The following is a 72,089-nucleotide window of genomic DNA, read 5'->3' as shown; positions in this document are numbered from 1 at the left end:
ATCGTGAGTCTCCTCACATCTGAAGGATCCTACACCAATCAAATAATTAACGAAGACCAACATGACCGACAATTGCAACAAGACAGCACTAACAATGCTATACCTAAATCAGTAGTTAAGTTAGAAGACCTTATGATTTGAAATATCGATTCAAAAGATCTACAAATTCAAAACTCCAAAGTTCAACTTTGAATTATGAATTAGTAAATCTAGGAACTGATGCCAAACCACAGAATATCAATCTAGGCCTCGGTCTAGCTCCCGAAGAAAAATTAGCGTACATTCGTCTCTTGAGACAATACAAAAGTGTCTTTGCCTGGAATTACGATGAACTCAAAACATATGACACCTCCATCATCCAACATACTATTCCAATGATAGACGATGAAAAACATGTCCAACAAAAATTGAGAAAGATCCATCCCAGTCTAGAAAACCAGATCAAATCTGAACTCAATAAGTTATTGAAAGCCCAAATAATTTTTCCCGTTTGACATTCTAAATGGGTTTCCAATATGGTCCCTGTTAGAAAGAAAAACGGAGATATTAGAATCTGCATTGACTTTCGAAATCTTAACAAAGCCTGCCAAAAGGATAATTTTCCTTTACCTCCCATGGAACAAATCTTGTAGGCAGTCGCGAGCTCAGAATTAATTTCATTCTTGGATGGATCTCAGGATACAATAAAGTGTTGGTACATCCCGATGATCAATTAAAAACCACATTCAGGACTAAATGGGGCACGTACACATATCAAAAGATACCATTTGATCTGATTAATGTGGGTGCCACATTTCATAGAGCCATGGACATCGCATTCAAGGGGTTAGTTAATAAATTAGTGGTAATCTATTTGGATGATATAACTATGGGTTCCAAGAAACGAAATAACCATCTCAAATATTTAAAACAAATATTCCAATGTTGTTTAAGGTATGGGATTTCACTTAACCTAAAAAAATCCTTTTTTGCATTAAGTGAAGGAAAACTTCTCGGATTCATAGTGTCAAAATCTGGGATTCACATTGATCCTTACAGAATCAAAGAGATTTCCGCAGTAACCCTACCTCACAACAAGAAAGCCATGCAATCTTTCCTTGGCCAGATTAACTTTGTAAAGAGATTTGTTCCAGACTTTTCAAGAATCATGTCTCCTTTACAAGCAATGATTAAAAAGAAAGCGAACTTTAAATGGGGCCAAGATGAACATGAGGCATTCAATCTAATCAAACAAGCAATTATTAATGCTCCATCTTTAGCAACTCCAAAATTTTCCAATCCTTTTATTTTGTATACATTTTCCTAAGATAAATCATATGCTGCGATACTCACTCAAACAAATCAAGAAAAGGCAAAAGCCCAAATTGCTTTTTTCAGTTCCAATTTACAAGGAGCTGAGTTGAATTATTAAGATGTGGAGAAACAAGCTTATGCTGTTTTCAAAGAAAATAAATATTTCAGACCTTTTTTACTCAAAACACATACCAAAATCATAGTACCATTTCCAATGGTAAGAAACCTTCTAGTGCAAAAGGATGTGGGTGAGAAAAGGGCCAATTGGGTTACTGCCTTACAGGAATATGACGTAGAAATCAAACCAGCAAGTATTGAAAAAGGTCAAGGCTTTTGCAAAATGCTGGCCGGAGCATCGCTAATGTCCGGAAATTCATCAGCAGAAATACAACTGTATGAGGTAAGCCTAAACGATGTTGAGTCATTATACGCTGATATCATTTATTATCTAAAGAATGGATATGCTCCTTCAAACCTCGATCATACCAAGAAAAGAGCTCTAAGGTTAAAAGCCAAACAATATCAGCTCGTGAATGATGTTCTTTTTAGAATAAATTATGATTTTATTCTCCTTAGATGTCTTGAGAAATCTAAAGCTGAAAAAGTCTTGCAGGAACTCCACGATGGGCCAACAGGCGGACACTATGCTGGAGACGCTACTGCTCATAAAATATTACGTGCAGGCTACTACTGGCCCACATTATTCAAAGACGTGCATAACTACGTAAGGAAATATCAAGTCTATCAAACTGTTGTTGGGAAACAAAAGAAACCATCCTTACCACTACAACCAGTTAACATTGAACAACCTTTCGATCAATGGGGATTGGATGTAATAGGTGATATCGTTCCTCACTCTTCTAAACAACATAGATATATCCTTACAACAATAGATTACTTTACTAAATGGGTAGAAGCAATTCCACTCAAGACGGCTAATGTTGAAAATATCATCGAGTTCATAGATCAGTTCATAATCACCAGGTTTGGGTTGCCTTTCGATTTAATGTTTGATAATGCATCATATTTTTCTGGTAATGCAATGACTGAGTTTGCACTTAAAAGGGGTTTCAAGCTTAAATACTTTGCCAATTATTACCCACAAGGGAATGGGTTAGCTGAATCTACAAATAAGAATTTAATTAGAATCATTAAGCGAACCATTGACCAAAATCATAAAAAATAGCATAAGTCTTTAATATATGCTTTATGGGCAGATCGAATAACGCAAAAAGCCTCTATCGGAACTTCTCCCTTTAATTTAGTTTATGGGAAAGAAGTGGTTCTTCCAACTCATTTGGCAATTCCCTCTTTAGCCTTGGTTCAATATATTGATGAAACACCAACTTCTTCCTTGCAACTAAGGCAGCTAGAATTAATTAAGTTAGAAGAACAACGAGAAAAGGAAAAAATAACTCATTCTCACTATCAAGCATTGGTAAAAGCCTCTTTTGATTCAAACATGTCATCCAAAAAAGACTTTCAGATGGGAGATCTAGTTTGAAAATGGGACAAGGCTCATGAGGAGAAAGGAAAACATACAAAATTTCAAAGAATGTGGCTTGGCCCTTTTCAAATCATAGAAGTCATCGGTCCATCCACTTTTATGTTACAGGATTTAACAGGAAAAAGAGATTCTTTACCTGTTAACAGACAGATCCTCAAAAAATATTTTTCATAGCGAATCATCATTATATTTTTAGATTAGTTTTTGTTTTGTTTGTTTTTGTTTCCATAATAAAACCATTTGTAAATGGTTACATTTGAGATTCACGAAAAGGACAAAAATTCTCTTCTAGATTTTGTTTTTCACTTGTATAAATAGAATTCTTTTAGAAAATGAATCATTATTATTGAAAGATACAGTTAAAGACTCTAGACCTAGGAATGATACTAGTTTCAACTGTATAAAATTTTGATGAAAAACCACCTTTAGTTAGAAATTGTTTTATATCAGTCCAATGAAAGGTATCAGTAACAAAAATAAAGATTCTCTGTAGAAAAGCTCTTTCCAAAAACTCTATCATGGTCATCCAGAGCTGTCTTAAGGAAACAATGACTTCCTCCCCACCTAGGAAACTACAATGTTCAGAGAATAATCCAATGATGCATTTCAACTTAAAGAATAAGAGGTCTCATCATGAGCCGACTTATCATGATCATAGATATTATAGCTTGCTGACTTTGCCAAAACTACATACCACAATAGGGCAATGACTCAAGATTGTTGCAATCACAAGACAAGGGGTCTCATCATGAGCCAGCTTGTTCAACAAAGTTATAAATCAGTGAATGACTGTGTCATGAATTGGCTACCAAACCAAGACATTGTTCTTTAAGGATAAAAAGAAAATGAAAGCAATAAGTGTGGAAATGGATTTCTCTTTGAAAGTTGTAAATTTCTCTAAGTAGGATACAGGATCATTTCTGGGTAACAGGTAACCCTGTCGAGGCTATAAACGCTTGCTGGCAGTAGAGGCTCTACCTACGACAAATGAGCATATTTAAAACTGATTTACAGAGAAGGCTTTGTTTTCATCTTTAAAAACCAAGTAATGACTGATGTAGATACAAGGACTAACTTAAGGGAGTAAATAATCAAAGTTAAAAATAAAAATAAAAACAAAATATCATTGATAGGTAAAAGCATAATGTACCTTGTCTTTTTATAATAAAGTTTAATTTTCTGGAAAATTTTCTGTTTTGGAAGTTTAGAAAATTCAAAAGAAAAGCAGAGATAACTGGTTCTTCCAAGTGAATCGCCAATTTTTGTGGCCAGCAACAACCCCCCTTCTTATTTAGTGTTATTTCTAATACTAAATAAGTGGGGACCCTTAGTTTAAAATTTAAAAATCAATTAGTGCTTGTATTTCGTTTTCAATAAAACTTACCGTCATAAGCTTAGGAGAATACCCTTGAAAAACCAAAAAGCCTAAGTTTTATGATAAAGTAGGAGTGCCTTAGGAAATATCGCATCGCAAAAAGATAGCAGTATACCTCCTTGCAAGCCGAACTCTAAAATTGCGAGCCCGCGATACGCGATGACAAACATATATCGCATCGCATGCATCAGACACCGTTTACATTGAAAAACTTTAAAATTTCCGATATGTGATGGCATATCACAAATCGCATTTCGTAGAAAACAGACCAATGAAAATTGTCATGTGCCACGATATTGCGATATTGCGATATTTCGATATTGCGATTAAGCGATAGAGCGACAATGCGATAATGCGATAATGAGATATTGAAAGTTTGTGATATAGCAGGCTATCAACTCTGCGATGTCGTGATTCTGCGATGTTGCGATCTGCGATATTGCGAAGCAAATCGAAAAATCGCTTCATCGCAGATCTTTCGGGCTCATCTTTCAAAAAAGTATTTTCCATAAATCAACACCTGGTTATTCCCTTTAATGTCAATTAATGAGTTAGTTGCCAGTTATTAATGGAAATATGGTTTCGCGCTTATCAAAAAGTCATTTCACGTAAGGTGGTATATTTTATGTGTCTTCGGCATTTAAAACTTTCCCATCACCCTTTCTTATCATTATTTTCACTTCACTTGTAAATCGCAGGAACGAAGAACAGAGAACGGTACGAAGCAATACGCAGGATAAAATGGGAAAGAAAAACAAAGCCCCGAGCACTGAAGAGAAGGAAATGGCGCCCTTGTATACAGACACCGCCTACAACCGAGAGGCTGGTATTGCTACGTGGGAAGGCATGTACAATTTATTTGAGGAGGAGAATCCCAGAGTAATGGAAGTTGAAGCTACTGCGGACTCACTTGGTTCTTCCGAGGCATCCCTTACAGAGCTAGCTTGCTCGTTCTTACATAGGATAGCTGCAAGGCCCAAAATTCTCCCATATACAGACATGGTTAAATGGATATTGCACAGCGTTGATATCAGAAACAGATAGTTTAAGGCTCAGGGTCAAGAGTTCATGAAATCATTATTTTTACAAATTTTGAACTTTATACCTCCTAAAAGAAAGAAGCACAAAAGGCAAAAAATGAATCAAGGAAGCCCGGATCAAGAAACGGAGGCAGTTTTCGATGCACGATTATAATCGCGCATCGCTGAGAAAAACTTCTCGAAATAGAAAGCTTCTAATTGCTCAGTCACCTGCAAGCCCCGAAAATTGCAAGAAAGCAACGATACAAACAGACTGGAAGCAGAAGGCTCAAGAAAAGGCAAAAACAATTGAAGGGTTAACCAAGTTGAACTGGGATTATTACTGGGCATACTTGGTAAAGCCACATAGCCAGTGGATGACTCTCAAGTGCATCATCAATTCTGCCAAAAAGATGGTGCTAGCTCTCACCGATTCTGTTTTCTCAGCACAGCTAAAATCAGAAGTCGGCTAGCCAAATCTTCTCAAACAGATGTTGAACGCATGCAATTTCAAAGAGCAGATACAAAAGTAGTTTTAATTTTAGATTCAATTTTAGTTTTAATTTTGTTTTATTTTTGCCTAAAATGAGGACGGTCATTTAAACTGCATCCTACATTTTTGTAATAAGTTATTTTTAGATTTAGTTAGTAGTATTTAAACCCTTCTCATGCATTTAGAGAAGGGTCCTGAAATTTGTCAAAAACTTATCCCCAGAACATGCACTTTTGTACCCTCTGAGGAGGTTTTGATGAATGAATGGAACAAGATTTATTGATATTTGCATTTAATATTTGCTACTGATGTTGCACTTCTGTACTCTTAGTGGATGTTAGATCAAGAAGAGATTAATCATTATCACTTGACGCTCATGAGTAGGACCAGTTATAAATGGTACTTTTATCTCTTAACTATTTCTGCCCTTGTGTTAAAGTGAAATTCATGTTCAGTTGTTTATATATTAATGTATGAATGCTTGAGTTATCATTTGGCACTTTTGTACGGTGATAGCTATTTATTTATGCTTAATGTATGAATAGCTTATTATGCCATATGTTTTCCACAACTGTTTCGTCTAACTTTTTATACGAAGTGGTTTATCTTTATTGGATTCTCTTCTTATAAAAGTTGAATGATCTTTATTACCAATTGTTATTTGAAATCATTTTAGATCACATAACAGAAGGATTACACCTCGGGTTAGTGTAGAATTAGATGTTTCTGTTTATTAGAATAAAATTTGCATGTTATTAGATTAGAGTTAGAATTAGAGCATCTCACTTAGGAACTTTTAGAAATATCAATTCTTCACACACACACATAAATTGGGAAACTGGTCCCATATCCCCAGTCGGACCCACCATACCAAACGGAAAAGGAGCTGCCAACCAAGGTCCGGACTGGGTGGGTATCCCCCTTGTTGTAGACCCTATTTTTGGGGCTTCAACACCTTCTTAGGAAGTTTTACATGGTGAAACTTGGATTATATCATGGAGAGATATTTGGGAATACATGTTAATTGTTATTTATTTATTTTTCTGTACTTTCGGTGATATACTCTATGGAAGTTAGGGTTTTTGAAGGATCCTAAAGTTAGTTTCAAATATGTTATCTTGATATTTTTTCTATAACTTCTTTTCTAGGACTCGTCATAATATGAAATATTAAAAGATCTTAGGAGACATATAAAACTACCTCATTTAAGAATTTTATAATTATATTTCAATAATTGGACATGTGGCACACTATACAATTTTGTTCAAATAAAGAGGACACAAAGTAGAAAGTTATCATAACTTTCACTTGGCACATCAAATTTTGGTAAAATCTATGAAATTTATGAGAAGACATATCAAAATATTATAGACCAAAGTTTCAAATTTATAAGAACTCAAATCTCAAATATATAACAAGAAAACTGCCAACCATTAAATATTTTCCAAATTAAGGTCTTAATGGTACATAACTTACAATATAACTTTTGATTAGAGGATCCATTTTCTTGAATGACTAGAAATTGTGATAAAGAGGATTAATATTAGCATTATCTAACATGAGTGTTGTTGGGAAAAGTATCCAATACGGAATGACCCTATCCCACTCTAAGGGTGATAGTACCTCAGCAACAACCGAATGCAAAGCTATTCAAGCTTACTTCTTTATGAGATGTAAGAGAGAGGAGAAAGAGATCCACTAACCGTTATCTTCCGCTAATGATTGATCCAATCTTCCCTCTTTTCTGCTTGCTCCCAGCTCCTTGCTCTTTCACTGGCCCAGCTACACAAAGATCCTGCAAAAGCACAAGAAAGGGAAACTACAAGAAGCATACATCCATAATTGATTCAAGGATTAGAATAAATCAAATATACAAGCATCAATACGCCATTGAGACACATGCATACAGAAGAACCTCAAATGCTTTATTAATGGAAGAAGTAAAGTTCTAAGAGTGTTACAACCATAAGAGGCCCAATCCAGCAACACCTCCCAGCAGAAAGAAATCTTCTCTTCACCTCCTTCAAGCAAATCACCCAATAGTTCTATACTCAAACCAACAGCACTTCCTTACGTACACAAGATTCCAGCCTCCCTAGACCTCATGAGAGAGCTCTATATATAGGAGTTTTGGAGAAAGGATGAGTCAGCTTGAGGCTGGCATGAAGCTGACTAGTGTCCTTTCCCACTTCAGTTATTCTTCAGTTCTTGAGTCCACTTGGAGTTTCTTGCTTCCACTTGGAGATCTAGATCCTCTTACTCATCACAAGGCGAATTCCCTGATCCAAGTGTCATTTTGGAAGCTTCCTGGGCATTTGACACCTTGCAGAATGACTATGCCACTTGGCCAATCTCGCCCAGCGCAGGTAGCCTTCATTGCTTTTGACATTCAGCGCAGGTACAGAGTGGAGCAGTTGACATTCAGCGCAGATGCTCAGTGGAGCAGCTGACATGATCCAGAAATAGCTTGTTTTTGAGTGTTTTCAGGTGGAGAACTGATTTTTAGTGCTGTGGTTTGCTGACCTTGTTCCTCTATGGGTAGGAACAACATGTTTAGGGACTTTGGATCCCTTAGATTATTGACATTTCATGCTTCATGCTGTAAGGCACAAAAATGTCTATAACAGTTGCCCCCTAAAGTATGAGGTCGTTTATCAGGTGAAATGCTTTATCAGGAGGATCCGAAGTTCATTCAATCGCTGAGAGGCGCCCTGTAATAAATACAATACAATACATTATTTTTCATTCTGCTTTCATGATCTAGCTGAGGCGGGCATTCCCATGCTCAGCTTTATAAATTCATTTTGGTACATATAACAGACGACCGTCTGATGGTAGACTGATAATTCTCTGCTGAAATTATCATCCTTTGAGTAGGATGATCATCTGCTGCAATAATGTACATATTAAATGCCTTTATATTTCCTGAATATATATCGCAGCCCGGATGGATGAAACTAGATCCGGGGTCTTCAAACTCGTTCGATCTTCACTCTAAGTACAAGTCGATCCATGTGAGAATTGCGCTGAAGTCGAACATGGAAAGACATCGCTTGATTACCAGTCAATAATGTAAACCGTTAACAAGCGCGAGAGGAATCACCGATAATGATAATGACCCTCAAGGTACTACAGTACAATTCACGTGGTGTGAATATAGGACTTGGCATCGAACACCACGCAAAATCTTCTGGTCGAAGGTCATTGATGTATACCTATCGCCGGAAGTGAGAAACTTGCCATTGAGGCATGCAAGCTTCAAAGTACTGGGGGGGTGTTCCTAGATCAACTTCTTGGATAATGAGCTGAAGTCGAAAAGAAGCGATCCGTCAAAGGAGGGCCTTAATGAATCCCACATCAGTGACATGGAACGGAGCTAATGATTTTATTGGAGGTGAAAACAATCTGTGAGATATGATTCAGGGTGGCGATCATGGGTGGATGAAGGATAATGTATGGCAGTGGATGGGACACGGTTAACTCTTTCTGAACAACATCTCTTGAACATATAACGACACTGATGTGATGGATCGGTAGCATTACCCCAAATGTGGATGGTTTGGCGAAGACCATGGTGATGAGACCGGTGAATGAAACAACCCAACCCGTTGTGATACGGAGGACAAAGTGTCATGTTCAAGAGCGACTTGCTACCATTAAAGCTTTGAGGTTCTCCCAATTTTTCCCCAGTCATTTCTGACCAGTACCTCTTTATTTTTGTCAAGCTTGAGGAGGATAACATATGCTTGTTCTATAACCTGCCCTTCGGGCAAGCCCATCGCTATGTTTTAACGAGCCTAGCGATAGGGAAACTCGTTCTCGTCTAAAGACAAGTTTGTCACTATTTAATCATTTTAACGAGTCTAGCGACAAGGAAAACTCAATCCTTTTCATTTTTAGAGAGTCTGAAAAGGTACAGAAAGTTAACTCCAAAATTCCTTTTTCGTCATCTAATCCCTTAAGTCTGAAAAAGTATAAAACAATACAGAAGGGATGAGTTTTCGATAACTTTAACGAGCCGAATAAACAAGCGCTCGACCTTTTTGTGTAATAATCCCTCAGGTCCAAAAAGATTAAAATCTAGAGGAGGGATAGCTCTTCCAGTCACTTTAACGAGCTGGAAGGCCAAAACTCGGCAAACTTTTCATATTTTACAAGTCAATTGAAAAAAGCTCAAAGAAGACTCGTCTTTTGAGGAACGAGTGATAAACAGGGATAGCAGCAGATTCCAGGTACAGGTTGGAATTTTCCAATCACGGCAATGTCACAAGGATGGCTAAGTGAAATCACTCTTCGCAGGTGTTCCTCAAAATGGGTAAACAATCATATGGGGGTGAACGATCGGCCAAATGGAATGGAGGTGGCAAGTGCAAACACGACCAAGGCTTTTTATGGCTAATAAATTTACGATCACAATGGTTATTTACCGGAATAGGTTCTTTTTTTATTTAAAAATGAGCTTAAACTCTGGGGGAAACATTGCTCACTGCTTTTATTTATTTTTTAACGAGCATGAAGACCGCGTTAAAACTGCTCGGATCTTGCGTTTATTTTTTAACGAGCATGAACTTTATGCTAAAACTGCTCGATATACCAGTCATAAGATAAGAAATGTCTCCTGTGAGATCTCTATTTTTTATAGAGCTTCATCTTCACTAAGCTTTGCTCCCTCTCATCCTTTCTTTATGCAAGTTCGGAAACGGCTAATCCTACGAGTTTAAAGGGTTAGACCTACAGGTTTAAAGGGAGGACCTAAAAATTTAAAAAAATAAATAGTCGTCCCTTGCTTGCACTCCAAAAGGTTGCATGCCCCCAGGTATAAAGTACAATTTCAAGGCTGCCCCTACTTATCCGATAAAACATTTGTTCTAAAGGGTGAGGCTTGCCTCTTCGTGGTTACCCAAAGACTGTTTTGTTAACACCATCAAACGAAAACATTTCCTTGGCACTGTCTACCGAAGTAGACAATGGTGAATGACTGTTGTCAAACAAGTAACCTTAACAAAAGAATCCTATCCCAGAACAACCCCTCTTCCAAATACGGACGGAGTACGGACTAGTCATATTCTTTCGCGGAAATTCTATCTTATACCCAAGGTTTTCTCTGCCCGAAGCAGACCAGGATGCATGCCCCCTGGGTTCCAGTCCCATCTTTCCGAATCACTCGCACTCATCGGGAAGGAGGACTGGGGGTGGAGACATTTCTTGAGTGAATAGACCATTCAGTGTTGGTATTTGACTATTTGCGATGTGTGATCCCGGAAATGAAAGTTGGTCTACGAGCTTGACCATTCTTCCTTCGTGTGGAAAACACATTACTCTAAAGAGTGAGGAGACTATAGCTCCCATGCAATATATATAGTCTCGTCCAAGGAGTAGGTTATAATCCAAGGGTCCTTGAACGACCATCACGTTCAATTGAACGGTCTTCCCTTTCAATGTAACAGGCACATGGGGGAGAATACCTAATGGTCGACTGGTTCCTTTGTCAAAACCCGAGAGATTTCTTATCTCAGGAAAAAGCGCCGGGGAACCCAGTGCTTTCCAAGCAATAGAGGAAAGGATGCTCACAGATGCCCCTTCATCGATGATAGTTCCCGCCATTACCATTCTATAAATTTGGACTATGATTTTGAATGGTATACTGGCTGGCAACCGGGGTCTGCCTAGTTGGTTCCAATCAAAGGACACAACCAGGTTGCTTGGTGGTGGGACCGAATACACGGCCAGATATGATCCTGACGATGTTCCTTCCTGCGATAAAGGAATGGGCACATTGCCCTGATGCTCATTAGAATCTGTGTTGATGAAAAGAATCTGGATGGTGTCATCCTTATTCTCTTCAGTGAGGGTGTCATTTGAAGATGAATCTTCAGTGACGGTGTCATTTGAGGATGAAACCTCTGAAGGAAGAACCGGGTCAACTGCCGTATCGACCTTTAGCCTTTCGTCTGGTCTGGATTCAGTAGGTTCATTTTCAATGACTGACGCTTCAGCTGACCACTTGAGTGGGTCAGCTGTATTTTCAACCAACGAAGGACTTGGCACGAGTTTTTTGTATCCAGGAGGAAGTCTCAACGGTGAAACCGGGCGATCTTCCAAAACTCTCTTCACTTCGTCTAAGAAGGGACAACGGTGGATGGCGTGATCGCCTTCACACAGTCTACAGGGGGATCTTGCTCCCCCCTTTTGTCTTGAACCTTCACTTTCGCTGGTTGACGGTAAGCATTCAACATGGCTATCAGAGGTTGATGCTCCCGAGTTGTGCAACCGAGGGGACCAGTCCCTTAGTATCCGGGGAATACAGGGACAATCTCTATGGAAGTGGTCTCCTCTACATATGACACATGGCGATTTAGACCCGGTCTGTGTTGTGTGTGGATTTTTGTCAGATGTCTTTTGCTTGCCCCCAGTCGCCTTAGGCTCCTTCTTCTTCTTCTCTTTCTTCTTCTTCTCCTTCTTCTCCACGGGAGCTTGGATTTTGCCGGCTCTACCTTTCGAAGATGAAGGATTGGAGGGAGAGTTATAGGAAGTAGAAGGCTGGTGGGCAGCTCTAGACTCATCTAACTGTTGACTCGACTGTTCAGGAACCATGGTGTTCTGAACTACATTGGTTGAGAATAGCCAAATAGGCAGGCCAATTGTCAGTCCTGGAAGCGACAATGTTGCCATGTGGGGCGCACCAACTTCTCCCCAAGAGGAGAAAGGACTAGGATTTCCATCATGTGGAATTCCTTGGTTGGGGCATTCCATGTTCTCAACCTAAAGATCAACGCAGGAATAGGAGGTGATTATGTTCCGTTTAAAATAAATTTTATAACGACGCTTTAGACACAACTTGCTTTTTCACTTTTTAAGAGTCGAGAAAAAGCTAAAGATGACTCTAGTCTCCTTCGATGTTTTAACGAGCCCGAAGTGACAAATGCTCGGATGGACTTTTTCAGTTATAGAGTTTGAAAAAGGCCAAAAGAAACTGCTCTGGAGTTCTAGGCAGAGGGTGTGCCAAACTTTTCGCAAAACCACAGAATACGTTTTACGGTACGAGTGGTCGATCTTCGTGAATGTTGTGTTCACTGCATTGCGATCAGTAGGGCGGCCGACACGGTTTCCTATGGATAAAGGCTTTAATCCTATAGGGGTCTCCCAATATATATGCGACGGTACGTGGGAGAACAAGTTCATATTGATACTTATCGCTTCACCGTGGAGGAATCACCCAACCACTCAACGCTAAGATATCATGTTTAACGACGCCGGAACACGTCTCTATCTTAGACCTCTATGTGTTTGCGTTATGTTTCAATGCGTTGTTATGTAAATTCAATTTATTTTAAGGTTGATCTTGTTTAGCAGTTTGCCTTTATGGATCACCACGAGATGTATAGTAACATTCCTAAATGCAGTCTAAGATGATAAGCAAGCTTTTCAATCTTTCAACTTTGAAAATCTTAACTACTAAGGGAAAAGAAAGATAACACCTTTTCACAAAGATCATAGAGCACACACTAATGCATTTTCCCTAAATCAACATGCAAACTGTCATAATGCACATGCACAATGCAAGTATTTCTTTTCTCTCTCTTAATGTTTGTGCGACACAAAAAGAAAGCTGTTGTATAATTTCGAATTCAATTTCAAGTGAAAGCAAACAAGCTTGTCCAAAATCAAAAGACACCTTAAGATTTACTTGTTTCGACACTAGAAATACATAAATTCAAACCATATGACGAAAGCGAAAGCTCAATCAACTATGAACAGCAAACAAACTAACTCTTAAGATCAAAACGACACTTAATCACAGGTCTAGATCTAAGAGGCCACAACAAGACTAGTTCACTTTCGTTATGGGAAACTGTAAATGACACAAGAAATACCCAAAGAACAAACACAGTTTCTTTATACAACCGAGGCGGAATAGTGGCAAGGAAATTTGGTTTCAGATAGGTACATTGACTGGTAACAGGCAGCAAAAACAAGAGTGAAAACAGGGCAAGAAACAGCAGGAAACCCCAGTAGCACTAGGCAAAACTGGTCCAGCGCAGGTAGTACACAGGCAGTTTGACCTTCAGCACAGGTAGCCCCTTCGGGAACTGCGCTGAAATGCAGACAGCCTTCACACAGCCTGCACTGAAGAACGAAACTTTCGTTTCTCTTGGTTTTCGGGTCACAGATTGCTCAAAAATTCACAGTTTTTGGCCAAATCAGAAGCTATCAGTCAAGCACACACTAAGGGATGAAAAGGAGGATGAAAAGATATCACTAAGAGCTTATTAGAGTCCTTGTGGATCAGCTCTTCAAATCATAAACTTGCCCAGAAACTGAGCTAGAGTAGCTTCCCTCTACTTTGTATTTGAAAGATCCAAATACAGTTCGATTCGGTACTCCCTTTGTTTACGAAATGAATAGCAAAAACACAAACAACCAACAAGATACGATCCCCAGCGGAGTCGCCAATTTGTTGTTGGGAAAAGTATCCAATACGGAATGACCCTATCCCACTCTAAGGGTGATAGTACCTCAGCAACAACCGAATGCAAAGCTATTCAAGATTACTTCTTTATGAGATGTAAGAGAGAGGAGAAAGAGATCCACTAACCGTTATCTTCTGCTAATGATTGATCCAATCTTCCCTCTTTGCTGCTTGCTGCCAGCTCCTTGCTCTTTCACTGGCCCAGCTACACAAAGATCCTGCAAAAGCACAAGAAAGGTAAACTACAAGAAGCATACATCCATAATTGATTCAAGGATTAGAATAAATCAAATATACAAGCATCAATATGCCATTGAGACACATGCATACAGAAGAACCTCAAATGCTTTATTAATGGAAGAAGTAAAGTTCTGAGAGTGTTACAACCATAAGAGGCCCAATCCAGCAACACCTCCCAGCAGAAAGAAACATCCTCTTCACCTCCTTCAAGCAAATCACCCAATAGTTCTATACTCAAACCAACAGCACTTCCTTACATACACAAGATTCCAGCCCCCTAGACCTCATGGGAGAGCTCTATATATAGGAGTTTTGGAGAAAGGATGAGTCAGCTTGAGGCTGGCATGAAGCTGACTAGTGTCCTTTCCCACTTCAGTTATTCTTCAGTTCTTGAGTCCACTTGGAATTTCTTGCTTCCACTTGGAGATCTAGATCCTCTTACTCATCACAAGGCGAATTCCCTGATCCAAGTGTCATTTTGGAAGCTTCCTGGGCATTTGATACCTTGCAGAATGACTGTGCCACTTGGCCAATCTCGCCCAGTGCAGGTAGCCTTCATTGCTTTTGACATTCAGCGCAGGTACAGAGTGGAGCAGTTGACATTCAGCGCAGATGCTCAGTGGAGCAGCTGACATGATCCAGAAATAGCTTGTTTTTGAGTGTTTTCAGGTGGAGAACTGATTTTTAGTGCTGTGGTTTGCTGACCTTGTTCCTCTAGGGGTAGGAACAACATGTTTAGGGACTTTGGATCCCTTAGATTATTGACATTCCATGCTTCATGTTGTAAGGCACAAAAATGTCTATAACAATGAGATGAAGGAAAGATCCAAAATATACTAAAACTCATCTAGGAGTTATGAAGGAAACAAACACTTAGAATTTAGGTTCCCCCAATTAAAAAAAAGTTAATAAATGGATGATTGCATGCTGAAAAACATGGATTTATATAAGGTTTCCAAGAAAATATTGATAAAATGGAAAATAAGATGAATGAAAATGTAAAAAGAATCCACGAGGGAATAAATAAAATAATTACAAATCATTCTATTAAAACATATCTCTAAAAGGGATATTAGGATCTAGTGGAATAATGAACACAAGGAGAAGCATGGTAACACAACTCAATCACATATGGAGAGTATGCTATCGCAATTGGAAAGAAAAAATATTGAAGCGTAGAACTATAAATAGTACTTCTCAATCCAATATCCACATCATCAGGGATTCAATCCAACACCAAGGAACTACTACATTTCGAAGTTTGATATGAGGAAGTTTGACAGTAACGATCCTATAATATGTTTATTCTAGATTGGAACATATTTTTTATCTATACCAAGTGATGTCCTTACAAAATGTAAATATTGCATCCATGTTTTTAGAAAAAGAACATCCTGTATGGTATTAGTGGATTTGTCGAAGAAAAAGGATTATGTTATATCTTGGTCCATTTTATCGCGGAATCTATCATAAATTATGGGGATATTAAGAGAAATACATTATTTAGATAATTGGTAAATCTTCGCTAAAAAGATCAAGTTACAGAGCACATTCAAGAATTTCAAAATTTGGGTCTCAAGGTAATTTAAGAACATTTTAGACAATAATTTGTTAGACCTATTTTTTGGAAATTTAAAGAAAAGCATCCAACATGAGGTGTGTCTCTTTAAACATAAACCTATAGATCATACTTTTCATCTAGTAAATAAAGTTGAATGGGCACTAGAAAATTGGTCACTAATAATTATATAGAAAATCACATTCCCACTCCTAACTGACAGGACTGATTCCTCAAAAAATGGATGAAATAAGAGCGAAGCGACTATGCTTCAATTTTGGTAGAAAGTACAGTCAGGAGAATAAATGTAGTGAGAATAAATTAGTTTACATAGACTGTGAAGATGAATAAGATCAAGAAGTACAACAATCCCCAAATCTAGAGGTAGAAGAGGCCAATACAACAAATATATTGTCATGATTGGCTAGCATCAATACTCCACAAACCCTCAAGTTAGAAGGACATATCAAAAATAAAAAAGTGATAGTACTGATCCATTTAGGTAATACTCATAACTTCATCATTTACAAATTGTCAAAACTTCTTAGTTTCTTTTTAATAAAACATTGGAATTTCAATTAATGATTACAGATGGAGGTACCATTAATTGTTCAACGAAGTGCCATAGTATTAAGTTGAATATGAGGGAGTATTTGTTGGATATTCATATGATTGTAATCCAAATGGGTGGTGTTGATGTTGTGTTAGGGGTCAAATAATTACAATCATTGGAAACAATTACCTATAATTTTCAATATTTCTTCATAAGATTTACCTGAGAATAAAAGAAAATTGAGCTTAGAGGTATATAAGGGAAAACCTCTAAATTTATAAGCTCTAATGGAATGAAAAAATTACTCAAAAATGGGAACCAAGGTGTAATTTCATAATCATGTTCACTAGTAATTCCTAAGGGTCTTACAGCTGCTCAAGATCATGACCATGTTATTCATTTACATCTTGGAAGTGCACCAAAGATAAATGAAGGAGGGAAAATCATACTAGAAGTAGAAACAATCCTTGAAACAAGGATCAAGTAGTTGAGAAATCCATCAATTTTGGAGTACCTCATCAAACAAAAGAACCTGCTTGTGGAAGATATGACATGGGAAGATGACTTCTTCTTGCATAATCACTAGTAGTTAGCTAAATGTTGAGGACAACATCTATTTGAAGTGGAGGGCATGTTAAGCCCTATATAAGCCCCATATTAACCCTAAAAATCTTTACTAATCCCTAGATATTGAGTGATTATATCTACTATTATTTTACTATGTAGGCTAGAATCCTTCATGGTCTCATTTTATTATAATTGTACACTTTATTTCCTACACACACATACCTACACTAAAGAGACCTAGTATTAGGATCATCAAATATTGTCTTGTACATTGTGTTCATTATAAAAGGAGGTTTCCCCCTCAAACATGATTTTAATTAATGGTTTCTTATCATTATAATGTGAAAGGTTCATAACATTTTGACACTTTGTACTTCATCCATGTCTTCAGGGACACAATTGGTAGTATAACGATTATGATTTGGTATAAGGTAAGTTTGAACTTATTAATATTGATCAACATGGGAGAAACTATACAAGTAAAATTTCCTTTAAATAATTTTTTTTCGATCATTGTACATTGGGTAAGCACCTACACTTGATCCCAAATGACAATGTTTTCTTTCATTTTCCTTGGCATATCTTAGAAACAATATCAATCCCTATAAATTGATTTTAGTTATATGTTGAGGAAGTCTTTCTCCCATTGTCATCTATTATATTATGTAGATGTATATATTTTTCCAACCCAAGCCATAAGATTGATATAAATAGAAGGCTATATATATATATATATATATATATATATATATATATATATATATATATATAGATATGTGTGGAGGAAAACTATGGGATTCATCCCTCCTTTAGAATAGATAAATGGATGACTAATAGTTCTTCCTCGAGAACTTGACTAGATTGGAACTAGTGATCTCTCTATTGGTAACATGCCTACGGGCTATGACCCAATTGATTAAGCTAACCCTTAGAACATATTTCAATTTTAATGATAGAACAATGAACTTTGATTGAATTATAAATATATATGTCATGATATAGTCTAATATAATTTAATTATAAATGTTATGCAACCAGCTCACAAAAATATAGATCGACGACTTAAAAAGTATCCTCTTCGAGGGGGAAACCTCCTTTATATTACATAAATGAACAATTATTGGATGATACAAATGACAATACCTCCTTTATATATATATGAGCCTAAGGGGTCATAATATAATCAGAGCCTACATAACAATAATAATGTAATAACAATAGTGGGCTTTTATGGTGCACAACAATAACAATATGAGGGCTACATGGGAACAAAAATAGAAATAAGGGGGATATATTAATAATAACAATAAGGTAGCTACACTAGTATTATAGGAACATAACATGCTCATCCCCTTCAAAAAATTGTTTTCCTCAATGCTTGAGTAGTTCTGGATGCTTATGTATAAAATTATCATCCTCCCATGTGGAATCTTCAGCAGGTAATTTCTTCCACTGAATGAGATACTCTGAAATTGATCGATTATGTAGCTTTCACATTCTTGTTTCCATGACTGCTTCAGGCTCAAATAGTATTTTCTCTTCTTTGTCAAGTTCTAGCAACACTTGTTTGAACTGGAAGCTTGTCACCAATAACCTTCTTTAAGCATGAAACATGGAAAATTGGGTGTACTTGGGAAGATGCAGACAACTCCAATTTGTATGCCATAGTACCAATATTTGCAACACCTTGTAAGGAACATAGTATTTGGGTGATAATTTATTATCCTTCGTAGCTTGCTTGAGAGACGGTTTTTTTGTATGGTTGTAGCCGTAAACATACCCAATCACCTACATCAAAACTTCTTTCACTACGATGTGATTTGATTGTTGTTTCATTCAATTTTTTGCCATATTTAGGTTATCCTTTAAGAGTTGGAGAACTTGTTGTTGGTTCTCAATGTGATCTTCCACTACTTGAACCTTAGAATTTTCTCTTAAAGATGATGTGATATATGGTGGATGATATCCATAAAGTGCCATAAATGGGGTCATTTTTTTTGTAGTATGGAAGGAAGTGTTATACCACCATTCAACTAGAGGTAACCACTTGACCCATTTTGCTTATTTATCATATACAAATAAAGGAAGATATCCTTCCAAAAATTTGTTGACTATCTCCGTTTTCCCATCAGTTGAGGACCTATATTAGGTTGGGCGAACCTACCTATGGTTTTGTGCATGATTTTCGCACATGGTATTGGACACGATGGTTTTTCGGTCCATGGTATTGGATGCTTCGGCATGTATAAATATGTATTGTAACAATGAAAGGAACATAATGAAAAATCAAGTTGGTAGTCCCGGTTTTGGGATCCAGGGAAAAATCTCTGTGCATATGTGTTTTATGGGTTATGCTCTCGCATTGTTTATTTTCTTTGTTTAAGAATTCGTATGCAGGTAATTTCTGTACAGGGTTAAAACCTACATTTGGTATTAGAGCTGTTTTGGCTTCAAGGGGACGCCTTTGTTGCTGAGGGGTTTCGCTCGGGCCTGTGGTAGACCCTGTTCAGTGGGAGATCTGCGAGATCGATTCTGGTGGTGAAAGAAGATGGCGAGCAGTGGAAAGATCGAGATTGAGAAGTTCAATGGTCAGAGTTTTGAGTTGTGGAAACTCAAGATGGAGGATCTGTTGGTCGATAAAGATCAGTGGATCGCGGTAGATCCGGGTACTAAACCATCAGGAGTGACCGATGAAGAATGGAAGAAATTGGATCGGAAGGCAAAGAGCACAATACAATTGTGTGTCTCAGATTCAGTATTGCTGAATGTATCAGGGGAAGCTACGACAAAGGCTTTTTGGGTCAAGTTAGGGACTTTGTACCAATCTAAGTCTCTGGTGAATAAATTGTTCCTGCGGAAAAAGCTGTATAACCTGAGGATGAAAGATGGAGACTCGGTGACAGAGCATCTGAATGCATTTAATACTGTGGTCAGTCAATTATTATTTGTTGATATTAAAATTTCAGATGAAGATAAGTGCATCAGTCTATTGTGTTCTCTACCAGATTCGTGGGATAGTCTGGTTATTGCAATAGGTAGCAATGCAACTGCTTTGCAGTTTGATGAAATAGTCTCAGCCTTGCTGACGGAGGAGATGAGACGGAAGAATATGGACAACCAGAATGGTGATGCCTTGTCTGTACGAGGACGGTCCCAGAATAGAAACAAAAATAAGTCATCGAGTGGGAGATCTAAATCTAGAGGGAGATCTAAATCTCCAGAAAACCTACAAAGGTGGTGTGCTGGAAATGCGGAAAGGAAGGGCACTTCAGAAGGGATTGTAAATCTAAAGCTCCTGATAAAGGAAAGGGATCTGATGATGCTCCTTCTGCAGAGGCGAAAACCACCTCAGATGAAGGTGGGGATGTGTACTTGGCTTCTTCAAGTACACATGTAGATCATGAGGCATGGTTGATTGACTCAGGTGCATCCTTTCACTTCACTCCCCATAGAGAGTGGTTCTGCGAGTATGAGAAATACGATGGTGGTGATGTCTTCTTAGGAGATGATAGGAAGGCTAGAATCATTGGTCGGGGAAAAGTAAAGTTGAAGTTGCAAGGTGGAAGGGTTATAGAACACTTCCGGGTGTTCTACATATTCCTGCATTGGCCAGAAATCTGATTTCTGTAAGCAAGTTGGATGATGCAGGTGTAAAGACGATGTTCGAGAAAGATACCTGCAAGATGGTTCGAGGAGCACTGATATTGATGTGGGGAGTTCGGACTGGAACTCTGTACAAACTGCAAGGTAGCACTGTTGTTGATGGGTGCAATAGTTCTATGGTTCCTGAAAATGGAGTAGAAAATCTAGTGGTCTCTGGAGAGAAGACCATGTTGTGGCATCAAAGGCTTGGACATATTGGAGAGAAGGGCCTTCGAATACTTCATAGTAAAGGTATGGTAGAAGGTATGAATGATAGCTCTCTGGATTTTGATTTCTATGAAAATTGTGTGTATGGGAAGCAGAATCGAGTGAGTTTCCCCTCTGGTGGTAAGAGGACGAAACATATATTAGAGCTTGTGCATAGTGATGTGTTTGGACCTGTGAAGGTTCCATCACTGGGTAAGTCTCTGTACTATGTATCATTCATAGATGAATTCTCAAGGAATACATGGATATATTTCCTTAAGAAGAAATCTGAAGTCTTTGACAGGTTTAAAGAATTTAAGGCTCTAGTGGAAAATCAAACAGAGAAGAAGATAAAGGTGCTGAGGACAGATAATGGTGGAGAATTTTGCAGTAAGGAATTTGAAGAATTTTGTAAGAAGTGTGGTATAGCATGGCAGAAGACTACTCCATATACACCTCAGCAAAATGGAGTCGCAGAAAGAATGAACAAGACGTTGATGGAAAGGGCAAGAAGCATGCTCAGTGGTGCCGGGTTAGGACAGGAATTCTGGGCAGAGGCGGTGGATACTGCACGTTACCTGATCAACAGATCACCGTCATCAGCGTTGGAGGATAAGACTCCACAAGAAGTATGGACTGGTAAGAAACCCTCTCTTTCACATCTGAGGGTATTTGGATGTGATGCATATGTACATGTTCCAAAGGAGAAACGAACCAAGTTGGATAGTAAATCTGAAAAGTGCATCTTTATTGGGTATAAGGATGGTTTAAAGGGTTATAAGCTTTGGAACCCAGTCACACGGAAGGTTGTGTACAGCCGAGATGTGGTGTTCAGAGAGGTAAAAGATGTTATTCAATCTGAAGTCCAACCAAAGGAACCTGAGAAGATAGAGTTTGAGCCAAAGGAGGAAGAATCAGACTCTGCAGCAGAGGAGGAATCAGAAGATGAAGAGCCACAAACTCCGGCTGTGAGAAGATCAGGTCGAGAAAGAAGGCAGCCAGAAAGGTATAGTCCATCTGCTTTCAGTTCAAATTTTGCTTTGTCTGTTACTGATGATGATCCCAGAACTATGAAGGAAGCAGTGGATTCAGAGGATGGAAAACTCTGGAAAGAGGCCATGGTTGATGAAATGGCATCTTTGCACAAAAATGAGGCTTGGGATCTGGTAGAGTTGCCGGCTGGAAGGAAACCCATTGGCAGCAAATGGGTGTTCAAGAAGAAGACTAATGCAGAAGGAAAGGTGGAGAAATACAAAGCTCGATTGGTAGCAAAAGGTTATTCCCAGGTGCCGGGAATTGATTTTGGTGATATTTTTTCTCCTGTTGCCAAGGTAGCTTCTATTAGATTACTTTTATCTGTTGCTGCTGCTTTTGATTTTGAGGTAGAACAGATGGATGTGAAGACAACATTTCTTCACGGGGATTTGGAAGAGGAAATCTACATGAGGCAACCTGAAGGCTTTGCGGTGAAGGGTAAGAAAGAACTGGTATGCAAGTTAAAGAAGTCTCTGTATGGGTTAAAACAGTCACCAAGGATGTGGTATCAGAAATTTGATACATTTATACGGGGACTTGGCTTCACTAGAAGCAAAGCAGATCATTGTGTGTATTTTAAATTAATTGGTGACCGTGTTATTTATCTGGTCTTGTATGTGGATGATATGTTTCTGGTTGGAAATGACAAAGAAATTATCCAGGATTTGAAGACCCAATTGTCCTCCAAATTTGACATGAAAGATCTTGGTGCCGCAAACTATATTTTGGGCATGGAAATTAAAAGAGATCGGGCAAAGAGGAAGCTCTGGTTAAACCAGAGGAAGTATGTCGAGACAATACTGCAGAGGTTTAATATGCAGGATAGTAAACCGGTGAAGGTTCCTATTCCTGTAGGTGTAAGGTTATCTGCTGAACAGTGTCCCGTGTTCCATATGCAAGTGCAGTCGGTAGCCTGATGTATGCAATGGTATGTACTAGACCAGACATTGCACATGCAGTGGGAGTATTGAGCAGGTTTATGTCAAAACCTGGGAAGGAGCACTGGACAGCAGTGAAGCGGGTTTTCAGGTATTTGCGTGGCACTAGTGATTATGGTTTGTGCTACCAAGGAAGATCAGGACTGGACAGAGTGTTGGATATTCATGGTTTTGTTGATGCAGACTGGGCTGGAGATCTGGATCAGAGAAGATCTACAAGTGGGTATGTGTTTAACCTATTTGGAGGTGCAATCAGTTGGATGAGTAAGAAGCAATCTGTAGTGGCACTATCAACTACAGAGGCAGAATACATGGCAGCCACTCATGCAAGCAAGGAAGCAGTTTGGTTGTAGAGATTGTGTTCAAGTATGGGGTTGGTACAGGGAGCTATAAGAATAGACTGTGACAGCCAAAGTGCAATTTTCTTGGCAAAGAACCCTGCTTATCATTCAAAGACAAAGCACATTGATGTTCAGTATCACTTTGTGAGGGATATGATAGAAGACAAAAAGGTGTTGCTGGTAAAGGTGGACACTTTGAAGAATACTGCAGATGCATTGACAAAATCTGTGAGCTCTGAGAAGTTCTCTTGGTGTAGAGAAACAATGGGTGTTTTAGGGCTGGAAAAATGACTAAACTCTCCTGTGGTCCCCTGTGGAAAGAAAACAACAAGTGGGAGATTGTTGGGTTGTGTTATATTCTTTCCACGACTAACCGACGTAGTTAAACGGGGGGTTAGAGGGGGGTGGAAGCCCCCCTTCGTTGCGGTGATTGTGCAGCGGGGGGGTCATAGGGGGGGCGGCAGCCCCCCTGTCCAGGGGGTTTGAGGGGGGCGGGTAGCCCCCCTCTACGGGGTCTGGGGCAGCGCCCCGGGAAATTTTTTTTTTGGACCCTATATTAGGTTGGGCGAACCTACCTATGGTTTTGTGCATGATTTTCGCACATGGTATTGGACGCGATGGTTTTTCGGTCCATGGTATTGGATGCTTCGGCATGTATAAATATGTATTGTAACAATGAAAGGAACATAATGAAAAATCAAGCTGGTAGTCCCGGTTTTGGGATCCAGGGAAAAATCTCTGTGCATATGTGTTTTATGGGTTATGCTCTCGCATTGTTTATTTTCTTTGTTTAAGAATTCGTATGCAGGTAATTTCTATACAGGGTTAAAACCTACAATCATTTCCATAAATATAGTAGCAACTCTACTACCTTTAAAATGATGAGATAATGCACAAAAGTGTGCATACTTGGTAAGTCTATCAATTACCACCATGATGACACTCTTTCTTTCAGTCTTGGGTAAACCTGTGATAAAATCCATTGAGACCTCCTCCCAACATTGAATTGGAATGGCTAAAGGTTGTAATATACCTGGGTTCTTAATTGTATCAACTTTATTTTGTTGGAAAACCAAACATTTTGCCACAAACTTCTGAATATCATATTTAATTCCATCCCAAAAAATTCCTTCCTGACCATATGGTAACTTTTTAAAAATCTTTAGTGACCTCCTAAGGATAGGTGTGCAATTCCAAAAGAATATTTTGTTTGAGTTCGAAATACTCACAAAGATATAAGTGATGTTTGTACGATAATGAACCAATTTTTTGTCTAAATGTATAAGATTTACTGGGATCTTGATGCAAATTTTGAATGAGTGACCGCACCTCTTAAATCATTATTCCATTCATCCTTTACTTTGGTTATCCACTCAGGTCGGATAATAGAAATGGCACAAACCAATGCTTCCACATCCTCATCCTTTCTTGAGAGTTCATTTGCAATAACATTTTTCTTCCCTTTTCTGTAGATGATTTCAAATTCATAACCCAACATCTTTGTCACCCATTTTTTCTAGTCTTATGAAGATAATATTTTATCCAAAAAGTGTTTGAGATTATCATGATTTTTTTTTTACCTTGAACTGTCTTCCCATTATGTAAGGTCATCATTGCTTTAGTGCATGTAGTATTTCCAAAATTTCCTTCTCATAAATAGGTTTGTGTAAATGCTTTCCTTTGATTGGATGGCTTTCAAAAGCAATGGGTCTTCCTTCTTTCATTAAAAAAACACCAATTCCATTTCCTGAGGCATCACATTCCATAATAAAAGTTTTTGTGAAGTCTGGAATAGCTAATACATGTGCTTCGCACATTGCCCCTTTAAGATGTTCAAAGGCCTTCGTTGCTTCTCGATTCCACTAAAATGCATCTTTCTTCAATAATGATGTTAGAGGTGTCATTATTCTCCCATAATTCTTAACAAACTTGTGATAATACCCTATCAACTCGAGAAATCCTCGAATATGATTTATGGTTGTGGGGATTTTTCATTCCTTAATGGCTTTAATTTTGTTATGGTCTAGATTAACACCCTCATGAGATACAATATGATCCAAATATTCCACCTCCTGTACTCCAAAGAAACATTTGGAGGTTTTTACATATAATTGTTTCTCCTCTAATAGTTTGAGCACCCTGTCAACATGTTGAACATGATCCTTACATGACTTGTTGTAGGTTAGTATATCATTAAAAAATACTAACACAAATTTTCTAAGGGCTTGAAAATGGAATTCATCAAACCTTGAAATGTGGAAGGTGCATTAGTAGAGCCGAAAGGCATGACCAAAAATTCATAATGACCCTCATGAGTTCTAAATGTTGTTTTCAGAATGTATTCATTCTTCATTCTAATTTGATGATATCCTAACAAAGATCCAACCTGGTGAAGTAAATTGCTCCATGTAATTCATGGAACAGTTCATCAATGACGGGAATGGGAAATTTATCTTTAACAGTGAGCTTGTTGAGCTCCCTATAATACAAACACATATTCCATGATCCATCCTTATTGTGAGCCAATACTACTAGAGCATAGAAATAAATTTGACTAGGTTTCAGAACTATACCAGCCTCTAGCATTTCTGCAACCATATGTTCAATTTCACTCTTTTGGGCAGAAGGATATCTGTAAGGCTTGATGTTTGGAGGAACAGTTCCTAGAATCAAATGAATAGCATGATCATGATCATGAACAAGTGGGAGGCCTTTGGGAGTCTCAAACACCTTGGAATGATTGTCCAAGACTTTTTGGAGATATGGAGAAATAGATGATTTTGATGTTTGAACCTCTAGTGAGCATAATTTTGCAATTACACCCCATTTTTCTTTCTTCAAAATAATTTTCATGCCACTAGAGATGATTATCTTTCTTGATTTCCTTGTGATGCCCCTTAATTCAACTTCCTTTCCTTTCCAAAAAAAATTCAAGAAAAGTTATTGAAAATTGAAAGCTATCATCCCCAAAGATTGTAACCATTGGATTCCTAGTACAACATCAACACAACCCATTGGAATGGAAATCATTGGAATATTCAATCCATATTCCCCCATGGTTAGCTTGATAACATAGCACTTTCTAGAGAAATTTATAGTTCCTCCTTCGCAACCATCACTTGACACTCTCGTGCTAGATATAGGAAGTAATTCAATTCCTTGGCTATATTACAATGAATAAAATTATGGGTACTACCCGAATCAATAATAATTATTACCTTTTTCTTCTTTATATATCCTTCTATCTTGAGAGTTTGAGAGTGGTAATTCCTACCAATGCATTACAAGATATGGTTGAATTCATTTCTTCTTCTCTGGGGTTGGTTCCTAGTGTATATCCTCCTCTTTTGATGTTTCTTGTTCCTTTTCTTCCTCCTCTTCACATTCTATGTAGAATAATTTATTCTCAGCACATTTATGACGTTTAGTGTATTTTTTATCACAACTGTAACAAAGATCTTTTGCTATTTTTTCCTCCAATTGTTGTTGTGTCAACCTTATAGGTTGCCTAAGACTAGGAGCAGAAACACTTCCATCTTTATAGTTGTGAGTGGTAGACTTCCTTGTATCCATAATTTTTATTTCAACTTTTATTTCCACCCTTGCCTTCTCCAATGAATCAGGTCCCCAAAGGTGAACCTCATGTTGGATGTTATCTTTTAAAGTCCCTATGAAGATGATATCACAAAATCTAACCTTGACAGGCTGTTGATCAAGTAGACTCTGAGTAACTCTTCCAAACCAATCTTTTGGTTGAGGCTTAGCCTCCTCTGTTGGGTGTGGAGCCTGATTATCTTCTATATTCAAAGTTATCGCCACATAGGACCCTAGTTCAAAATAGGGGCGGCAACGCCACTGATAAAATATTCGCTGCAGGGGGGTCTAGGGGGGGCAGCGCCCCTGAAGCTAAAAAGAGCTGTAAAATTGCCTTGTAAAAGTATAGTAATTTCTAGTCAATCTGGGCCATTCATTAGGGGGATGATCTGACAGTAGAACTTATGTTTAGTTTATGGTTTTTTGCCATAGAAGGCAACCCCTCTCTTTGTATGAGGGTATTGTATTTTGAGGCTGTGTGATAGATGTGTATCCTGTGAGCGAGAAATAGAGAGGTGAGACTATGAGAGAAAATAGAGGATATTACAGCGGATTTTTTGTAGGTTGTGTCTCTTCATTTTGTTGGATAATAGAAAGGAAGGACTGGCTGTTCGGGGTGGACGTAGCCCAAACTGGGTGAACCACGTATATCTGTCTCTCTTGTTTTGTGTGTTTTCTGTGTTTATATTTCTGCAATATTTTTATGTGTTCCATTTCTTCGCAATATATAATTTTCTAACATCCTTAACCTGAGAGGGCTCTCTCACTAGGTTTAGGGTTTTTGATTAATGATTAGATGGCTAACTCTAGGAACAAAATGAACAAAAGTAAAACTGGTTGGCTAGTTGAAAATATGATTAGTAGATATCTATTGGGCTATGGAGTCAAAATAGTATTCAACATAATAACATGATCAGCAAAACATGGAAGTCAAGGCACTTAGAGTTTAGGTTTAGGAATAAAATAGTAACACAATGAAACAACGCAATTTACAAGCATGTGAAGGAAGTTAGAGCATTTTCCAATGAATTCTAAGTATCACAAGATCATACTACTACAAATAAGTAATTGAGCAAAGCCATAAGAACATCAGACACATAAACTCTTTGTGAATCTTGAGTAGTCAAACTGATCTCTGTATTAAGTATGAAAAACACAGTTTTTTACAATAACACAATCTTTCCTTCACTAATGAAATTTCCAACCTTGAGGAATTCAATTTTCAAGCTTAATATAGAACTTTACATCATTGGATACTATCATCCACCTTTGGAGGAATTCGAATTCCTAACTTAGACACCTATCTATTCAAAAACAAACTATTTAATTACAACTTAATAGCTAGCTGTCTTTTAAGAGTCCTGATGCAAATCAGACTAAAACCCCTAAAACAAGCCTTCAACACCCTTATCTGAGTCTTCAATACACTGTTTAATCATCTTCCAATCCTGTCCTCGAGTTTAATGATGATCATGATGTTGTTGCAAAACTTGTTATATTATGCCTTAACTACCCTAAAAATCAAGAGACAAAGTTCCTCTTTTTTAGGCCCTTAACCCTCTTGTGCTTATCTTCAAACGATTTTCTGCTGGTGTATAGGTGTCAAGCATTAATAATTTTATTGAAACATTGTTTTCCACCTGTGCAAAAGGGAACTCAAGCATGTGGATGAAGACGTGATTGTGCTTACGAAGATACTATGTTTTCATAGCACAGTCTTCATTTTATCTATGGAGTACTCCTTGAAGCTTTGCTACCTACATCCCTGCCATCTAAGAGTTCACACATGAACCTATATCCATTAGAAACTTCAAAACTTGGAACTAATCCAGCATTTCCTCCATAATGCATCTATAAGAGCCAAATGATCACCTTCAGTAGTTTCGTAGCGCGCTACAAAACTGCAGTGTGTGTGTGTGTGTGTTCTTTTTCAACACGACCTGCAAAAATCAATGGTTTGGGAGCTTTTTCCAAAATTTTGAGAAGACTAATGTATTAACTCGAAATCAAAATCACATCCCTTCATAGATGCTCTTCTTTGCATCTGCTCTTCCTTTCTATGCCAAAATTCGTTTATGTGCCCAAAACTATTTCAGTACTTCTCATTCATTGCCTTTCTTCAAAACTTTGTTTCATCATTATTGTAGACCCCTTTCCAGAGTGGTTAGTTGTACTTCCAGATCTCCAATTTTCCTCCTCAATCCCTTGTTTGTAGCTCTAAGATGATTATTAATTTTTATCACAAATTTGCCTGCTTTGATTGCAGGGACAGTCCAGGTAAAGTATTGTTGTTCATTGCTAACTATTTATGATTTGGGCACTCTTTCAGCCTCCCAGAGAGCCTTCATCGTTTTGAAGTTTGTTTTTTCAGCTACATGTTCTCTTGCTCTCGCCCTTAGCTTAGCAATCTCGTTGTTGGCAGCTTCTAACTTTGTTTCTATGACTTCATAACTGATCGTTTGCATTTGAGTAGCAGGAACCTTGTTTTTGTCTCCTTCAGGTCTTGAAGATGGTAATTCTAACTCTTCTTGCACAACAACAAAGGCCTCTTTTGTTCTCTCCAATTCAACATTGGACTCCTGTAGTTTCTTGGATTGCCAGGTTAAGGGTTTTCTGTGTTTGAAAACAAAAGCTACAACCTCATCCTTAAATTCCAGTTTTTTTGGAGGATTTCACCTTCTTCGACTTCCTTTGATCAACCTCTATTACATCTGCCTGCACCAAAGGGGATTCTGTAATGTCAATTTCCCTTAAGATATCACTTAAGTCACCCTTCAAGCTTGAACCTTCTCCTGAAATCACTGTTTTCCCCTTTTCCTTTGCAATCTGGCTCCTGGTAAGTCTTCTTTGAACTGGTTTGCTGGATGATTGTTCTGGTGTTTCTCCTTTAAGCTCAGATATCTTTCCCTTGGCAGACTTAGGAGTTTCAAGAATGACTGTTGGACTTTTAGCTGCTGAGGTTTTGCTTGCTTTTTCCTTCACCTGCTTCCTTGGCTTTAACTTAGCAAACCTTTTTGCCCTGGTCATGGCAAACCTGATAGCTTCTGCTGATGAAGCTTCTTTAACCCCAAAGTTGGTACCTTCACCTTGTTTTCTATTCCAAAGTCACATACAAACAAAAACGAAGACCAATCTTTTTTGACTCTTTTGAGTTCATGTAACACTATCAATTTAATTAGGCCATGACGAAACAGGGAAGTCTCACACCCTTGGGACTTTCGCTGAATTTTATCTACCATCTTAGCTAGACTTCGAAATAAGAAGTAAGGAAAATCTAAAGAAATCATACAAGTAAAATGTAAGAGAAGTTTGAAATGATATGAATAGACCTTCTGATATTTTCCTTCATGGGTGAAGTAACGCTGAATGTTGAAGAGCAGGTTGGTGTAACTGTCCTTGATGTAGTCTTTGGGAACTACTTTGGTTAAGTCAGTTTCTGAAAACTGTGGCTTCAGGAACACCTTGCATGGTTCCGTGTTGAATCTAAAGTTCTTGAACCAGGCCTCTTGTCCCCTAGGAATTTCGGTGACCAACACTATAACCTCTGGATAAACCTACATATCAAGCATTACAACCGTTGTATTTAAACCATCAAAATGAAGTTAAAACTCCTTGATTACTTGGGTATGCCCTCCTTGCAATTTTTTACAAAACTTCCAGCACCCTACTTTCTTGAAGGCCTCTACAACTGCTTTGTCTCTACTTAGGACCTCAGTGTTTTCTAGCTCGGTTCTCAAACAATGGCCAGACCTGTGGTGCTTCTTTTCCTCCGTCATATTTTCTTCTGAGTCCCTGTAACAAAACCAACTTGTTTTGAAATTCAATTGATCAGCCTCGCTTGAATGATGATCAGCCTCTCCTGAATGTTGGATGAGGAAAAACCTTGGTGAATGATTCCCAAAGTTTACTATCGAAAACAACTCTATTCCAACGGTTTGCATGCAACTTAAGACGATGAGACTAGCTAGCTTCTTTGAATTTTGAAATTATGATACATAATGACCCCTAAATTCAAAATGATGAGTTTGGAGCGGTGGCATGCTCATGGAGTAACTTGTAATTGACACCTAATCATGAAAATTCTAACGGGTTTTTACTGGAATGATGTTTGACAAGACTATTTTTACAAATCTGCGCTTTTGTAGCGCACTAAGAAAAGCACTGTGAAAAGAGCAGTGTTTTTGTAGCGCAACACTGTCTGCGCTACGAAAACGTAGTTTCAGAACTAATTTCAAAATTTTCAAATTTTCCTTGAGCTATGAGTTTCTAAACAGGGTTTTGGGACTCATGAGACATCAGAAAGGGATGTTAAGCTTTATTTGGACACAAATGAAAAACTAAACCTTTGAGACTCCTAACCTAACACCTACCCACTAAGCATAAGATGACATGACACACTCATCTAAGACCATGCAAAAGAAAAAGTAAACACCTGTTTTGGTGATAACAGAAGACATCAATCCTATGCTCCTCTGTGTTGGCAAAAATACTGAGAGAGGGTGGGGGCAGGGGGTGAATCAGTATTTTCAAATCAATAACCTTTTCTTTTCATATTTAGATTTCCATACGTGAATTTACTAAAAGGAGCCCATGTGTGTACGCGACTATTCTTAAGACAACTAGCGTACATCTAGTAAATTTATGATTCAGTTAATTCATCATATGTTTATCATTAGCCAGTGCATCAGTACTTTATTAAACATTATATAAACAATAACCATGTGATGTAAGAACAAAATAAACCATTACACACAAGAAACAAACATGAAGACCAAGATTTAAGGTGGAAACCCAATGCGGAAGAAACCACATGTTTTTGTCATCTCTGTCATATTTTTAACATAAAGAAAAGGATTTTTACAATCTTGTACTGGTTCAGACTCATACCAATACGCAGGCACCCACATTTAGAACGCTACAACCTTTGATCATTCTCCAACTCCTATTGGAAGGGAGATACAACCCCCTAGTTCTTGCACTGGCCTAAACTTGTACCAGTATGTAGGCACCAACCTATAGAAGGCTACAACCTTCACTCGTTCTCCAGCTACTACTAGAAGGGAGCTCCAATCCCCTGATCTGATCACCAACCACTACTAGCAGGAAGCTTAAACTTCCTCACTGAAGGTTCCAACCCTAAACAACATCCTTGGACCACGTTTCATGAATTTTCACACTAGATCCACATGATTCAACACATCATAACTTGTAGGCCATGTTTCATAAAATTTTCATACTAGACCCATTATCAACATTTAAGCTCACTATAAAACTATAACTCATCACTGTAACACAGTCATCAATCTCTGACACACCTGAATCAATCAATCACGAAACTCAATCATCAATCTCTGACATAACTGAAACCTAATCATCAATTTCTAAATCAACCAATCACTGAAACTTCTTATACAACCGAATCAATTAATCACTAAAACCTATGACACAACTGAATCACCCAATCATCAATTTTTGATACAACTTAATCAGCCAAAAACTCAATCAATTGAAAGTTAATCAAAAATTCAACCAATCAATTGGAACAATCAGATCACTGTAACCAATACATAGAACTGAACCTAGAATACTGCATCAACACACATAATCAACTGCAATCCTGATCACTCATAGGCCAAAATGCATACGCTACTTCGCTTAAGGCAACCCGCGTGCATACGCGCTTTTCTAGAGAGAAACCCACGTACAGACCTTGAAATATTGAAAACTAAAAACTTGACTACTGCAATTCTAAAAGGAATACCGATTCATACTCAGATCTAGTGCAACACTCTGAACCAATCACATAACTGAACCTGATCTTCAATCACAATCAGAAAGTAATCTTAACACTATTCATAACCACATTCAACTTCATCATTCAATCAGATCTACTTCAAACATTATCATTTAACTCAGATCAATCATGAGGACATCATTTAGAAACATCATAGAAGTAGCAATACTGATCAGATTGATCAGTCATCTATGAAAAACAACCCTTACTTTGTATGTGATACTTTGTAGAGGCCAACCCACGTGTATATGCACTTTTCCCTAGACCAACTAGTGTATAGATCTTCAAATTTTGACCTAAAATTGTGTAGCTCTTCAGAACTTTAGAAAGGCCCAGATCATAATATTCAGAGACAAAAATATGCTTCAGTACATAGATCTAGTCTATCCATGAGCAGATCATACAATGAAATTTCAGGTCTCATTATCCTAATTCATCATTGTATTCATTCATGCATAATTATTTCATATGTATTCGATCTCATCCATGATCAAACTCTCAAGTGCATACTTAGTTTAGATCAAGCAAAACATCAAATACCCATAGCATGCATATTTTATTTTGATCTAACTTTTCATAATATTTTGATCACTTGCACACTTAGCACTTTGATCTTCACCTCTTTATATAGTTTTATCCTTTTTCAATACCTTGGGTCAAATCCATAGTTATGCCGATGGTATTCTTTGACGGGATCAATATTCTTTGTCGTGCTCATTACTATGGGCCAATACCATGGTAAGAACCCCTGTTATTTAGAATACCATGGTATAAAAAACATACACTACTTTGCTTCACTGAACTCGTGTGCATAGGCAAATTGTATCAGAACCCGCGTATAGTTCTTGAACTTCCAACATTATCATTCTTCTGAACTGATTACCTTGTATTTTGTTACATCTATAAGCACATCCTGTTAACTTTCAACCTTATCATTCCTCTGAACTGCCATGCATTCTGTCACATCTGTAAAAAAATCATGGTTATACCTTTAACAAGTAGATAAAAAGACAACTTATCAAGCAGGAATCCATTTTATCAAATAGGTTGTCATCAAGGAGTACAACTCATCAGGTAGGTTTCCATCAAAGACAACACCTAATTCATAATGCCAACAATATCCCCCTTTGGACTTGAAGGAAACCAATTGGTGTTTGGTCATCACAACCTATAAATAACATCAAGTGTACATAACATCAAGTCAAACACCAAGCTTTTCAAAACATCAAGCTACTTTCCCCCTCTGACATCAAGGGAAAAGGGCTAACCAATGAAGACTTCCATATCTGAACTGACCATGCTCCGACTGAGCACATACTAAATTCTTTGATCATGCTCCCCTTGAGCACATGCTGAAATCTATGATGAATGTAAAATGAAGTACATGACTCTATGACTCAACTGAGTATGGCCTTCCTATCACCAAGGACCCATACTTACATCAATCACCCAACCAAGTGGGGATACATATTTGACTCAACCACCCAACCAAGTGGGATTACATACTTGACATGATCATCAAAAGTCCATACATGAATAAATATGACAATTATGACATTTTCATCAAATGATATACATGACATTTATAGCAAAGACCAACTATCATACACCATATATGATCTGCACCATAAGCATTTGTCAGCATCACCAAGAATAACAACATGTAAATGTCCATCATCAATTCGCAAGATAAGACATTGTAGCTTTAATATCATCCACTTATGACTAAGAACGATGCATACATGTTTTCATATATATATATATATATATATATGTTATCAACTCAACGAAAAATCCTTAATCAAAGTTCATCAAAACATAGTCTTTCATGAATCAAAGAAACCTGTGTCATATCTCCAAGCAGTGATACAAAACCATTCACATCATATCATATATATGTGGAAACACCATAGTCATCATTCATGACCAAAACATCATCATCATACCAAGAAATGCATTATCTTTTCACAACAACCCTCAATATATCAACCATGTATCATCACTAGGGAGTTTTCCAACATCCTACATTTGATAAGCATCAACCATGATAATCAACATATGTGAGAATCAAGCCTAGTAAGAGGTCATCATCATTATGTCACTAAGTAAATCATGTCTCCAAATAGCCATGTCTTCATGAAATCTACAATAACACCATTCTCTTGACCAATTTTCTTCATACCAGAGGATATTTGATACCAACATCATTTACCAATGTGAAATTTAAGTAATCATCCATGTGATCCTTATCTGTAATGTATCCATCATAGACATAGAAATATGTATCTAGCTTCTCATGAATGTGAAAATAAAACCATGAGCTCACAGCCATTTGTCAAACTTTCTTGATACCATCAAGAGAAATAATCCTCAAATAATATACCATGTGAGAGCCACGAACTATAGGAATCCTCATTCATAACTGCACCATATGAAATTTATGCATCTTTGAAGGCATGATGATAGCAACATAAAAGAAATGAGTGACACTTATCATCATCAAATAATGAAGTTGTGTACTCAATCTTTGTTCTTCTCCTTGAACTTATGAACACCACCATGTAAGAAACATAACATATGTACTATATGCATCATCAAAAGAATCATCCGAATCATCCATAAATCTGATCAAAAAAACTATGTGGCTCAAGCAATATAAGTATCATCTGAGATTTCATCATAGGAAACCCATGACTACAACATAGTATGATGCATCATTTAAACACTTCAGCAACATAATCATCATCACCATTGATAGGCATCATTATGTACCAAGGACTTCTAAAGAAAACATAATGACAACAATGCATTATTAGAATCATAGCATATGCTCCCCCTGAACCTATGCTAATTGTTCACCATCATATCTAATCATTTTATATATCAGTAAGAATCATCAATGCATCATCATCAACCAATTATATATCAAGACATCAATAACTTGTCAGAGAAAAAATCACGTCTAAATAACATCAACAGACTGTAAGAATCATCAATGCATCATCATCAACCAATTATAAATCAAGACATCAATAACTTGTGAGAGAAAAATCACGTCTAAATAACATCAACAGACTGTAACCATCGTCCATCAAAACAGAAAAGACAATTGATAATTGAATGAACCTTATCAGACCTTTTTTATGAGTCTGTCCCATTGTTTCTTCATCAAAGCAACATATACATGACTGTGCAGTTTCAAGAATACCATTATCATGATGCTTCTTCATCAAAGCAACATATACGCGACTCTGCAGTTCCAAGAATACCATTATCCTGATGGTTCTTCATCAGAGACTCCATTTTAATCTTGTCTCCAGTCATGTGATGAGAACATCCACTATCATCTTTGTCTTCGAATGAGTAGAGAGCAAGACCACACCTTATATGAACTTCCTTTTCTTTCTGATTGGTGGATCCATCTTTTTCAGATTTTCTGATATCAATGTTCTTATTTAGTTTCTTACCATATTGTCTATGACGATCTTTAGACTTGTTCCTGCATTATTTTTCTACATGCCCAAACTTGTTACAAGCATAGCATCTTATATGTTTCATATTCCTCCTATATCAATCAATGGCTTCGTTACCAAACATATTGTAAGAAAAACAATATCCCTTAAAGTACCTGGAAGCTGATGATCTTTCTGAGACAAAGTTATTAGCTTGAAACATTCTACTTCTGCACCTGGTTACAAAATGTCCAAAATTATGACATATAGAACATTTGGGATTATTGATCAGAGGAAAGAATCGATTAACACTTCTATAGTTAGGATTAAATGATTTTATTTAAAGACTTTCATTCTTTGGTTGTTGATGGGGTTGACTTCTTATCTCCTTCTTGAGAATTTCATATTTTTCAATAGAATTCCTTGCCTCAGTTTGTGAGCTAGATTCATCTTTAACAGTTTCATGAAAACCAAGACTACATTTAATGGTAGGAGACCTTTGACTACTAAGAATATTATCCAAAACCTTAGTACTATCTTTAAATCGTAAAAGTTTATCCTTTTTTTCTAATTTACCTTTTAGGATACTTACGTAAACCTGATATTGCTCTTTTGTTTCTAGATATTGTGTCTTCATGGTTTCTTCAATCTATTTTCCTTCCTCCACTTGTTGTTTTAATTTGAGAATCTCATTTTCTTGTTCTTCAAATGCTTGAGATTGTTCTTCATTCTTCTTATTTTATTTTTCAAGATCTTCTTTTAGAGATATGACCTCAGCTTCAAGACCTTCACAGTAATTGGTTCTTTCTTTAAGTTCCTTGGTTTTTGTATCCTTTTCATTCACTTGATTTTTCAATGATGTCACTTCATCCTGTAGCCTTTGACATTGATCTTCCTTTTCCTTGTATTTCTTCATTATTTTGTTTCCTTCCTCCAACTGAGTTTTTATCCTGGTAACCTCTTCTTTGTAGGAACATTCCCTTTTACCAAATATATCTTGTTGATCTCTAATTTTATCTGTGAGCCTTTTAACTTCTACTTATATTATATTTCTTTCACTTTCACCCATAAGAGAAAATTCAGTTGTTTCACTGTCATATTAATTATCGTCAATATTGCATGAACAGAGAAAGGTATCACTAGAGGACCAAAAATCAATACCTGATAATTCTTTTGCTTGTTCATATTCATTCTCAGGTGATTCTAAATATGAATATTTGCTTCCACCTAATATCCAATCATCTCTAACATTGTCACCATTTCTTTGAGATTTCTTCTTCTTTTGTGGTGCTTTCTTCTTTCGCTTCTTTCCCATTGTCTCGATGGATCTCCTTCAAGCAATCAAGCTTCTACCAAAGGACCTGCTTTGATACCAATTTTTGGGAAAAACACTGAGAGGGGGGGTGAATCAGTATTTTCAAATCAATAACTTTTTCTTTTTGTATTCAGATTTCCATACGCAGCTTTACTTAAAGGAACCCGCATGTGTACGCGACTATTCTTAAGACAACTAGTGTACATCTAGTAAACTTATGATTCAGTTAATTCATCATATTTTTGTCTTTAGACAGTGCATCAGTACTTTATTAAACATTATATAAATAGTAAAAATGTGTTGTAATAACAAAATAAACCATCACACATGAACGCCATGATTTAAGGTGGAAACCCAATGCGAGAAAAAACCACATGTTGTTGTCATCTCTATCTTCTTTTTAATATAAAGAAAAATATTTTTACAATCTTGTACTAGTGCAGACTCATACTAGTACACAGGCACCGACCTGTAGAAGGCTACAACCTTTGATCATTCTCCAGCTCCTACTGGAAGGGAGCTACAACCCCCAGGGTCTTGTACTGACATAAACGTGTACCATTACGTAGGCACCAACCTACAGAAGGCTACAACCTTCACTCGTTCTCCAGCTGCTACTAGAAGGGAGCTCCAACCCCCTGATTTAATCACCAACCACTACTGGCAGGAAGCTTCAACTTTTTCACTGAAGGCTCCAACCCTCAACAACATCCTTGGACCACGTTTCATGAATTTTCACACTGGATCTACCTGCTTCAACACATCATAACTTGTAGGCCATGTTTCATCAAATTTTCATACTAGACCCATTATCAAATTATAACTCATCACTGTAACATCTTATAAGTTTTCTAAAGTGTAATGCCTTTTGCAACTCCTCCCCTTCCATCATAACTTCCTTTCATCTTCTACAACTAGTCAACATCTCTCCCATGATCCGTACCCCCAGAACTAGGGTTTGCGGAGCCATATTGGATTGTTGAAATGGTAGGATCCTTTATTCCACCATGATGACTTTACTCCACAAAGGAATTTCTTTAATAAAATTCCCTCTTAACCCGTACTTCAACACTGCTTCCGCCTTAGAAAACAACTCGTGATTCTCCATATTGAACTCAATGATGTACCCTTCCAATTTGTTTTGAACCCAAAAACAACAACCCTAGTGATTGTGTTATCCAAATTATGTAAAGAATATTCACCCAACACTCATAGTTCTCAAGGTATTCTTCAATATCCTCAACCAACGATACAACTCCTCAGGGAATTTTCACCAAAATATTTTGTATTGGTTGCATGTGGGCTTTGAAATGAAAATCTCATCCTGGACTCGGTATAGGTTTTTCTGGGGTAACTCGTGTTAGGATGTTCCGACACATAGGAAATAGTTAAGTATAACTTGGTCTAGTGTAGAGTTAGGTAAAGTGTGTTTCTTTACTATGAATTTTTTGTAACTTACAATCCGACAGTTCATTCTCTCCTCGGTATTACCGACACTTGATCCGTGGCTTAACACCCGATTGGTCCATGATCTCTATTTAAAGAGCATGGAGGGTCATTTGTAGGGTAACCGTTCATGAGAGAAGCTTATGTAAATTTTCATTCTTTTATTAATAAATTGCCTGAAGTGGCCGCGTTGACTCAAGCCGTGGACTATTTCCCTCTTTGAGGGTTTTAACCACGACAACAATACTGGTGTATTGATCTGTGATCTATTTGTGAGCAGTATCCTTTGGTGTTATTTCTGAGGAACTTACCCTGTAAATTCCTACATGGTATCAGAGCTATTTGAGGGCCGCATCCGTTGGTGATCCAAATCTGAAGTCGGTAGAACTGCATCCGACTGTCGTTTCCTAGATCTATTGTTTCTAGCTGCTTTCGGGCCGAGAGGACTGCTCTATTGTGTTAGGAGCATCTGTTCCAGTGAGGAACCCCTTTCGTTTCACGCGAAAAGGTTTCCAGTAGCCCTAGCTACGTCATTTTTAAGATCTGGAGGTATACAGTGTTTATTTGCAGTTTACAGTTATTTTATCTCTGTTTATGTCAGTTTATTTAGCTCTTTGTTTTTTTATTAACGGATCTATACCTTTGATTTCTGCATATGCTCTTTTCCCCGTGACTCTGTGCGATCTCGGCAAATCAGAAACAGAAAGGAAGGATTTTTCTCATGTGTATACTCTTTTCCGCTGGGCCTTAGTGTGATCTTGGAAAATCAGAAACATTGACGAAAATATTTAGTTTCCAGGTAAAGCTAACTTCAATCCGTAAGGTTTGTTTTTTTTTGTATGTCCGTGTTGGGTTTTGTGTTTTTTATTTTTTAGGGAAAAGGATCTTCCTCAAGTAAGCACACAGCCCAAAGCTTTAGTGACTAAAAAAAAAACAAAAGAAAACAAAAAACCCCCCTTCCTCTTTTCCAAAAATTACTAAACTTTTAGTTTAGCTCACTTGGTCCAAAGCTACTTTATGAGAGTAGAGGTCTTGAGTTCAAGTCTTCTTTTTGTTGAGCTAATTAGATTAAGTTTGGAAAGGGGGCGGATTTTTTTTAATATAACATTATCATTCATTTCCGCACATTCCCGAACTTCGTCGGCATATTCATCAAATTTTCTTCAAAAAGCCATAACTTCTTCATCCGAAAGTCGTTTTCAGAGCCGTTTTTTTTTTTAACCAGCCTAATTTTTCGAGATCTTTCCATTGGAACACTTAGTTTCAGCATCTATAGCTTCAATTTCTATTAAAATTGAAAGTCCATGCCAAGTTATTCTTGACAGCACCAACTACTTCCAATGGTGGTCCTACATTGTGGATTTACTTAGAAGTAAAGGTCTCTACAGAATAGCCTCAGGCCAAGAAACCAAACCGAAAGATGAAGATAAGGCAGCTAAATGGGAAAATAGGCAAGATCAAGCATGTGGGTTGATAGGGATGTCTATTTCTCTAGATCTTAGATTCCATATTGCAAAACTTGATACTCCTAATGAAGCAATGAAATAGATCACTAAAGTTTTTGGAATTAAAAATGAACTTAGAGCCCATCAACTCGAAAATGAGTCGCTTACATTGGACACCAATAATTTTTCTTGCATTGAAGATTTTTTTGTCCAATTTCAAGACCCTTAGACTTCTCTTGGAAGGTGTTAAGGTTAAGAAAGAAGATAGTAACCTTATCTATTCCATTCTTACTAAGTTGGGACCAGCCTACTCTGTGTTTGTTTCCACCTTCCATTCTACAAGAGAAGCCTTCATTTCTCAAGGACAAGCCTACAAGTCCCCTTCCTTTGATTCCTTTTGTGATTCTTTAATAAGAGAACAAGAAAAACTCTTACACCTTGGTCTTCTTAATCTTGGAAACTCTTCTAAGAAAGCGTTAGCCGCCCAGCAACAACCAAATTCAAAGAATCCTAAGAATTTGTATCCTAAAAGGAATGGTCCTAAACCAAAGAAGGGTCCTAAGAAATTTCAGCCTCAAAATGAAAAATCATGTCAACAAAATGATAAGGCAAGTAAAAACAAAGGGAAGAAGAATGATAGACATTGCCACTTTTGTAATCGAGATGGCCACTTAGAATCCAAATGCTTTAAGAAGATAGAAGCCTTGGAAGCAGCAATGAAGAAGCATAACATCCATTTGGAGCACTCTTCAACTTCAACTTCATCTTCAAGAATAGCACTTTATGCATGTGGTTGTCAAGCATCTCGGTCTGGCTATGCACTTAATGTATCTTCTTCTTCTCATTCTCATGAGTGGCTCATTGATTCTGGAGCTTCTTATCACATGGCCAAAAACAAAGCCATGTTTTCTTCTTTAAATGATTGTAACACCAAAAATATATATGTTGGTGATGATAGATCTCTTAGTGTTGTAGGGACTGGAACTATTCATATAGACAATGGTCAATTTAATGATGTATTATGTGTTCGAACCTTATCCTGCAAACTTCTATCTGTATATCAGATAACTCATTCAGGTGAAGGTAAAATCATTGAATTTTCACCTCACGATGTTGTAATTAAGGACCTAAGAGATCCTCGACAGATTTTAGCTACTGGAATTGTTGATGATTCTACAAGGTTGTATAAGTTTCACAACTTTGAGTCATCAAATCTTCCCTCGGTATTTATTGCTTATAACGATGAAGTGAGCAAACTTTGGCATGAGCGATTTGGTCACTTAAACTATCGCTCCCTTCAGAATCTATGTAAAGAAAATATGGTGACAGGTCTTCCAATGGTATCTTGTAGAGATGGTGTTTGTTCTGGATGTGTACTCGGAAAACATCATCGGGATAGTTTTGAAAAACGTGCCTCTTGGCACGCCTCAGCCCCTTTACAGCTTGTGCATAGTGATTTATGTGGTCCACTTCCAGTTGTTTCATTCTCTGGCTACAAGTATTTTTTAACTTTCATTGATGATTTCTCCAGACGCACTTGGGTATACTTCTTAAAACTCAAGAGTGAAGTATTTAACATGTTCTTGGCCTTTAAGGCCTTTGTTGAAAAACAATCTGGACATCAAATTCTTAAGCTAAGATCTGATAATGGCGGAGAATATTTTAACAACAAATTCATCAACTTTTGCACTGAGAATGGAATTCAAATGCAACATACTGTTCCATATACTCCACAATGAAATGGTGTAGCTGAAAGGAAGAATCGCACCTTAAAGGAAATGGCTAATTGTATGCTTCAATCTAAAGGACTTAGTCTTAATTTTTGGGCAGAAGCAATTAACAGTGCAAATTACATAATAAATCACACTCCTACTAAGGTTTTAAAGAATATCATTCCAGAAGAAGCATGGAGCTCAATTAAACCAGATGTAAGTCACTTTCATGTTTTTGGAAGTGAAGCATGGGCCGATATTCCAGATGAGAAACATAAAGCTTTAGAACCTAAGAGTGAAAAATGTATTTTTATTGGATATACTAAAGATGTCAAAGGATATAGACTTATTCCACTTAAGTCCAAAAATGTTATCATTAGAAGAGATGTAAAGTTTGCTGAAAATATATCAGCCTACGAGCCTAGTTCGGCGGATGTGCCACCTCTCTCTTCTACTTTTGAAAATATTTCTTCTTCAGATGATGAAAGCGAGGATGACAATCCTCCCCCACCTTCTCAGGATCCTCCTTCAACTCCTCAGCTTCCAAAATGGGTCCATGCTACTCGGGATGCAGCAAGTGATCTTGCTGGTGATCCTACAGATCAGCGACATACACGTTCTCAGTTCGATAGAGCCTCTTCTTTATTGGCTCAAGCTTCAGCAAATTATGATCTTGACACCTTTGCAGAAGCTTCAGGCCATCCAGATTGGGATGCAGCTATGAATGAAGAATATCGTTCATTATTGGCAAATGATACATGGGATCTTGTTCCTCTACCAAAGAGACGAAAACTTGTTAGATGCAAATGGGTTTACAGAACCAAGTATGGACCAGATGGGAAAGTTGATAAATATAAAGCTCGTCTTGTTGCTAAGGGTTTTTCACAAGTTGAAGGCATTGAATATATTGAAACCTTCTCCTCTGTTTCCAAAATGAACTCTATCCGCCTTGTTCTTTCCCTTGCTGCCTCTTTCAAATGGGAAGTCCATCAGATGGATGTTAAATCTGCCTTCATGCATGAGGACTTGCATGAAGAAATCTATATGGAACAACCTATTGGCTTTATACAAACAGACTCTAGCCTTCTATGTCGGCTTAATAAATCCATTTATGGTCTCAAGCAAGCTCCTCGGTCTTGGTATGCCAAAATGGATAGCTTTCTTTTAGAAACTGGCTTTTCTAGGTGTCACTTTGACAATACTATCTACACCAAGAAAGTGGGCAAGTCTCTTATCATTCTTGTTCTTTATGTTGATGATATTATCCTCACTGGTAGTGATCCCAACCTTATCACCCATGTGAAGTCCAACCTTAAAAAGAAGTTTGAAATGACAGACTTAGGACACTTGCATTATTTTCTTGGTCTTCAAGTCTTTCAATCCAATGAAGGTATTTCCCTTTCCCAGTCCAAGTATGCCTGTGATCTTCTACGCCATTTACACATGGAAGACTGTAAGCCAGCCCCTTCTCCCTTTCAGTCTGGAGCCAAACTTTCAGTCACTTGTACTTCCCCTGAAGTTGATGCTACCTTATACCGCCGACTTGCAGGAAAACTTTTGTATCTAACCCATACTCGTCCTGACCTTTCCTTTGTTGTTGGCCTTATTGCTCGGTTTATGAAAAACCCACATGAAATTCATTGGAAAGTAGCTAAGAGAATAATTTGTTATGTTCGAGGTACAGTTCAGTTTTGGATTCATTACACTGCCGAAGCATCTCCTCTATTGGTTGGTTTAACTGATTCCGATTGGGCTACTGACCCTGATGATCGGAAGTCCATTGCAGGTTATGTGTTCACTCTTGGTTCAGGACCTATTACATGGGCTTGCAAGAAACAAAGTGCCATTTCTCTTTCTTCAGCAGAAGCAGAGTATCGTGGTGCCCTAGTAGCTAGTAAGGAAGCCTTGTGGCTTCGTCAGATCCTATCAAAGTTTGGCTTTCAGCAGCAGCATCCGACTACACTTTGGTGTGATAATCAAAGTGCCATTCAACTATGCAAAGATCCAGTCCAACATCAGCGCAACAAAAACATTGAGCTGCACATGCACTTCATCGGAAAGCTCATTCACGACCATGTTCTTGAAGTGAAATATTGTTCAACAGATGATCAAGTTGCAGACATCTTTACAAAGGCTCTCATAGAGGCGGAGTTTACTAAACTTCGATTTATGTTAGAGTTCAGGAAGTTGTCACTAAGGGGGGATAGGCTCTAGTGCCTCCTTCCTTCTCCTATTGTGTCATATTTGTAAATCCTTCAATCCTGTCCCAAGTTGTTCTTAAGGGAGGATGTTAGGATGTTCCGACACATAGGAAATAGTTAAGTATAACTTGGTCTAGTGTAGAGTTAGGTAAAGTGTGTTTCTTTACTATGTATTTTTTGTAACTTACAATCTGACGATCACGATATGTAGTGATCCAACGGTTCATTCTCTCCTCAGTATTACTGGCACTTGATCCGTGGCTTAACACCCAATTGGTCCATGATCTCTATTTAAAGAGCATGGAGGGTCATTTGTATGGTAACCGTTCATGAGAGAAGCTTATGTAAATTTTCATTCTTTTATTAATAAATTAGCTCAAGCTGTGGACTGTTTCCCTCTTTGAGGGTTTTAACCACATCAACAATACTGGTGTATTGATCTGTGATCTGTTTGTGAGCAGTGTCCTTTGGTGTTCTTTCTAGGGAACTTACCCTATAAATTCCTACAACTCCACCTATTGGTGAACACATGAATTAAGTTTTTCTTGCCACCATTCTTGAATATTGCCCTTAATAATCCTTGTCAAAATTATCTAAGAACCCCAATAAATCTTTGAATCCCAACATTACCATTTGTTGGTGAATTTTTTTACGGTGATGACCCAGGGTTCGACCGCAAGGTGCGAACAAAGGGCTCACGGTAGTCTAGCATGTTGACAGCATTTTCAATCTTTTGAAAGGGAAGAAAATCTCACTTGAGGTGTGTTGAGACTTATAAGTGATAGATGTGGTTTTAGATAGTGACAAGATTCATTTCCTTAGTTGAAATACATGTTAAACTCATAATCATTCACAGATCTATTGAATTACTCTTTTCAAAAAAGTAAATAAATGCATAACAGTGAGTTCAATAAAAGCCTTTGAAATTTTAAAGGAGCCATGTAATAGAATCACATTCATTCAGAAACACACATGTGGATCCCTGAAACAGTCTCCTTTTATATAGATTTGGACCAATTACATTACATTATAAATCCATAGAGACTTTATAGGATCTTTCAAAATTCCATTCAACTCTCATTACAAGCTATATCAAAATTACAACAAAATATTGCTACAAAAATCAAGCTCTCATTCTAGTAGCATGAAACCCGTCTTTGATATCTCCCTTTGCAACTTGATCTATGTAGCTATATAAAATTTTCAGTCTCTTAGATAATTTTCACGCTTGCTTGATATGGTCCAACTTAACCAACTTGACAAAATCTATTTTCTTGGTCCACATTTACTTGATCTCTTCAACCTTAGAAACTCGATCCTTCTTTTACAGCTTTGATGAGTTCCAATGTAACTGCTTAAATATTCTTTCTTGTCGCTTTCTTCATTTCTAGTGCTACTTTCTAACCAATTTAACCATTTGATTTTCCAACTCACACTTCTTGTTTCTGCAACTATTTTCCACCAAAATTGATCACAAAAACAAAGGACCCAACACATCCTAGTGAGGATTGCAAGTACATATTGACAATTGTTAATAGCTCTGAAATCAAAGGGAGAAGAAGTGGAAGAATGAAGCAAAGCATCTAACAAAAGGATCTGTCCTAGAATTAAGATTTGAAGATCTGAGCTTAAGAGGGAGAAGACATATAAGAAAATTTGAAATATTCCTATCTATTACTATAGATGAAAGAATAGATGAATCTCCATGTATGAGGGAGATCATTTTTTTTCTTTAGTTGTCAATAATTTGAAGAAGTATCATAATTTAAGAAGGCCCTTAAGGACTCATGTGGTTCAACTATGATATGTTATACCAAAGAAGGGGCAGATCAAAAAAAAAAAAAACTATGTTAGCTTCAGAGGGAGCTCGAAAGATCAAAGTAGAATATATCTTAGATTAAGAGGGAGTTTGTCACTCAATGCGATCTTGAATTGATGAAGCTTGATGAAATATTCTTTGCAAAATTTTGATGATGATAGGTAGTTGATTGGTTCTTTAATGAACTTGGTATAAATATTTTCTTTGTAGTAAATAGATTAAATCAGATGAAGCTAAAGTATGATCAATGGATACTCTTGCGGTACTACTAATTATTGTTTGAAGTATGTGGTAAGAAATGAGCTTAAGTTGTTGGGTTACTCTTACTCTGATTAGGGTTGAAGGTGTTTTTGATGGAAAGAGCACATCTGGTAGATGTTTTTGATTGGGCTCAGCAATGGTTTCTTGGATGAGAAAGAAACAATTTTCCATGGCAATCAGTACTACTGAAGTTGAATATACGGTAGCTTGTGTAGTTTGTTGTGAAGAAGTTTGGCTTTAGAAATTTATTTTTGGAATGTTTGAGTAAGGTTGGAATCAACCATGATATTTTGTGTTAGTAAAAGCTACATGGAAGGTCAAAGGAAATTGGTATTAACTACCACTACATTTTTGATATGGTACATAAAGAACAGTGGGGCTCTAATATATCTCCACTAATGAGAAAACGATTAACACTCTCAAAAAGCCTCTGTCTCGAGTGATTTTTGTATACTTCAAAGATAAGCTTGGACTAGTTGAAAACTCTTCTATCAGCAAGAGGGAGCATTGACATGACATGAAAAGGGGCATGGATTAGACTGTTAGTAAAAATAGGAGCTTGGCATGCACTGTTGATGGGTGGAAAAGATGGGTATGGTCAAGATTACTAGTTACAATAGAGACATGACCCAAATTGTTGGAAAACTCCTCTATTAGTGAGAGGGAGAATTGATGTGACATCAACAGGGGCATCACTCAGACTGTTAGTAAAAATAGGAGCTTGGCTTGAACTGTTGATGGGTGGACAATAGGGGTATGGATCAGACTATTGGTGACAATAAGAACATGGTCTAAAATATTGATGGGTGTACAATAGGGGCATGGATTGGACAGTTAGTGACAGTAGGAGCATGGCGTGGACTGTTAGTGAGGGGAAAATATTATAGAGAGAGTGGTCCTTAAGGCCTGAACACTCAATTGAGTGGGTTCCTTAGTGAGATAGCATGAGGGACAAACATTCTAGAGATAATGGTCCCTAAGGCCCGAACACTCTATGGGGTGGGTTCCTTTTCAACATGGGCTTGACTCATAATATTGGTGACAACAAGAGCATGGATCTGACTATAAATTTGTGGAAAACAGGGGCATGGCTCAAACTATTAGTGACAACAAGAGCATGGCTTAGACTATTGGTGAGGGATGGACATTCTAAGGAGAATGGTCCCAAAGGCAGAGAGACTCAATAGAGAGGGTGTCTTAGTGAGATAGCATGAGGGGCATACATTCTAGAGAGAATAGTAACTGAGGCCCGTACACTCAATGGAGTGGGTTACTTTTCAGCATCATGGCCTAAAGAATTTGGATTTGGGACATGGGTTTCCCTATGGTTTGACCATGGGATGGAAACCCTGAACTAGTCAGAGTACCATGAGGTGAGGCACCCACCGGGTCACGGTGGCTAGTTGAGTAAGTTTTACTAGTTAAGAGAGCTAACCTAGGTTGTGGTATGTATTGATGATGATGTTGATGTAGGTCAAGGGTATTATTCCAGCTAAATATTTTATCAATGAGATTTACCATTCTTTTTTTAAAAGATAATGTATACAAAAAACATTTGAAAAGTCATTATGAATACATCCCTAGCTAAGAGGGAGCATTGAAGAATGTAGCTATGGTTGGTCTTCATAATCCTTGACGTATTAATAATACTATGTTAAAACACTGATGAAAATTAAATTTTAAATTAGAAGAAAGGAAAATAAAAGAAAGGAAATCAACAAAACCACCTAAAATTAAAATTCTTAGCTCATACTCACATAAATAACTGTAGGTTTTAACTCCGTACAGAAATTACCTTCATACAAATTCTAAAACACAGAAAATAAAAAATGCAAGAGAATAACACATAAAAACACATATACACAAAGATTTTCCCCTGGATCCCAAAACAGGGACTACCAGCTTCATTTTTCATTATGTTCATTTCAATGTTACAATACATATTTATACATGCCGAAGCATCCAATACCATGGACCAAAAAACCATCGTGTCCAAAACCATGGACCAAAAACCAACGCATCCAAAACCATGTGCAAAACCATGCACAAAACCATAGGTAGGTCCGCCCAACCTAATATAGGGTCCAAAAAAAAAAATTCCCACGGGGCGTTGCCTCGGACCCCGTAGAGGGGGCCTACCTGCTCCCCCTATGACCCCCCCGCTGCGCAATCGACACAACAAAGGAGGGGCTTTTCCCCCCCTCTAACCCCCCCATAAACTACGTTGGCTAGTCGTGGAAAGAATATAATACAACCCAACATTCTCCCACTTACTTTTTTCTTTCCACAGGGGGCCACGGGAGAGGTTAGTCATTTATCTAGCCCTGAAACGCCCATTGTTTCTCTACACCAAGAGAACTTCTCAAAGCTCACGGATTTTGTCAATGCATCTGTAGTATTCTTCAAAGTGTCCACCTTTACTAGCAACACCTTTTTTTCTTCTATCATATCCCTCACAAAGTGATATTGAACATCAATGTGCTTTGTCTTTGAATGATAACCTAGGTTCTTTGCCAAGAAAATTTCACTTTGGTTGTCATAGTATATCCTTATAGCTCCATGTACTAATTCCATACTTGAACACAATCTCTGCAACCAAACTGCTTCCTTGCTTGCATGAGTGGTTTCTATGTATTCTACCTCTGTAGTTGATAATGCCATTACAGATTGTTTCTTACTCATCCAGTTGACTACACCTCCAAATAGGTTAAACACATACCCACTTGTAGATCTTCTCTAATCTAGATATCTAGCCCAGTCTACATAAACAAAGCCACAGATATCCAAAACTTTGTCCAATCCTAGTCTTCCTTCATAGCACAAACCATAATCACTAGTGCCATGCAAATACCTCAAAACCTGCTTCATTGCTATCCAATGATCCTTTCCTGGTTTTGACATAAACCTTCTCAATACTCCCACTGCATGTGCATTGTCTGCTCTAGTACAGACCATCAAATACATTAGGCTATTGACTGCACTTGCATATGGAACACGGGACATGTCCTCTTCCTCTTCTTGTGTCTTGGGACATTGTTCAACAAATAACTTTACACCTACAGGAATAAGAACCTTCACCAGTTTACTATCCTGCATATTAAAACTCTGCAATATTGTCTCAACATACTTCCTCTGGTTTAACTAGAGTTTCCTCTTTGCCTGATCTCTTTTAATTTTCATGCCCCAAATATAGTTTGCAACACCAACATATTTCATGTCGAATTTGGAGGACAATTGGGTCTTCAAATCCTAGATAATTTCTTTGTCATTTCCAACCAACAACATATCATCCACATACAAGACTAGATAAATAACATGGTCACCAATTAATTTAAAATACACAGAGTGATCTTCTTTGCTTTTGGTGAAGCCAAGTCCCCGTATAAATGTATCAAATTTCTAATACCACATCCTTAGTGACTGTTTTAACCCATACAGAGACTTATTTAACTTGAATACCAGTTCTTTCTTACCCTTCATTGCAAAGCCTTCAAGTTGCTTCATGTAGATATCCTCTTCCAGATCCCCATGAAGAAATTTTGTCTTCACATCCATCTGTTCTACCTCAAAATCAAAAGAAGCAGCAACAGATAAAAATAATCTAATAGAAGTTACCCTGGAAACAGGAGAAAAGATATCACCAAAATCAATTCCCAGCATCTGGGAATAACCTTTTGCTACCAACCGAGCTTTGTATTTCTCCACCTTTCCTTCTGCATTTGTCTTCTTCTTGAACACCCATTTGCTGCCAATGAGTTTCCTTCCATCCGGCAACTCCACCAGATCCCATGCCTCATTTTTGTGCAAAGATGTCATTTCATCAACCATGGCCTCTTTCCAGAGTTTTCCATCCTCTGAATCTACTACTTCCTTCATAGTTCTAGGATCATCATCAGTAATAGATAAAGAAAAATTTGAACAGAAAGCAGATGGACTATACCTTTCTGGCTGCCTTCTTTCTCGAACTAATCTTCTCACACCTGGAGTTTGTGGCTCTTCATCTTCTAATTCCTCTTCTGTTGTAGAGTCTGATTCTTCCTCCTTTAGCTCAAACTCTATCTTCTCAGGTTCCTTTGGTTGGACTTCATGTTTAATAACATCTTTAACCTCTCTGAACACCACATCTCGGTTGTACACAACCTTCCTTGTTATTGGGTTCCAAAGCTTATAACCCTTTAAACCATCCTTATACCCAATAAAGATGCACTTTTCATATTTACTATCCAATTTTGTTCTTTTCTCCTTTGGAACATGTACATATGCATCACATCCAAATACCCTCAGATGTGAAAGAGAGGGTTTCTTACCAGTCCATACCTCTTGTGGAGTCTTATCCTCCAACGTTGATGAAGGTGACCTGTTGACCAGGTAACATGCAGTCTCCACTACCTCTGCCTAGAATTCCTGTCCTAGCCCGGTGTTGAAAAGTGTGCAACAAGAAATTCTAAATTTAGAATGTGCTAAAAATAGACCTACTAAAACTAGCATGTCTAAAAATAGCAGTTTGGCCAGTGAGGTCATTGGCCACATTGGGAGAGGTGAAACTGCTAAAAATAGAAAGTTCTAAAAATAGCATTTATGGGTCCCTTCCTATTTATAGCAGTCCCTAGTCTATCTATAGGAATTAAATTTAATTTTGGTCTTAACAGCAGTTGGAAATATTAATTAATTAATTTAGTTGAGTTAATTAGTTAAGGAAATTCGAATTTGAAGTCTTTGTGAGCATGCACATGAGTTGTCCCACTGATTGAGGAATTTATTGTTAATTTCCTCCACTGATTGAGGGAATAAGCATGAGTTCTATAATGAGAGAATCAGTTGACTTAGTTTAAACTAGTCAAGTCTAGTTAGATTAATTTAACAAGTTGTTAGATTAAGAAGAAATAGTTTTTTAATGCTTGCATGCATGTGACAACTATTATTTTCAGTTAACTGAGTATTCTCTCATGGATAACCAATGCATGTCCGTTCTGTCAAAGACCCAGTTGAGATCAGATGTGGGACAGTGTCCTATTAGATGCTTGACTATTTCTAGTAAGTAGTTTTTGCATGATTGAGGAACTAGTGTCCTCAAAGATTGCGTAGTTGGACCATAGGTTGACTTAGTATGTTTGGAATTAATTGCATATGCTTTTGCTATTATTTCCTAAGCAAACTGTGCAAGGAAATAGGGATTGGACCATAGGTAAAGCCTTTATATACAGGGCTTGGTTGGTTCATGAGACATATCTTCATAGTTCATTGACAACTGGATAGCTTGAGAGCTGATTCTTTTTGTATTGTGAAGAGGATTTCCTAAGCAAACTGTGCAAGGAAATAGGGATTGGACCATAGGTAAAGCCTTTATATACAAGGCTTGGTTGGTTCATGAGACATATCTTCATAGTTCATTGACAACTGGATAGCTTGAGAGCTGATTCTTTTTGTATTGTGAAGAGGATTTCCACTTGATTGATAATACATGGTTGGGGTTTTATGCTGGTTCTTTCCCCTTAATATATCTTGTGTTATGTGTGATTATTTCTCTTGATCAGTTATGCATGTTTCTACTTGATGTTGCTCATGAATTCGATTATGCTTCCGCTTAATGTTTTGTAGAAGTAGAACAAGTATTATGCTTTAGGATATTGCATATATCAATTTGTTCTATAGGTGAAATTTCTACATCTGGCACCACTGAGCATGCTTCTTGCCCTTTCCGTCAACATCTTGTTCATTCTTTCTGCAACTCCATTTTTCTGAGGTGTGTATGTAGTAGTCTTCTTCCATGCTATACCACACTTCTTAAAGAATTCTTCAAATTCATTACTGCAAAACTCTCCACCGTTATCTGTCCTCAACACCTTTATCTTCTTCTCTGTCTAGTTTTACACCAAAGCCTTAAATTCTTTAAACATGTCAAAGACTTCATATTTCTTCTTAAGGAAATATATCCATGTATTCCTTGAGAAGACATCTATAAATGATACACAGTACATAGACTTACCCAATGATGGAACCTTCACAGGTCCAAACACATCATTGTGCACAAGTTCTAATATTTGTTTTTCCCTCTTACCACCAGAGGGGAAACTCACCCGATTCTGCTTCCCATATACACAATTTTCACTGAAATCAAAATCCAGGGAGTTATTACTCATACCTTCTACCATAAATTTACCATGACGTATTCGAAGGCCCTTCTCTCCAATATGTCCAAGCCTTTGATGCCACAGCATGGTCTTCTCTCCAGATACCACTAGATTTTTTGCTCCACTTTCAGGAAACACAGAACTATTGCACCCATCAACAACAATGCTACCTTGCAGCTTGTACAGAGTTCCAATCTGAACTCCCCACATCAATACAAATGTTCCCTAAACCATCTTGCAAGTATCCTTCTCAAACATTGTTTTTACACCTGCATCATCTAGCTTGCTTATGGAAATCAGATTTTTGGACAATGCAGGAATATGAAAAACACTCGGAAGTGTTCTAACCCTTCCACCTTGCAACTTCAACTTTACTTTTCCGCGACCAACAATTCTAGCCTTCATGTCATCCCCCAAGAAGACATCACCACCATCATATTTCTCATACTCACTGAACCACTCTCTATGGGGAGTGAAGTGAAAGGATGCACATGAGTCAATCAACCATGCCTCATGATGTACATGTGTACTTGAATAAGCCAACTACACATCCCCACCTTCATCTAAGGTGGTTTTCGCCTCTGCATAAGGAGCATCATCAGATCCCTTTCCTTTGTCAGGAGCTTTATATGTACAGTCCCTTTTGTAGTGCCCTTCCCTTCCGCATTTCCAGCACACCACCTTTACAGGTTTTCCTGGAGATTTAGATCTCCCTCTAGATTTAGATCTCCCACTCTATGACTTATTTTTGTTTCTGTTCTCGGACCTTCCTCGTACAGATAAGGCATCACCATTCTGACTCTCTATATTTTTCCATCTCATCTCCTCTATCAACAAGGATGAGACTATTTCATCAAACTGCAACGCATTTGCATTGCTACCTATTGCAATAACCAGACTATCCCATGAATCTGGTAGAGAACACAAAAAACTAATGCACTTATCTTCTTCTAAAATTTTAATATCAACAAATAATAACTGACTTACCACAGTATTAAATGCATTCAGATGCTCTGTCACCGAGTCTCCATCTTTCATCCTCAGGTTATACAACTTTTTCCGTAGGAACAATTTATTCACCAGAAACTTAGATTGGTACAAAGTACCTAACTTTTCCCACAAAGCCTTAGTCGTAGCTTCCCCTAATACACTCAGCAATACTGAATCTGAAACACACAATCATATTGTGCTCTTTTCCTTTCCATCCAACTTCTTCCATTCTTCATTGGACACTCCCGTTGGTTTAGTACTCGGATCTACCGTGATCCACTGATCTTTATCCACCAACAAATCCTCCATCTTGAGTTTCCACAACTCAAAACTCTGACCATTAAATTTCTCGATCTCTATCTTTCCACTGCTTGCCATATTCTTTCACCACCAAAATCGATCCCACATATCTCCCATTGAACAGGGTCTACCACAAGCCCAAGCAAAACCCCTCAGCAAAAAAGGCGTCCCCTTGAAGCAAAAAAAACTCTGATACCAAATGTATTTTTTAACCCCGTACAGAAATTACCTGCATACGAATTCTAAAACACAGAAAATAAACAATGCGAGAGCATAACACATAAAAACACATATACACAGATATTTTCTAGTGGATCCCAAAACAGGGACTACTAGCTTGATTTTTCATTATGTTCCTTTCATTGTTACAATACATATTTATACATGTTGAAGCATCCAATATCATGGACCAAAAAACCATCGCGTCCAAAACCATGGACCGAAAACCATCGCGTCAAAAACCATGTGCGAAAACCATGCACAAAACCATAGGTAGGTCCGCCCAACCTAATATAGGGTCCAAAAAAAAAAATACCTCGGGGCGTTGTCCCGGACCCCGTAGAAGGGAGCTACCCGCCCCCCTCAAAACCCCTGTGATCCCCCCGCCCCTCAATCGGCGCAAAAAAGGGGGGGGGGGGCTCCCCCTGCCCCCCCGTAAACTACGTCGGCTAGTCGTGGAAAGAATATAACACAACCCAACAATAACGTATTTACCATAAATTACTACCCACTATAACTTAAGCAAGTTTTTTGCGTAAGATGTAAATAAATATACTTACCAAGAGTTATTGCCCACTATTACTTTCATGCTAACATTTTAACAAATATGAGTAAAAATGTAAATGTGCATACTTACTAGAATTTAATCTGCAAAGATCTCTCACAAGTAATTACCATAGTTCATAAATAGTGCTTGTATCCATTGCATTCTATTTTCAACAAATGTACACATAAAACATTTTTTCGCAAGTTCCATATGAGGAATATACATACTATAGTCCTTGAAGGGTTCGTTAGACGACAAGGCTAGAAGTCCTTACAAGAAATACTTATTATGAATTCAACATGTCATATGATGAAATTGAACCTAAGTGGAGAGGATAATAATATTTCTCCCAACCACCTGAGATAGACTAAGTTAACTAAAACACATAAAACTTATATGTAGAAGTATATTAAATTCAAATTCTTCTTAATCTAAATTATATTTAAATCCATTTTACAATTAAAAATATGGTCTTATTCAAATAACATATTCATGACACATGATTCACTTTGTTTCAAAAAATTCTTAAAGTATTATTTTATATAAATATTTTAACTTTCTTATAATTTAATAAAATTTATATTTTATTTTATAATAACCATGATGATAGAATAATTTGAATGAGGCTTACAGCCAAACTTACTAGATACTACTAACCCTACTTATAATTTAGGAAAAAATGAGAAAGCTGTAACACCACATAACTCTATCTTAAGAGTCACTACCTCATAACCTTATCACATTGAGTAAACATATCTATTTCAAAAATTAAAACTTAAATATTCTCTACTTAAAAGAACACTATAATTTAAAGTTATCATTTCCTTACTTTATATTTTATGTTGGTGGCTTTAAACACTCTTTTTCAAATGTCCACTCACCCATTCCAACCAATTTACTCACCTCTCACGCACAATATAAATTTTTTCATCTAATATATAATCGTTATTTAAAAATTAATAAAGTTAATTGTTCTCCCATGTAGCCTAGCATGTCCACTCTGACGATTTAAAAACATAAAATTATTTGTGAACTGTGACACGAAATGGTTGAAGAGGTCATGCATAGATCCCACTCGTTTGCACTTCACCTTCACCACGCCACACATAAATTGGCAGTTTTCCTTAATGGGTGACTTATTTGGTATAATGTGATTCATTTAAATATGATTAAATTATCTTTTATTAATTATAACTTTAAATTTGATGAATGATATAAGAATATTTTAATAGAGGGGAGGGATCATGGAAGGATGGCAACGAAGCACTGTGCTGCAACGCCTCGGGGTCTAGGGTGATAGCCCTCGTATGAGCTCCTGCAGTCACTATTTATTTTCATCCGCTACCTACCTACAGAATCCTTCACCGTTTCAGCGTGCGGACTGGCCCCTCCTCCTTCGATCGACCGTTACTACACCCCTGACTCCATTCACCACTGTCCAAATGGACTCAAAAGCTGTCAACTATTCAACCGACCTGAATCCCTATGAGACAATTTGGTCGTGCCCACATGTTGTGTCGGGTTCTGGCTCATATTGTTCGCCGACTTTCTCGCAGCCTAAACAGATACCTGTCACGGACCTCCCTAGGTTATTTGTGCCCTACCCGCCGGATTTTGTTGCTCTGGACGACTCTTCTTGTTTGGACTACCCTCCAATTTACCCTACAATGCCCAACCTTATTACGACCTACATTGCTCCCTCTCCCTCATTCGATTCCGCTCTCCCTGATTTCCCTCATTCCTCTGCTCCCTCTAGCACCACCTCAACTATTGGAATCACTCATTTAGGGCTCTCCTCCCCCCATTTCACTTCTCTGACAAGCATTCCAAACCCTAACCCTACCTGTCCGTCGCTCAACATCCCTATCCCTTTGGGTTGCTTCAGTATCGTGGTCCCTAATCCCAAGAGCTCATCCCACTCTCTGCAGGAGGCATTTTACAATAGCAGGGGTCCCTTCCGAGACCAACCGACGACACCTCGGTCCAACAAAGTCAAGAAAGGGAAGTACGTAAAAGAAACATACAAGGACATCAATCTCACGTTGGGGAAATATCTCACGATGGGAGATGTGGTGGACACAGCTAACTGGGTTTTGATGGGACGAGTTAGGGGCTGAAATTACACAACTGAGTGACTTCGACTCTGGACTATGTAAATATGGGGTTCCCTTCTTAAATTACTTCCATCGATCACAATTCTCACCTGCAGGTGGTTTGCTCTCAGTTTCCACCGGGAGGAATATACAGATTGGATCCTCTCGCATTATTGGCATATAGAACTTGCCTTGGTGCTGCTTAAACATTGGAGTCCCCTTTTCGACCCAGAAAGGGAGCAGTTAGGTGCAGGACCGATATGGGTCCGTCTTCCAGGGCTACCACTGCACTTCTAGTCGAAGGATGTGTTCATTCGCATTGGTAATGCTCTGGGTACCTATCTGGACCATGAAAAGACATACGAATCTTCAGGAAACAAGTCCATGGCACGCATCCTAGTCCATTTGGATACTAGGGAAGGATTGGAGGAGAAGATCACCCTTTACTGGAGGCATTTTTCCCACAAGCAAATCCTTGACTATGAAGGGGTCCCCTTCAGGTGAAGAATATGTCACAAGGTCGGGCACTTGTATAAGGAATTCCCTCTTGGTTCGACATCGTCTTCTCAATCAGCAAAGGGAAAAAAACATCAGGAACCAGATGAACCTAAGTTGAACGATTAGCCTTCTCATCCTGCAAGTTCAATGGATATGGTTGGGGACATAGCTCGGCCAGCATGCATTGTCCAAGTTCAGCCTATTTCCCCGCCCATGACGAGATCCCAGACTGTTGCGGCAACTGCTCTTTCCATGGGTACATCTCCTCCTCTTTGTTCCTCTATTTCATTAATTGGTAATTTACTGCATTCACTATCTGCTTTTGCATCCATCCCTAGTTTGAACTCCTCCCCTATCACTTGCCCACTTGATCCCAGACTGATTATTTACTCCACCACCCCCCCTATTGTCTATAGTTCTGGCCCATCCAATCCATCTAAGCCTACCATCTCTTCTCATTCACATTCACATAACCTTCGATCCTGAACCCCTTCTTTACCTGATCCAATTGGATTAGGTATCACATCCCCGGTTGTGGAGACCAAACCCTCTTGGGGGCGCCCTTCTAAGATTTCAAAAGCCATTATGCTTGCAGGGGTCGATGTGGCCCTAGGCAGATAGAACACCATTGATAGGGTTCTTAGAGCAAAGAACACCCTAGCTTTAGTTCCCCCATGAAGTGGCTATCATTTAATTGTAGGGGTTTAGCTAGTCCGTTTAAAAAACTAGCTCTCAAGAGGCTCTTGTACATTGACCCTAGGGATAGTTGAGCAGATTACCCAGATACTTCGCTCTTTGATGCTGGGTTGGTGCTTTCATGCCTTAGATGTCAATGGGAGATCTGGAGGATTAGCATTGGGCATTAATTCTCATACCATTAACCCTATCTCTATTTGGGGAGGTCCTGGGTTCTTGGGAATGGAAATTTTCTCCTTGAAGCTCAGTAGGAATCTTTGCATTGTCAATATATATGATCCTAATCACAATAGGTTGGATTTCTGGAACAACCTATTAGGGCTCTCCCTGATAAATAACATTACAATTATGGGAGGAGACCTTAAATTCACCATTCGCCATGAAGAATCCTGGGGTCGTCATTCACAGATGGATCCTCTCTCAGATCAACTGGATCATTTATTGGAGCAGCATCACCTTATTGATATCCCTATGAACATAAATATGCCTACTTGGCATAACAGGAGGATTGGATGTGTAGCATTGGGAATAATATTGGATCATTTCTCATCAAAGAAGATTTGTTAGTTACTCTCATGAATTATAGACAGTGGGTGGGATTTGGTGGGATCTCAGATCATTCCCCCATCTATCTAGAGTTGGTTGGCCCATCACAAAATCTCAGGCCCCCCTTCAAATTCAACTCGACCTAGTTAAAAGTTCTTGATTATCACAGGTTAGTTACTAAGTATTGGAGAGACCATCCCCCATCAAATGATCATTGTTTGGCGGAGGGATTCTGTCAAAACCTCATGAATCTTTAACGACTCTCCATAACCTAGGCCAAAGACAAGAAGGTTAGGGATGAACAAACTCTCTGTGATCTTGAACACCAGATTGCTAATTTGACTGATGACCAAGGTAGGGGGTACACTTCTATTGAAGCAAAGGCCACATTGACTGAGCGGGAGGCACAAATATCTAAGATTATGCTGGATCAGGAGGAGACTTGGAGACTCAGAAGTAGAGCTATTTGGCTACAAGAAGGGGATGACAACACCAAAAATTTTCATAACTTTGACAAGGGGAGGAGGGCCAACAACCCCATTTGTAATATTCTGACTGAACAAGGGCATCCAGCTCATACTTTTCATCAATTTGCACACTTAGGGAAAATACACTTTCAACAGCTCTTCAAAGCTCCCCCGAGAGCATCACTTGCAGAAATTATTTTCATAGCTGGACACTTCCCTAGATTTGTGGATCCTGATTCAATTGAGGATCTTATCAAACCTGTTTCTATGGGAGAACAAGAGAGCACTTTGAAATGGTTCAAGAAGGATAAAATTCTTGGGCCAGATGGTTGGTCAGTGGAATTATACCTATCTTTCTTCGAAACCATCAGACCGGACCTACATAATGTTATCGAGGAATGCATATCTACTGGGAGAACGTATGAAGCTATCAACACTACTTTCATTGCCCTCATACCTAAGGTGGACTCCCCTCAATCCCTTAAGGACTTCTAGCCCATCTCCCTTTGCAACTGTCTATACAAGATTATTGCTAAGATCATAGCAAATCGTATCAAGCCTATCCTCTCTAATAACATATCCTCTGAACAATTTTCCTTTCTCCACAATCAACAAATCCTTGAAGCCATTGGCACTGCCAAGGAAGCCCTCCATTCTATCTAGCTGAAGAATCTGAAAGGATCCATACTCAAAATTGATCCCTCAAAGGCTTTTGATCGAGTCAATTGGCTCTATATCAGGATGTTATTAACTCACCTTGGCTTCCATATCCCCTTCATTCAATGGATTATGTGATGTATTACTTCTGTCTCTTTCAGCGTTCTCATTAATGACTCTACATCCAGCTTCTTCCATGCATAGAAGGGCCTCAGACAGGGATGCCCACTCTCCCCACTCCTCTTCCTAATAGTCATGGAGGGATTAAGCAGGCTGATTTCACATGAAAAAAGGGTTGGGAGGCTGCAAGGCCTCAAAATCATGGATCATTGTATCCTTACACACCTCCTTTTCATGGATGATGAACTCATATTTCTCAATGGTGGCATTCATGACTACAACACTCTATCTAATGTAATGCAATTATTTTGTACAACAACGAGGATGGAAATTAATCGACCAAAGTCCACCATTACCTTCTCAGCATGCTCTCCACAGGAACATCGTCATGCATATATGAAGTTTCCCTTCCAAAGTCTTCAGCTGGAGGAGGGTTTGAAATACATGGGATTCCGTATTAAATCGCATGGATACAAAATTGTTGATTGGACCTGGTTGGTGGCTAAGGTAGAAAAAAGGATGAACAACTGGAGCCATCATTTCTTGTCCACGGTAGGGTATTTGGTGCTTATTAAAATCTGTTCTTGAAGCCACTCCAGTTTACCAGATGTCACTTTCCTGGATACCGCAAGGCATACTATCTAGAATACAAAGGATTTGCTACAATTTTCTCTGGAAGGGGCACAAGCAAGGAAAATCATTTGCCTGCGTCAAATGGAGCCGTATTACTTTGCCAAAAAAAATTTGGGGGGGGGGAGATGGGGCCCTAAAGACCTCCCAGCTTTTGCACATGAATTGGCCGCCAAATTGGGCTGGCTCCTTCTAAAGACCAAAATCCCATAGACAAGAGTGGTCACTTATGAATATATTTGGCCTCAGAATCTCATGGATTGGATTCTCTTACCATCTTGGAACAAACATGGTATATATGTTATTTGGAAAGATGACTTACAAACTCTCCCCATCATCAAGAGTGGATTAACCTGGTGAATTAACAATGGTTCAGCAGTTCGCATTGGGGTCGACCCATGGATTGGATGCGGCAATATTTACCAACTCCCTCTGGCATTGATTGCCTTTCAAAACAACAAAGACATCATCACAATAGCACATATTGTGGATCAGTTGAATTCATCCATATTCCAACAAGCATGGAAGTTAGCAGTAAATCTCGGTATCCCTGATCAGTGGGCATAGGAGTAGAGGCAATACACTACTGCATTATTAGAATCACATGTTTAAACAAGGGATGATGATGATGAATTGATTTGGGCCCCAACAACACATGGAGTATATTCACCTAAAGAGGGATACCCCATCATCCACACTTCTCATAAGCCCATTGTACTGGAAAGTTGGTGGCGTGCGATCTAGAAACTTAAGGCACCTCCCCATACGCGCCTCTTCATGTGGAACATCATCATGAACAAGACACCCACATGCATTAATCTCATGAAAAGATCCTTTCAGGGTTCATCTTTGTGTGTCATATGTCAACGGGAGGAGGAATCAAATGATCATTTATTCCTGTCCTACACAACCACTCATCAAATTTGCAAGCAAGTATTGTCTGCGTTAAATATCATTTAGAGATGGGAAGGAAACAACATTAAAGAGGCATGGAACAGTTGGTGGAATGCATCCCCCACTATGAAAATATGCAATCTTCCAATGATCATTTGTTGGAATATCTGGTTAAGCAGGGAAAAAATCATATTCAAAAACATGTGTATCAGGTAGCCATTGATTATTTCTAGGATCTGCAACAACTTCAATGAAATTCCAGAGGATGAGTAACCCTCCCTCTCCCGATCTATCACCCCTGAAGTCATTGACTATGCACACCCATGGGCCTACTTTGATTGTTCAGCCCAAGACCAGGGGTGTGGGGGCGGACTCCTACTTCACCTATCCGATACTCATTCCTTCCACATTCGAATGGGCCTGGGTGCTGGCACTAACAACTTTGTTGAGCTCAACTCACTTCGTCATCTATTATATTTTGCACTGAATCATAATTGTAGACACACTCAGATCTTTGGGGACGCTACGATTGTTATCAATTGGTTCAATTGCATATCTGCATGATGCATTGTTTTTAAAATCACAATTTGATCATATTACATGTACTCATATTTACAAGGAGCGTAAATTGTGAATCAACTTTCAAAAGAGGCAGCGCATCAACCTAGGGGTGAATGGTTGATTCAGGAACAAAGAGATGAAGAGGCCTATCAGTACTATCACGGGCCTTATATAGATCAGATGCAGTAGTGGGTCGATAGACCCTAATTTCTCATAGATTATTTGATACACAAACTAGCAAAAAATCTACAACAAAACAATTTTGAAATTTTGTAAATTTTTATATAATTTTTACTGAACCTTGAAAATCCACCCTAAATAGATAATCATATACAAACTTGTATATTTTTTGGATAACTACAATCACACTTATAGCATATACTACAAACATCTATAACATGTAATTTTCTATATATAATAAAAAATTACAAAAATTTTGAATGTGATAAATAAATTATTATTTTTCTCAAGAAAAAAAATAAAAAAAAATATATCCTATTAATATGAAAATCCACTACATATTCTACCAATATAACTATCCTAAACATTATAGAAAAACTTAAAGACTAAATCCTTTGCACATAGATGATTCTCCCCATCTTCAATATGTGTCTTTTTTAAATTCCAACTCCTTTAACAAAGACACATTCAAATGATGCAAATGCTCCTTTATCATAAAGTGATTTTACAAATATAACTCTCCTAAACATTATAGAAAAACTTAAAGGCTAGATTCTCTGCAAATAGATGATTCTTCCTATCTTCAATATATGTCTCTTTTTTAATTCCAACTCCTTTAACAAAGACACATTCAAATGATGCAAATGCTCCTTTATTATAAAGTGATTTAATTAAATATAGTTAATTTTGTTTTATATTATCAATATTGTTTATTAAAATGATTGAAATAAATACCAAAATTGTAGAAATCTTAATAATTACTTTGGATTTGAAATTCCCACCTAGATACATCCAACTACTTAAAAGAATTTTTCTAACAAAAAATTATTATTTCCACCATTAACCATTATAATAAATATCATTTCTTCCATCAACAATCAGTTCAGTAGGTTATTGTGTGTAAATTGCAGGTTAGGGAAAAATGATATTTTATCGAACACTTAACTCAAAAAAGACAACTATGATGTGGTCATTATGGTTTCCACGTAATCATTAGGTAAACCTAGTTCTTTAAGAAAAACGCTCATGGTTGGCAGTATATTTTACACCAAGTATAGATGAGGGTAAATCAGTTTTTCAAATTTCTCACGTCACTTTTACATCAGAACATTAAAGAAAATGATTTTATATTAATTACGCCCTAAGGGGTTCTTCTTTGAAAATAACTTTCAGTTGCCTGTATGTGTTTGTCTGCACCATTGGATAGAATACAATGGATAGAATAGAATGTTAGATGATTAAAGATTGTTAAGCCTTCAGATTAATAATTAGTAGTTAAAAAATATTAATAATTAAAACACCTTATAAAAGTTCAAAAAATAAAAAATAAGTTCACTTTTTAAGAGAGGAAGGATATGATGTTTAATATAATGTGTTGATAAAATGTTGGTTTGAATGGTTTATAATTTTAAGTTATATTTTTAGATGATTTTAAATGAAAAGAAGTAATATGGAAAAATAGTGATTGTTATTATAAGAAAAGTAGAATAAAATATATGGAGATTCTAAACTATGTTGCATTGATTACATTTTTATTATTCATATTTTTCATTATTTAACATTGAACTATTTTATTTATATTCAACTTTTTTTTCATGCAATTGTTGAATTACTTTTAAATTACATTTTCTAAATAATATTTTGTATAAATTTAAAACAATAACATTGAATTATCATGTCTAAATCATTGGATTAGTTGCACATGATCTTCTTTCCTTTGCACCATTTGGTGCAATTGCTAATTTATTTTCCATTATGAGAAGGTAATGTGTTTGATTTTGGTGTTTTATAAATTTATGATATTAATATATCAAATTATTACTCCATAACAACGTCTCGTGCAATTGCTAGTTTATTTTCCATTACTAGAAACTAATGTGTTTGATTTTCATGTTTTATAAATTTAAGATATTAATATATCAAATTATTACTCCATAACGAATTTGACTAGGGAATCCATTCACATACATTTTTAAATATTATTGTTATTTTCTATTTATTCATTTTTATTTTTTTTCAAAATTTAATTTAAGAAAGAATTTCATTTTAACGTATTTTAAAATATATAATATGTTATGTTATGTTCTTTTTGGAATATATATATATATATATATATATATATATATATATATATATATATATATATATATGGGGTTATGGTTTTATTAATTGATAAAATGGTATTTTTAAAGTATTTATTTATTTATTTTTAACCAAAATGTTAGACATAACCATGGTGAAGATAGAATATGAAGGATAATCGTTAGATACCTCTCTTATTCACATGATATATATTTATAGTACACTCTTGTGACTCTTGGATTCATCTTCCAAGGTCTCTTGGACTACCTTTGAATGTTCAACTTCCACACAGTAACCCTTAGCGAATTAGGTGTCCAACATCCCCCCCATTAATCCGAAGGGGTATGAGTGAGTCCAAGAAGAGAGTTATAATACAAAATGTGCAAAAATGCATGGCAACACTAGGCTGAATGTGCTCTTTGAAATGTTGGTATAAGGTGGTGGTTTAAGGATGACCACCAACACTGGGATGTTTAGTGCAGTGCCCATAACTCTTCCAAATTTGGCAAGAAGTTGAAATCTTCTGCTAGAGGAAGTGTCCCTAATGATTTGAGAGGGAGACCTTCAACTTATAAAAAGGGAGGTCTACAACCTGTGGTGGTTTAAGGATGACCACCAACTCTGGAATGCTTAATGCAATTCCTAGAACTCTTCCAAAACTAAAAAGAAGTTGAGGTCTTCTGCTAGAGGAAGTGTCCCCAATTCTTTGAAGAGGGAGAAGCTTAGCCTAAAAAGGGAGGTCTTAACCCTACATAGATGGCTTAAGGTTGACCACCAACCAAAGGCATGCTCAAGGGCATATCTATCTCTGGCTACAACTCTGAATCTGGTATGGCAGGTTGTGGCTCAGGCTCGCTTGATGTGGCTTTGAAGCTTGTAGATGACCATCACTCCCCCCCTATCAGATACAAGGTGATATGATGAAGAAAACTCAACTGTAAGACTTTTCAATACTATAGAAGAAATTCTGACATATGACTGAAATATCTTCTTTACTGTTGAAGCCCATTGCCAAGAAGTGATCCATCCAAGGTGAATCTTTGTTCTTGCCACTGGTTTGTTTCTTAAGCATATGTTTGAAAAATGAGTGGTTTTATGATAATGCTCACATGGATGAAGATCAAAACAATGATCTTTGTTGTGACTGTTGTGGAAGAGGCGCAGGATCTAGAACAACTAAAGATGAATTGTCATAAAGAAATCTAAAACTCAGAAACTAGATGGTCTTTGAGTAATCTCGAATATGAAAGGACACATCCTTGTCATATCCAAGACCAGTTCTATTCTTGTTATGCACAATCTCTTCCCAAGGTCTTATGATGGTCTTGGGAAGTGTATGTTGAATTTTTTGCATTTGCATGCAACTCTGTTCCTTCATTGGGCACTGAATCTGAGTGAACTTCAACATTATTAACTTGTTGTTGATGGGAGTCTATCTCAATGTTCTAAACAAAAATAGGTTCAAAATGACAACTCTTCTATTTTAATTCTTCTCGTTGAAGTTGAGATTCAAGCTACATAAATTATATCTTATCATGTGTATTTTGCAGACAGTTTCTAATATCGCAGAGAGTGTTCTTATTGATTTTCATTGTATCATGTTCAGTGGAATGTATCAGAGTTGTCAATAACTCTAATACTTCAGTTATTCAAGCCATTTTTTCCATAGTCAAAATGACACTTTAAAAAACTGATCGCAACTATAACCCAATTAGGGAAAAACAACACCCACTCACAATACAGACACTGCAATATCCTCTATAAATGTGCACCAAATAGCTAGTGTGCAAGGAGTCCAAAAGATCCTTGAACTAGACCAAGAAGCAATTTGAACACTATAATCATTTCTTGCTCAAAACTTTCACTTTTAGAAGCATCAAAGTAAGGTCAGAAACTTACACCTAGATTCTAGGTAAAAATACTTCGAAACTGCAAAAAAATTGCCATCAAACTTGTCCCTTTACAAGGTTACAAATATTCCAATACAATGCGAGGTATAAAGTTTTGACTCCTCACTTCGAAGCATAGAACTCGTGGACTAATGCGAGGTATAAAGTTTTGACTCCTCACTTCGAAGCATAGAACTCGTGGACTCGCCACTCTTCAGGGCCTTTCTCAATCGAAAGGAACTCTCTATTGGGGATACTATAATCGGCTTCGAGTAGAGTATTCTATGCATGAAACTAAGCTTCCCATAAAAATTACATTCAGTTTGGAAGAACACATTTCATGACACAAAAACTATAAAATGTGTGGCTTCAATGCTTCGATGAGGAGACAAAGACTATGTTGTTTTCTCCACGGACTTTTTTTTTTTTTCAGACAGAAAAAATCATCATAGATTTATATTAAGATAATATAAATCTATGCGACGGACTTTATGCCACCTCTTTCTGCGAATATCTGGAATAAGAGTAATTGAATCAAGGAACCTCCTTGCAAAACATGGCTTTGAGAAACGTTTCAGGAGCAATTTCACAGGGGCTTCCTTTGATACATAACCGGATAGAATTTGATGAAGCACCACAACTAAACAGGCATCCCATTCATTACGAATTTAATGTCGCTGAATTTAACGGAGAAGGAACACCATGCCACCCACTTGGCTGGAGATTTTCTCACTTCTATTTGTTACACAATGTTGTAGTGTGCATAGTTTCCTTCACACCAGGGATCACAAACAATATGGTAAAGGCTAAATTTTCCCTCAAAGGGACTACAACCACTTCAATGCATCACATCGTCATCCAAAAAATGCATGATTTCATTCTTCAACAAATTAAACGCTAAGACTGGAAACTTTATACATGTTTGCGCCTTCTATTTAACCTTTTATTTAGTTTTATTGTCGTCGTCTCCCAATATTGAGCTCTCGCAAAGCTAATTTTCAGTAGCCTTGGATGCTACCTTCTCCGAGTGGTTCAATGCACTTCAAAACTAAACTATGCCACAATGGCTAACTTTTAAAAAATAGAATGATCCACTTAAAAAATTCATGGCACATTTGAATAGAACAACCCTCTTAATGCATATGTAAATGGAAAGACCCTCTTACTGCATATGCGTAAACCAATACAGTGCAGAGGCATTACTCACGAACAACACAATCTATTCAACACTCCATTCCAACGCATAGAGACGTGCGTCATTACTACGAAGAGATGAGTTGGCGTACATTCAACCAACATTCAAAAAGAACAACAAAATGGTGTAACTAGAAAATTGAAATACCATGACAACATGATTTTTCTTTCGATTTTTCGGCCTTTTTATGCATTGTCTCAATGGTTGACGCTAGTTCTTCCAATACAAAGCCCTTTTTATTTAACACGACTACACCAACGCACGAACTGATGCAGACTCACGCTTTTCAAATACAATGCAAATGAGGCATATATATAGTGGTTTCAAAACATATATTAGAATACCTCCAAACTAATGTAGCACAGTCACTGGAATCAATAGCGCAAGCTCCAAACTCATGCAATAGTATTCAAAACATTCCACTCCAAACTCATGCAACAACGCTTTAACATTTTTCCTTCAACACATAAAGATGATATTAACTAGCCCACCATCATATATAAGCCAATGCATACATGAAGTTTGAATACATCTACTCACGGTCTTCAATGGAAAGACGGTTTCAAAAAACACAGAGTGGCATGAATGTCGAGATATCTCCGGACAGTAATTTTCCAACAGCACTCCAATTCAATCCTTTCCAAATTTCGGGAGAGCTGGCATTGATAGATGCGATGTTCTGAGGAAACCATGTGTCATTGATGGCCATGTCGATGGCTCGAGTGGTGGATGCAAGGTATCCATAATTGAAACTTATGTCAAGAATAGAAAAATGCCTACAACTCCTAATCCAATTAGACTGCAGTTAGGGTTTCCTAGGCACACCAATATGGATAACTATTGGAATGGTCCCTATTTTTCTCGATAGGAACGTTATGGAGGAGTAACGCACTATGACAGTTATACAACGAATGTTGCAGTGGCATAATGCTGATAGTGAAGAAAACACTATCACTTCAACATAGAAAATTCAGGCTTTGATGGTAGATCTGAATGGAAGAATCGACAGATAGCGAATTAATGGATCATTATGGGTAGTGAGCAGAAATGGCATAACTAAAAATAGTGGCTCATATTTGGGTAGGGCAGTAGTACGCCTGCTCTGATACCATTTTAGACACAACCATGGCGAAGACAAGATATGAAGGATAATTGTTATATACCTCTCTTATTCACATGGTATACATTTATAGTACACTCTTGTGACTCTTGGATTCATCTTCCAAGGTCTCTTAGACTGCCTTTGACTATTTAACTTCCACACCGTAACCCTTAGCAGATTAGGTATCCAACACAAAATCTAAGAGAAATTTATTCAAGTTTAAGTTGTTTATTCTACAAAATTTAAGTCTCCAGAGTGTGTGCCTACCATTCGTGTGAAGGGACATTAATGATGGAACATAAGTTTAATGGTTGGCCAAAAGTTTCCCCCACCTGGCAGCCTACATGGCCACCTCACCATCACAAAGGTTGACTCAACAATATCAAGTTTGCATTTGCATGGGTATTCATACATCTTATAACTCAGTGTTATAATCACGGTCATGGATGGGCTGGATCAAAGCCGTAATACAAAGAAGTGGTGGAAATATCGCTACACAACTAGTTGAAGGAACTGAGATTCGTTAATAACCTTTTATCCATGACACCTTCTTCTCAGGAGTTGCAGTTTTGGGATATCAAATAAGGCTTATAGGCATTATGCAATCACGATATGTAATTTTCGCAGTTCATCTTAGTAGTTGGAGCTCTTAGCAGTTCTGTGGGTTTATCCTCTTCATGGATCTCTCTTACTTGGGTTAAACGTCTTATTTCTAGTACCTTGTAACTCATTTCAAGATTAGCAGTGTTTTTGTTTTCATTACTTTCTCCTGCATACTTCTTCAAATTCTACCTTTCTATTCGCCTCCTAGGCCTAGTGTTCTTTGACGGATTTCTTACGTCAACCTCTTTGTCATCCCACTTAGCCCTCCTTGTTGTTTTTGGTTTTCTCTTTGTTGTTATCCCCTCTTGTTCCTAATATCTCCACCCTATTTACCGATTTTTTTACCGAGTTGTCTTTAGTGAGATTTTTTGGAAGTTTTTCGAGCGGGTTTTTTCAGTCTAATTTCTCTAAAATCCAACAGGAATTTATGGAAATCACAAGCTTTGATGGGTAACCCTACACAATCAAAGTGCCCTAAGGGTTTTTTAGGGTGTTGAATCCATATATACAGTAAAAAACAATTTAAATAGCACAAATCAAGATTTCACCTCAATTTGTTCCACCAAATTCCGGCACTGGAAAGTCCAAAAAGTCGCATTAAAGACAACTCCATTTCTTACCCTCCTTTTCACCATTTCCTTCTCTCCTTGGTATCCCTTTCTAAAGTTCCCTCCTCCACAATGGATCACTATCGATTAGTCATCCCTGCAAGAAGAGGCTTCAAAGGCTGGCCTGGTGCACACACTCCCCCCATTCATAGCCCCCTACCCCATGTGGTACCCATTCTTAGACCTCTTATATAGTAGCTATGGAGAGGCGTGTAACAATTATACCAGAAGTCGTCTAGAGGGAAATCTAAGACATTGAAAACTAAGACAAACAAGTTCATGAATTTGTTCCACATGCTCACATGGAGTGATAAACTAGAGACTAGATCCCCAATGTTAGTAATTCTACCAGGACCAGGGCATCTACTTACATGCATATAGTTAATTTGTGATGGCAAGTTAAAAACCTCATGGGGAGGGTTCTCACTGATGGAGCGGATATTCAATAGGAGATTATCATCTACATGGTTGAACTCGTGGAGAAAATGGAAAGAGTAGATGGGAAAGTCAATTTGTTGATTAAGAAGATTATTGGCATTAGCCCTTAATTGGCATATACTAGTAGCAACCCTCAACCACCTGATCACACCCTTAACACAATTGAATGAATCTAGTCAATATTCAATGCATAATTTATTTTTCTACTTAGTCATATTTGTTTGTCCATGTAGTGTGATTTATGTAGTTCTTCCTTGTTGTTTTATGTAATGTGATCAATGGATTAGGAACAATAGAGACAATATAAAAATCGTAAGTTTATGCTACTACGTGGGTTTCCCTAGTGGCCTACCAATGGAGACTATCTATATTGTACATCAATGTTTTTTGAGTTAATATAATATCTTTGATCTTACAAAAAAAAATATACATAATTCAATTGCCCTAAGATTTTCAAGGTGTAGAAATTTTGAATAATATGACACTTATTCACAGAGATTATCCCGATTATACACTATTGCGGAATACATGCATAATACATAACCTCCTCTACGTTGATCATCAATTTAGCAGCATTAAAAACAATGAAACATCAATAGCATGCGCACATTAACACAGTATGTAACCCGGGGAAAGCATATAGCTGAAAACCCCAAACTATCTGTATATTATATTGATTGAGAACATGTAACAATACATAGTACAATACTCCTCGCAAGTATTCAGTACTATCTCCACCTGTTACACACAAACTAGCTCATATCTGATGCCTCAAATCTCCTCCATTTTTTGTCTGTCTCCACTGCGCAATCCTGCAAGAGAATAATGATGAATGGTTGATCCAAACTCGTTATTACCTTGTGTGACACTGCGCAATCCTCATGGGAAATCTCAATCCATACATGTGCAAATCTAATGCACAATTATAGTCACAACTGACAGTTGTCTTGCCCTTTCACTCACCTCTAACACCTGTCTCCACTGAACTGTCCATGCACTGAGTTAACTAATGTATTATTTAGTTGATTTATGAGTTAATAATTAGTGAATTAATTAATAATTAATTCACACAACTCATCACTAGTGTATTCTTTAGTTAGACTAAATACAACTAGTTCAACCAAGTCAACCTGAACACAACTCCATCAACTCCTCAATCAACTCCACCAAAACTCAACCACTTGAGTTCTAACTGAAGTCCTTCATGCAAGAGCTCAACTGACCCATAAGAAAAGCGTATTTCCTTCTGGCAGCTGCATTTGCCACATCCGTAGCTCGAACTGAAGTGCTCCAAGAGAATAAGATAATGTTTATAGTCCAAATATTATTAAGAGCTAAAAATATTCAATTGTTCTATTTTTTAGCCTGGCAATCTAAAATTAGACTCCGCCCATATGTCTAAAAATAGAAGTCCATCTATTTTTACCAACATGACTAATCATCCACAAATAGCATCCTGCAACTCATAGACCATGATCCATATGTCTAAAAATAGAAGTCCATCTATTTTTACCAACATGACCAATCATCCACAAATAACATCCTGCAACTCATATACCATGATCCATATGTCTAAAAATAGACTTTGTGCCAAAAATAACCTGTGGGACCACTTAGTGAAGGCGACTCCTTTCCACTAAACTCCATCATCTTGTTGCATTTTCAACACTCCCTCTCAACAAGATATGGATTATCTGCAACCCCTATCCTGCAACTCTGGAATGTTCTGCATGCAACATATTTTCCCGGTCCACTTGCTCCAACAACACTTGGAACAAAAACACTCCTAACTGACCACTCTGTTGGGATAGGAACATACTCTGATTCTAAAGCTCTACCTGTTGCTGACAAGTGCTCCCCCTCTGACATCTGCACTACTGCAACATCTCCATGCATCTCGCACCATTGCACACCTCTCTGTGACACCTAGCACTGTGCAAAACACTTGTGCCTCTCGCATTGCTGTAGCCTGATAGCTATGCGCTGTCCTGGGATTCCCTACATTGTCGCTCTCTCTGCCGCTCCATTCGCATTTGTCTCTACCCAATCAGTCAGATCCTGCTACTCCACATCGAGGCTCCCGGAGCAAGGTCTCATCCAAGAGGTTGGGTACCTCAAGGATCCTGCCCCTCCTCCTTGGGATGATCAATCCACATCACCCCACCTCCTACCAGGAGGTATGGCTGCATGTGATCCCTCAGCCCACCTGGCTCAAAGTTTCCCCCTACTGGAGGTCTCTGCATGAGTAGATGTCTCTAGTCGATCTCCTCTCAACTTCCCTTGTTGTGGCTGCTCCACAACCTCCTGAAGCTGTTGCACCAATCGTGGCTCCTCCACAATCATCTGAGACTTCTTCTGGCTCTGCA

This window comes from Pinus tabuliformis, chromosome 2_2 (genome assembly GCF_031772625.1).
Source record: "Pinus tabuliformis cultivar Carrire ecotype Pingquan chromosome 2_2, CPIR1, whole genome shotgun sequence".
In the NCBI taxonomy this organism is placed as follows: Eukaryota; Viridiplantae; Streptophyta; class Pinopsida; order Pinales; family Pinaceae; genus Pinus; species Pinus tabuliformis.
This window is presented reverse-complemented; position numbering follows the sequence as displayed.